Below are 72089 nucleotides of genomic sequence, written 5' to 3'. Positions count from 1 at the left end.
TATTAATTTACTGTAGCTTGCGATGGCAAAATGCAATTTCCTAAAGTCATTTTTTTGGTTCTTAGGATGTGTTAAATCGTACAGAAACGTATTCAAAAATCGGCCAGATACGCTAAATAGGAAGAGACAATATACCGATCACATAGTGCAGTGTATTGCTTGTACTAGGGCATCTTTTCTTTTTCAAATGGCATTCAATAACAAAAACAGTTCAGGATGTACTTCACAAGACATGCCAGAGGAAGAAAAGGAATACATTTCAGCAGGTCTTCATCAAAAAACAGAGAGAGAGCGATAGAGAGAGGCCACGAGGGGAGAAATAAACAGATTAGAAAAGCAATTGACATTTCCCTAAAGCATGCAAGGGCTTATTTGCATCAGTTCACCAGCTCATGTTTTATTTATCTGTGATCACAACCGATCGTGAGGAAAATTAATCAATAGGAAAGCCACCCGGAGTGCCGGCCTGCGCCACGCCATCCCCCCCCGCCCGCTTCGCCCCCATACCTTTACACCCTGCATTGAGGTGACGGATTTCTCTATCCGAGGAATGCTTGGAGGAGCTCCATATGGCCGGGATCAAAGGTGTTGTTCACTGCACGGTTCTGCTTGGTTGCCAGCCACTGCCGTTAATTAGAAAACAAGATCAGAGGCGGTATTAAAATCCAATTAAGCCGGAATGAACAGATTGCCAAGTGATGTTCACTAATGTATTACCGAGCACCATGCAAATTTCAGCGGCTGTGTTTGGTCGGTGTCGTGTGTGCGTTGCATGTGGGTGTGCTTGTGTTTATCCCCTGTCTCTTCCTCCAATCTTCTGCACTCAATGAAAGTTCTTCAAATTGCCTGACTGATCACACTTCAGCAGCATAACATTACCTGGAGGGTGAAGACCCTGCCAAATTGTGAAGAGCAAAACAAATCTCATGCCAAACAGAGAGAAGGGGGTTTACATGGCCTATATGTGAGCTTCAGAGTGATTCTTTAGGATTATTCCAACAACATGAGCAAATGATCTTGTTGAATTGGGCTAATGATGCAGATTCCCATGGACACAACGCATCTGAACTGTGGAGGCATAAGTGCCTCCAGCTGGTGGTCCACGACCGACTGTGCTGCAGCGGATGAGGGGCTAGCAAAGAAAAACACAAGACGCCACATAATAAAGGCTAATGAGTGACAGGAAGGAGACCTCGAGTGTCAGGAAATTACCCTGATGCAAAGACATAAAAATAATGGCTAATTAATAGGATTTTATAAATAGAGCCACACGACGAAGATGAAAGCTGGAACGTTTTAGTACGGCAGATGACCCTGTGTCATGTGTAATGCTACGTTTGCGTTAGACCACAAATTTGTTTATCTGCTTCTCTTTCTTGCCAAAATAGCTCACATTTCAAACAGGTTCATCATCAGTTTCCAGATTAACACTTGGATTAGTATGATTGTGTGATCAAATTTAATCTCCCTGACCAACTTATCTAGTTAGCTAGAAATCAAGTTACGCTTCAGTCTCTTACATAAACAGCCATCCATTAATTCTGCCAGAATTTACATCATTAAATAAAACAATCTAGTTTTTTCTTGCTCATATTTTACACATTAAGAGAATAAAAAAGTATTCATTTATAAATTGTCTATTATTGAAGCCGAAATTCAAACAATGACATAATCAAAGTCGTCCTCCTTCCTGCTTTACCATCAGAAACTATTATTAAATAAAAATATTCCAGTACAACTTCTGTGAGGTAGTTGACAATTAAAGTTCTGTAGCACAGACCAGTCCATTCAGCAGCACAGACCAATCTTTTTGTCTGGTCAACAAATGGTGTTAATATTTACCTACAGTATGTAGTCACAACCCATCAGTTTAAACTGACTAGTGGATAGAAAACATCCAAAATACATATTTAAGTGTTTATTTTATTACACTTTATCTGTTGATATCTGTAGATTTCAATTTGAGTACATATTTTTTAGAAAACAACTTTTAAAGATGAGTTTTTTCTTACCAGAGCCAGAAAGCTCCACTTTAGTAGAACTTACAGAAACTTTACAGTTTTATTCCTATCTATATTATGAAGGTTTGAACAAAGGGGTTTGTTATTTGCCTCATTTTACAACCCGAATTCCGGTTAAGTTGAGACATTTTTAAACTAAAAGACTTTTATTCACAATAGAACATAGATAACATAACAAATGTGTAAACTGAGAAATTTTACACTTTTATCCACTAAATGAGCTCATTTAAAATTTGATGCCCGCTACAGGTCTCAAAAAAAGTTGACACGGGGGCAACAAATGGCTGAAAAAGCAAGAAATTTTGAAAAGATTCAGCTGGGAGAACATCTAGCAACTAATTAATTAAGTTAATTGATATCAGGTCTGTAACATGATTAGCTACAAAAGGGATGTTTTAGAGAGGCAGAGTATCTCAGAAGCGAAGATAGGCATAGGCTCTCAAATCTGTGAAAGAGTGCGTGAAAAGATTGTGGAAAACAATGTTATTCAACGTCAAATTGCAAAGGCTTTGCAAATCTCATCATCTACAGTGCATAACATCATCAAAAGATTCAGAGAAACTGGAGAAATCTCTGTGCGTAAGGGACAAGACCGAAGACCTTTATTGGATGCCTGTGGTCTTTGGGCCCTCAGACGACACTGCATCTCTCATCGGCATGATTGTGTCAATGACATTACTAAAAGGGCCCAGGAATACTAACAGAAACCACTGTCAGTAAACACAATCCCCCGTGCCATCTGCAGATGCCAACTAATGCTCTATCATGCAAAAAAGAAGCCATATATGTGAACATGGTCCAGAAGTGCCGTAGTATCCTGTGGGCCAAGGCTCATTTAAAATGGACTGTTTCAAAGTGGAAAAGTGTTCTATGGTCAGACAAGTCCAAATTGGACATTCTTGTTGGAAATCACAGATGCTGTGTCCTCTGGCTAAAGAGGAGGGAGACCTTCCAGTGTGTTATCAGCGTTCAGCATCTCTGACGATATGTGGGTGCATAAGTGCTTACGGCATGGGTAGCTTGCATGTTTTGGAAAGCACTATAAATGCTGAAATTTTCGGACAGGAATGTTGTACTAGGATCAACAAAATATGCTGACCCAGGAACGTGTCTACTTCGGCAAAATCAGGACGTGTGGCTGCTGACAGTATTTTCTGCTTCACAGAGTGATAAATAGAGAAATTAGTTAAAGCTGCAGTCCGCAACTTTTTTTGGTTAAAAATTATCCAAAATCAACTTTTGAACAAGTACATAACCAGCCAGTGTTTAAAACTATCTAATTATCTTGTCTCGATTCACAACAGTTAGCTTGTAATAATGTTTTATAATAAGAGCGACATGGCGGATTTCCGCGGGAAATTCAAGCATGCAGCAGTTCCTCTGTGCGTCATTACGTCACGTCCGTAAGGAGTCTCGTCCAGGCTAGTTGGTTTGAGGAAGCTGCCGGTAGCGGCACATTTATAGCCTTTTCTCAGCAGCTGAAATAATTAAACTTATCATTTTGATGGCGGATTGTAATTTAGAAAGGTCCAAATGACAATCATCAGTGACAGCTGGAGATTCAGCCGTAGACAAAAAGCAAAAGACTTCGGACTGTGGAGTGGCTACAGAAATTGAAATCTACAGGTAACGCTAATACACAGTCACGCAGTGCTGATGTTAACAATAACAATTTGAGAACAATATAACATTAATAATAATTTGCACAGTTTGACGTGATCCGAACTAAGCGATCTTTAGATTTAATCATCATTGGCAGTGTGATTTATTGTAGGCCTAATGCTACTGTTTTTGCCAAATGCCTATTTTTCCTCAGTTGGTCAAAACAAAAGTGGCAGACATGTTACTTACTTGTTCAGATGATATTTTCCAATGAAAATTCTTATATTGGTCATACTTTCAAGACGTAGAATCTGTGATTCTGAAGTGCAGTATCCACATCGGTGCGGTGACTGACAGCAAGCATTAGATTCATCCGCGCTGACGAGCTGTGCTGACGCACAACGCACGTACAGATAACTGTTCCGCATATGACTGCAATCGCATGTTTCAAACAGAGATGGCGACAAAGAGGAAAAACTGCGGACAGCAGCTTTAAAATCTACAAACAGTTTTTTTTTGTTTTTTGCACAAACTTTGCATTCTGATTCTTATATTCCTAATTTGAATATTTTCAATAATTTTCTATTCTTGACAGATAATTTTTTCATAATTTTGGCAATAGATGAACAGTTAAATGAGTGATCTTGAGATGAGTCCCTGTAGTCATCTAATTTGACTCTCAAATGCTGATGTAATATATATTATGAAGTGAAGTGACATAAAGTGTGGTAACCCATACTTGGAATTTATCCTCTGCATTTAACCCATCCAAGTGCACACACATTAGGAGCAGGTGGGGAGGGATTGCGGGTTAGGTGCCTTGCTCAAAGGCACCCCAGTCATGGGTATTTTCCTGCCGGTATTGAGAATCAAACCCACAATCTTCAGGTTAAGTCCAACTCTCTAACCATTTAGCCACAACTGCCGCTAAACTTGACAAGTGATGTAGTTTGAATACTATCTTCTCAGTTGTTTAAAAGATGAAGGCAATTATCAAGGTTTGATAAAGTGATGTCTAATTTTCCAATAAAAGATGATACATTTTTTATGATTTGTTACATTTTAATGCAGATTAAAACATATTCCACATGGCTCCGGGGGGATAATAAAGGCCTTCTGAAGCGAAAAGATGCATTTGTGTAATTTTTTTTTCTATATTTAACAAGTTAAAAATAAAATATCTAGCTTCCGCCAGACTGCCTTCCAAATTCAACTTGCGTAGAAAGTGTAAAACTCTTGCAGTTCAAAAAGCTTACGCTACATCCTACACCTTCCCTATTCAATTTACGGAAACAGCTTAACTGACACGACACTAGTTTAAACTTTCTTCGTAACTTGAATATGGAAGGTGGTCTTGCTGAAGCTAGATATTTTACTTCATAGCTTGTTAAATATGGATTTTTTTTTTTTTTTTTTTTACACAAATGCATCGTTTCACTTCAGAAGGCCTTTATTAACCCCCCAGAGCCGCGTGGAATATGTTTATGATGGATGGATGTGGATGGAAGCGCTTTCTTCAGCTCATACTAGTTTGGTAACGCTTACTGCCATTATAAAGCTCGGATGCGTCAGGAGGATATTTACTAATATTTCTCTGATTGTGTTCATCATAAAGAAGAAAGTCATATACACCTAGGATGGCTTGAGGGAGAGTAAAGCTTGGGGTAATTTTCCTTTGAAAGTGAACTAATCCTTTAACAGGTTTAGCAGTTTTACAGTTTTTCTGTAATTTTTTTTTACATGTTTTAGAGAACACTATATGACTTGTTGTGTAAAACCAGATTGGCTCTGAATACAGTAGCATACAGTAACATTAATGACAATTAATTATCAGCTGTAATCTGAAAAATAAGTCAAAACAGACACCATTATTGAATCAAAAGCATTTCCTCTCTCACCTCTCACCTTCACCCTCTAGCGCCTCTCTCACGCCAAAGAAAAGTCTATTTTCCTTAACCTCTTAAAAGCCCTTTAATGAGGCAGAGTCCTTTAAGCCGAGGGACAAAGAGGACCCTCATGCGGGAAGATGTGAGCTCTTCTCCAGCCACCTGCCCAAACACAGGTGACTGCATTATAAAGAACTCCCGTCAGCGCTCACAATAGGAACGCGTCCTACAGACACACTCACAATGACCCCGGGGCCCTCCAGACCCTCCCATTGATTCCCCAGCATGCACTTGAGACACAAGAGGTCAAACTCCAGACAGCCTAGATTCACCACCATCGTCTGTTTTATGCCATCGGTTCTAACTCAGTGATCTGCTCACGTTTTGGACTGGGAATTTACCCCACACGAGGTCTTCAAGCTTCTGTCTTCCTGTTTCGGAAAATGGTTGGTTGGCTCTTGACTGCAGTGATGTTGTGCTGCGTTTCACTTAAGGTGGCTCGCAGTAGTATGATTGTGAAGGCTATATAGATATAATTTTGCAAGATGTGAAAAAACTACAGAGGTTTTGGCAGCTTTGAACATTTTATGGATGGTGTTAACCAAAGACAAAGAGGCTTATTCAATTTATTTGACAGCCTAGAGGGTTTAAATTTGAACAGAAACACAGCACAACCTGAAGCGTATGGTATCCTGCTGGAGCATTTGAGTGAAAGTATCTGTCTTCACTTACCACGTAACAAGCTCTGTGCTGAGCAGACACTTCTCGAGATGTCTTGCCATAAAACAGACAGATATAAAAGTCACTTGAATATGAGGAGCTAATTATCTGCTTGTAAAAGGAGAGCATATATTTATTCACAAAAGTATGGGACGTCCCTGCCTAGAACCAGACTTGTCATATCTAAATTTTATAATGCAAATGATATATTGTGTTTCACAAGCTCAGATTTTGTCTTGGCTATTTTACAGTTCATTGGCAAACATGTGTGCATGTACATTATATTCAGATTTCAAGCAATTTTTAAAGGCATTTCAGAAGTCTGCTGTGGAGCTAGCTTAGTGTGGGCTCGGCAAAAGTGTGCATTGAGGATGCATATCAACCACAAAGGGGACGCTCACGAGCACACTTCTGAAACCTAAAATGACAAATCGGACACCCTAAGGTATCATGGACGATCATGTACACGCAGTGGCCATTTTAAGTCCACAAGACCGTAAGTGCATATAAAGCCAGGCCTAGTGCCACGAGGGGGCAAAAGGGGGCATTGCCCCCTCAAATCTGATTTGTGCCCCCTCATTTTCATTTTGTCCCCCCTCCGACCCTGATCGCGTACGATCACACACCAGTGTGATTAGAACATTTAGTGCATCACTGCTAAATTCAAATGTGCTTTTGCATTTTGGCTGGCGCTGAGCCAGAGACGGACACGCTCAGTGCTTTTCATATTTCCCAACTATTCAGTGTTTTCAACCACATAATGTTTATTTCAGGTTTCAGACATTCAAATGAAGTAGTAGGCTATATATAAAAAAGACATTTATAGTTTGTTAAATTCAAATTCCAATGATATGGAAGCTGCAATAATCCTTTCAATGTTTTATTCATATCAGATACATTGTGTATGAAACAATCAAGTTTACTCTATTCTTCTCCCAGTTTACCAGCCACTTTTATGTACACTACCGCTCAAAAGTTTGGGATCGGTAAGATTTTTTATGTTTTTAAAAGAAGTTTCGTCTGCTCACCAAGGGTGCATTTACTTAATTAAAAATACAGTAAAAACAGTAATATTGTGAAATATTATTACAATTTAAAATGACTGTTTTCTATTTGAAAAAAATTTAAAATGTAATTTATTCTTGTGTTGGCAAAGCTGAATTTTCAGCATTGTTAATCCAGTCTTTAGTGTCACATGATCCTTCAGAAACCATTCTAATATGTCAATTTGCTGCTCAAGAAACATTTATTGTTTACAATTGTACAAAATATTTGTGTACAATATTTTTTTTTCAGGATTCTTTGATGAATAGAAAGTTCAAAAGAACAGTTTATTTGAAATCTAATCTTTTGTAACATTATCAATGTCTTTACTGTCACTTTTGATTGATTTAATGCACCCTTGCTGAATAAAAGTATTAATTTCTTTAATTTCTTTAAAAAAAAATAAAAATAAAAATTCTTACTGACCCCAAACTTTTGAACGGTAGTGTAAAATGTTACAAAAGCTTTGTATTTTAGATAAATGCTGTTCTTTTGAACTTTCTATTCATCAAGGAATTGATGATAATTGATAATAATAACAAATATTTCTTGAGGAACTAATCATCATATTAAAATGATTTCTGAAGGATCATGTGACACTGAAGACTGGAGTAAATGATGCTGAAAATTCAGCTTTGCCAACACAAGAATAAATTACTTTGTAAAATATGTAAATCCGACAGATCCTCTGAATTGCAGTGCAAACTCATCGCATGTTATATATCAACTTACATGATTATAAAGGTGTTTAAACAACAAAAACATTCACTTCCACATATTTGACATTTGACAATCAGAATATATCATATATCATAAACGCAATACACACCTGTCATAGTGTGGCTGCATGACGCGTAAAGGAATTAATAGCCGTTCTAAAATAATCTTCTAAAATAACGCCTTAAAAACGTGCACACGATTGCCCCCTCCAGAATTATAATTGCCCTCCCAGTTCATGTGACCTGGAGCCAGCTCTGTAAAAAACGTTCCATTTGGGACAGGGCCAAATGCTTATACAATGTTCAGAATAATGCCAAAGAGCTACTCTGTACTGTAATGCCAATGTGTTATGCAAAGAAAAGGAACTATTTCAAACTATTGTCTCACATATTTGTATAGTCTATAGTCTCAAATATACTTCTACATATATATATATATATATATATATATATATATATATATATATATATATATATATATATATAATCAAACTATCATAACAGTGTAATTTTAATTACCTCATCTGTTGACATGATGCTGGTGAATTGCAGAGCTGGTGCAAACATATCCACATCACAATGATCAGATGCTTTCAAAAACAAAAAATAACTTTGCTGTGAGTATATCTGGATCTTGAATCACGTTATGCTGCGTACGAGTGATCCATAAAGGTAGCTAAAAACATATCTCTCAAGATCGGTTCATGTGAGTACAGTGGTTCAATATTACTATTATAAAGCGACGAGAATATTTTTGGAGCACCAAAAAAAAAAAAAACAAAATAACGACTTATTTAGTGATGGCCGATTTCAAAACACTGCTTCAGGAAGCATCGGAGCACAGATGAATCAGTGTGTCGAATCTGCTGTTCGGAGCGCCAAAGTCACGTGATTTCAGCCGTTGGCAGTTTGACACGCGATCTGAATCATGATTCATTTATGCTCCGAATCTTCCTGAAGCAGTGTTTTGAAATCGGCCATCACTAAATAAGTCATTATTTAGTGTTTTTGGCACTCCAAAAATATTCTCGTCGCTTTATATATTAATATTGAACCACTGTACTCACATGAACCGATTTAAATATGTTTTTAGTACCTTTATGGATCTTGAGAGAGGAAGTGTCCATTGCTCCCTATGGAGGCCTCAACGAAGCTATCGGATTTCAACTAAAACATCTTAATTTGTGTTCTGAAGATTAACAAAGTTCTTACGGGTGTGGAACGGCATGAGGGTGAGTAATAAATGACAGAATTTTCATTTTTGGGTGAACTAACCCTTTAAGTTTAAGTAGCTTAATTTAATTTCTCTAATTTTGTTGGATTTCTAAAACATTTTAGGGGTACAATAGGGTAAGAAAGTAAATGTAATAAACAAATAATCTTTCTTATTAAGTCGTATTAATTACATTTATGTTGTTTTAAATCTGTAATTTTAATAAAATACATATTTTATGCACCACTGGTGACAACAAATGGACAAATTTAATGATTATATTCAAACACTCCCACTTTCTGTCATTGTTTTGATAAACAGTCCCACCCCAAATTCACACCAAGCATCTTTAACCAACTGTGGTTGCAAGTTCAGTTGAATTGTGTTGTAACGACAGAACTTGCGGCCATAATTGGCTTTGGGAAACACACCCCTGGATGGGATGCGCAAACAAACATGTTCTGATAATGCCACCAAGCCACAGCATTTGCATTTTTAAGGGGGCTCAACCTACGAATGGCTTACTTATACTTGTCTCTGCATATTTTAACCTTGAAAAAAATGACACTTATACACATGCAGTGTTGACATTGATTTATGGCATATCTGACACATTTTACTTGCGGTATCTGCCTCTATTAAAATGCACTATCACTAGGAATACCCTGACCATTAAAAAATGAGGAGGGCTAGAAGTTTACCCAACCTTGAAAGTTGCACAAGAGATCACCTAGACTCTTTGCTCTCTGTGTCAAAATTCCTCTCGAGCCGCTGTGAACAGCACAATCACCTTGTGATTAGCTTCAAATTGAGGAACGATACGGCTCTGAAAATAAAACAACAGACGAGGCTTGTGCGCTGAAAGATGGCTGATCTTGTACTCTGTAATTAAGCCAGTCTGCACTTGATGAAAGCAAATTCAACTGGCGGGGCCGCAGTTTCACAGCCAGTTTGCTTTTACGACATAATTACAGTCCAAATCAAATGAGAAGATTTCATATTTCGCCGGGACAAGCGCGGACTCCAGTGTCAACAATTACACTGACCCCCCCGAGGTAGAGAAGAGGCAGTCTAAATAGTTCAGTAATTCACCTCTGTTTGGGTGCTCCAGGGAGGTCTGACTACAGGAATTCAAATGACTGCAACTTGGAGAGAGTGGTGGCAATTATTCAGACCGTAGGTGTGGTTTTTCATTATATACAGGCTACGCTTCACTGTTTCCCCCATTCCAATGTGTCATCAAGTATCTCCAGAGCTTGTATCAGCATGACCTGAGCTCATATTTCATTTATACAAATGGAATTGTTCTGCAGGGGAAAATTAATATCGGACTGTGCAGAATGGGTGTCAGCATGCCACTGAATACAATGGTAACTGAAACAACATAGTTTCACACCCTCAGCCCCCTTTTCTTGGGTGACGTGCATCTCACAAGCTTAGCAACTAAACAAAACATTGGTTGTTAACCATTTTTAAAAAAAAATACCATTAGTTAGTGTTGAGGATTATCTCACTAGTAGCGACACTAGTAGCTTAAATATGTTTTTCTTTAGCAGAATATAGATTTTTCCTGTATCAAGGTACATCTTCCAAGTGTTCTGACTGCAATATATTTTTGCCCCTTCCCTAAACAGCTTCAGTGTTGAAATAGTGAAGCTGACTATTTTATTAAAATGGTAAAGTTGAATCATGCAGTGTGAAAATATGGTCAAATGCTGTAAAGCAAGCTATAAATGGTACACCCTTAAAAAGAAAAAAAAAAAAAAATCCAAACATTTTTGCAGCAATGCCACACTCGAAACAACCCAGAATTTTTTAGAGTGCATGGTAGAACCATTTTAAGTCCCTAAAAAAACCGTTCAGTGAACAGTTCTTAAAAAACTTGAGCTGTTTTATCAAGTGTTGTTGATTCGTGTTTCATGGGACTCTTACCTGAGCGTTCCAATGCAACACTGTATCAGGTGAGCTACCAAGCAAGTTTACTACATTGGAAAGGCCATATATATGAAGCTGATTATGTGATGCAAACATCAAAAAGTGTTTATTTAAAGATCATGCACTATGGTGTGTGTTTTGAGGTAATGACATTGTATTGTGCAATGAACCACATGAAAAGAAATTTTAATTTATAAATAATTTGCTTTATTAATCATAATATTTGTGAAAATTAATAAAAGTGGTCATTGTTTTAGCTCTGATGTTCATTTTAGCTGGAAACTACATACTTAAATGTATGCATAGATATGTTTTTGCAGTTTTGCAGAAATGTAGGCAGAGCCTAGGTTGATCTTTTTCCACTATAAAGAACCTTTTGTGCATTGAAAAGGTTCCATGGATGTTCTAATAGTGTACAGTTTATTGGTAGCTGCCAGGCATTATGTAAATATGTAATACATTGGGCCCTATTTTAATGATCTAAGCATGTGGTCTGAAGCGCATAGCGCAAGTGCACTTAGGGCATGTCCGAATCCACTTTTGCTAGTTTACGACAGAAAAAATGGTTGGCATGCCAGGCGCATGGACTAAAAGGGTTCTAGGCTACCTAGTCCCTTAATGAGTCATGGGTGTGTTTTGGGCATAACGTGCAATAAATCAATCAGAGTGTCATCTCCCATTCCCTTTAAAGCCACTTGCACCATGGCTATTTACATGGCGGAATGACTGAACGCTTCTACAGAGAGGAATCCTTTTATATTTAATATTTAAAAATGTTTGTGTGCTGCTGCGCATACCTGTGTGTGTAACAAGCAAGGTGTACATGTGTTGTGCACCCGCCTATAGGCGCATATTACTAATGCACTCTTTAAATAACAAAAAATAAATAAAAATACTGTCGAATACAGACGTTTCCAGTTGCCTCAAAATAGCAATGCACCAACAATACGCTAGTGATGGCCGATTTCAAAACACTGGTTCATGAAGCTCCGAAGCTTCATGAATCTTTTGTTTCGAATCAGTGATTCGGAGCGTGTATCAAACTGCTAAAGTCACGTGATTTTAGTAAACGAGGCTTCGTTACGTCATCACTGTTTCGAAACAGTTCGAAATTTCAATGGTTCACCGATAGAGGGCGATGATAAAGTGAAATGAATCATGCAGATTCACTGAGAACTATTGAACAAGTGTCTAGGGCTTTACCCTATGGTTTTACCTGATCTCTGATCAGTTTTATACATTTGTAGATGTTTTAATTATACATTAGAATAATTCAAATTAATAATGGTAGTTATTAATCTCTTATTGGCCTGTTTAGCTTGAGCCATGGAACAAATAAACAAGCCTTTAAAATTGATAAAAGAACACATATTATACAGACACTCTATATTTAATCTTATTAATGATTAGTTAATTCCATTTGATTGATTTTACTTTCAATAAAACTTTTGCAATACATTTGTTAAAGGGTATTTTTAATGCATGTTTGGCCTGAGTTTTGTTGCATTTCCACTGTTCTGACCACTAGTCACCTTGGAGACGGGTGTCAGATTGTTTCGAAGCCTCGAATCATTACGGCACATTTGCTTCAACTGTTTCAGTGTTTCACGAAGCCTCGATCTGCCCATCACTACAATACGCCTGAAAACACCTTGTTTTTTAGACCAGCATGCCCATAGGCGAACAGATGGGCGCGAGTTAATTTGCTATTTAAACAAGGTGGTGCTGGACGTGAAAATGATAACTGCGTCGGGCTGAAACTAGCAAAAAAAACAACATGTTCTCCAACCAATACAACCATATAGGTCGTTTGTCACTTCCCTGAAATATGACCCATAGGACCGTTTACTAAAGTGGTGCCCCTATTGACAATAGGACACTTTCATTTTAATTAATGAAATACGACCCATAGGAGCGTTTGCTAAAGTTGTGCCCCTATCGACAAAAGGACACTTTCATTTTAATGCATTGTTCCCTTTTATCTGCACTATACTTCGAGTTTCACGTAGCTCAATTGGCAGAGCATTGCAATAACAATATGCAATCATGTGATCATGATCATCGTGGGTTCGATCCCAGGGAACACATGTGCTCATGTGTATATGCACTATAGATCACTAAGGGTAGGTTTAGGGATGGGGTAGGTGTAGTCGTTAATAAAAAAATGAGTTTTGCTAAATAGAAATAGGAGAAATGGTGTACAAAAAACTCCACACATTGCATTTAAATGAACATGCATTTTGATCATTTCATGACGACAGATGTAACACAATACTGTCGTTATTTTTACGCCAGCTAGAGGGCGCATGACTTTAAAACGTAAATATAGGTAGTAATAAGGTGCTTGAAAAACGACCTATAAGGTGGGTTTTTTTTTTGGAGGACAGTCTCCAAAAAACACTTGCATCGCACCTGGCTTCGCATTGCGCCGGGTGTATGATAGGGCCCATAAACACACAAGGGAATGGGAATATGTAGAACTGTGTGAGGGGCAATTCTGCATCAACAATACTGCATAGGGCAGTTGTTGCCTAATGGTTAGAGAGTCGGACTTGTAACCTGAAGGTCACTCGAAGGGTTCAAACCTCATTACCGGCAAAAAATGTAAGTTTGGGGAGTGAATGAACAGCGCTCTCTTTCACTCTCATTACCCACAACTGAGGTGCCTTTGAGCAAGGCCTCTTAACCCCCAATCACTCCCTGGGCGCCACAGCAAAAATGGCTGCCCACTGCTCCGGGTGTGCTGTGTCTGTGCACTTGGATGGGTGGAAATGCAGAGCACAAATTCCGAGTATGGGACACCATACTTGGCTACACGTCACTTTAAATTTGCTTTTGTGCAGGCATAAAAATAACAAGAAATATATCAGTTTAGTTTTCATCATCATACAACAGTTACTCAGTGGAACGGGTGTCATCTTAAACTAAGTAAATGGTCTTTAACTCTGCAAAGTCTTTGTTCTTTTAGGTCATGTCTCTGTTTCGGACAGATCCTCAGAACCCACAGCTGCTGAATAGCCACAATGTAAACCAAACATCCCTGCATCTCTGTTTTATAAAAAATCCTCTCCATACCCTCTCATTCCCACGGCAAGCCAGCTGGAGTAGATTTTCCCTGGTTGCCGTCTTGTCTGCCTCATGGGCTCATCCTGCTCACAGGACGCAGTTTGATTGGGCAGTGGTCAGAGGAACAGAGATTAGTAACTGGATATATAGAGCAGGGGACTGCTGGGAAGACTCCCTGTCATCCGGTGAAAACCTAGGACTCTGCGGTAGCGAGGCATGGTCAAGGCGCGAGCCACAACCCCTGCTGACAACCCGTTTGTTGCGACCGCGCTTCGTTCAGACCCCTCATTTGCCTGCCACTCTCTCTGTGTGTGACCCATTTGGATCCTAGGCGTTTTAGCCTGACAAATAAGGGGCTACTTCACCACCATAGAGAGATATATCTCTTCCCATGGCAGAAAGAGGACAGGCCCAGTGGGACCTGCCATTACGAGAGCCTAAAAGGGACCTTAAATGCCACACCATATCTGAACTACGACACTAGCTCATGTGGGGACGTGGTCAGAGCTACTTGGCAGCTCATTGGTGTGGCCGGTCATAATTAGAGTGTGAATAAAGTGGGACCTCGAGGGGAAACTGGTGCCATGAATGAGGCTCTGGGAATCTGACTTCTTAAGCCGTCGGGGACATGCTGGGACCAGGATGTTTGTGGGCAGAAGATGTCTCCCAGATGTCCGGCTCCATTGTAACCATATTCATCCTTCCCTCTTTGGAGGGACATTCACTACATGTTGCTTAAACATGAAGGATGAACAAGACAACACGGGATGAATGAACTATGAAACAATTGTTTGTTTACAATATCTCTAAGTCAGACTGCTTTTAGCTTATGGGTCTCCACGAGTGGCTCATTCAGAAGGAAATGTCTATGCTGTGACTGGCCATGTGTAAATGTTCTATGAAGAGTTTTTAAGTGCTTCCCCTCCCCAACATGAAACATTGTTGGAGCTACAAAAGACCCACCTGCCTCACAAAAGACAAGAAGGGATGAGGCAAGATGGGAGAGGTCAAGAGAGGTCAGACGAGATTTTGTGCACACTGCACTCAGACTAAAGAGGAGGAAGGGCAGGTGCAGTGAAGACGGAGGTTTTACAAATTAGTGAAGTGCTTGGGTCAAAGGTCAATTGCAAATCAGTCCTGTTGGGCTTAATTTGCCAGTTTAAGTGGATTAAAATGGAACACAGAAATGCATTTAGACTTAATAAAAATATGTTTGCTGATTCCTCAGACTATCTCATGTAGGACTCTATGATTTAGCGATCTGGAAAACGTGAAAGGAATCATGGAATTCGGTCATAAAAAACAAAATTAGGACTGTACACTTGTGATATATCATGACATGAACTACTGTCAGTGAATATTAAACCGCGAAAAGACAATTTAAATATGAATTCTGCATGTTCTGTGTGTGTGAATGAATGGCACAGTTTCGCTTACTACACGTACTCAAGCAAGCGTGACGCTCGTGGTGCTTTCAGTGTCTGCAGTATGAGGACATGAACACATGAACTTCTTCTTCAGGTCTGCTCTGAGAAATACTTCACCAGCATTTCACCATTCCACCACCAACTAAAAATACAAGTTCAGTTTAACTTTAGGAAATTGAAGAAAGTATATTACTATTGTAGAGTAAAATGTACCTCTCAATGTAATAAAATCAATATTAATTATCATTAAAACTTAAAGAAATGATCACACAATTTTATTCTGTTTTAAATTTAACACTAAACCTCTGTTGTGCAGCAATATTTTTAGCCAAAAAATAACAACTTTCATTACATTTTAAAAGATTAATAAATTGTTACTGTTTTATGCCATCATTTTATTACCACATTTTTTGATAATAAATTTTTGTATTAAATCAGAACACAGAAAAGGCCATAAGGCCATATTATTGTTTTTTAAGTTTGTGAAGTTTTATTAATTAAATTGATTAGACATGCTTTATTTTAAAAATGTAATTAAAGTATTAAAATGGAATCCAGAAAAATTATACTGAGAAAAACTGAGAAAACTTACTTCAACTTTTAATAGATTGTTTTTAAATTGTAAAAGTATTGTAATTTAATTAGACATGCTTTTTTATTACTAATATTTAATTTAGCAATTAAATCAGAGACCAAAAAAAAAAAAAAAACTGAAAATCCAGAAAAAATTGATTTCATAGGGCCCTATTAATGGAATGATATGGTACTAACATGATCATAACTTTTATTCTCTCATAACACAGACAAAAGATTGCCCTATTACATTGAAAATAATTAACAAAAGATGATTTTCTTGTTTGTTTTCATTTTTATTTTATTTTTTTTACATCCTCCTGTGGATGGAATTACCAAAATTATGAACAGATATAGTGACAAAACATTTGAATAGACTCACAATTTCATAATGGACTGCAAAATATAAAGATTTTTTGCATCATTTCATAAAATGCCACTGAAATTACAAATACATTGAGTATTTAACAATGAACAAAACATACACGCGCATATATCCATAGAAATTTACGGAAATACCTGCACCAAAAAAGGGGGGAAGGAAAAAACAAAGGGAATAAGGAGAAAACCCTGCTATGATATTCAATATTGTAGAAAAACAGAGGACAAAACATTTTTGTCTCATTTAAAACACATATACAGAAGAGCTCAGTATTCTTATACTTCAACACTGTAAACATCATTTAAAGACAGTGTCATAGTTATTTTTTTTTTAATTCCAATTGTTTTGTTTTGCCTCCACTGTCAATAATTCTCTAGTCCATCTAAATAAATCAGTAAAGAAATGGCTTAGTAATTTCTCAAAGAAATATGTGCGTTAAGTCTTTCCCTCAAAAATGAAGCACACTTTACATTTCTCAAATAAATGGACAATCATCCTCTACAAATTTATTTGATTTGATTCCTCTTAATGAATTTAAATGATACTGGATGGTGATAGTTTGTTCGTAAATTGTTTTTTTCCACTTTATAGCAAGGGTTTGAACTATCAGAAGATAAAGGCTGAAAAATAATTTGAGGCACGTCCGTGTTGTCTGGTTATGTCAGTCTACAAAAGCCATTGGTAGCAATTAAATTCAACATGCTATCTTGACTACACATTTCTTCCTAATTTTCTTTCAAGTTTTGGCCACTTCCTGTCATTTACGCAAAGAGAGGTTTGACAGTTTGCAAAGTATCTGACAAGTAGGTGATAAACTACACATCTATATTTAAAAAATTATTCTCGTCCTTGTGTACATTTCTTTATGAGGTGCCCTGCTGACTAATTTTGAGTGGCAAACATGTGCAGCCTTAGCTTAAATTCAAATTTCTATTCAACAAATAAAATGTAAACTGTAAAAAGTCACGAACATAAATGGCAGGATGTTGTAAATAGTGAATATGCAGATAAAGAACGTGGTGTATGCAGAGTGGAGGCGAGGGATGGCTGTCGTGTAAATTTGAGCTGGTGATGTATGAAAGGAGACAGGTGGAGGCGATTCAGTGTGTAGGAACAGAGGTCGTAATGAGGAAATCATTTAATTCCAGGATCCTTTAGAGGACAGGCAGTCACCCAGGGCTTCCAGAGAGCCCCAACACAATTCAGTGATTGCAGTTTCAACAACGCACAGGATGGTGCATAGAATGCTGCTACAAATGAATGGCCTGTGTGTGCGTTTACTCAAATGATTTCTTCAGGTGAGCACCTGTGCTTTATATTGGTGTCCAAATAGCTGCTAATTCATTTTTGATTTCAGAATTGATTCATTTGTGAATGAACACTTTCCTTTAATAAATTAATAGTAAATGCAACAATTTGAGCTTATGAATCTTATGACTTGCCATGAACAAGTGAATCCAGTCTGAATTAGTCAAGACTGCACAATAAACATATTATAATACCATTAACATATGAAAGGATTTGACCTTGTACAAGGTTTTGACATCACTGAAACACAATTATAAAGAGATAGATGAAGGTGGAAGAAATGGCAAGAAATGGCAATGGATGTGATTTTGAGCGAATCTAAACATTTTGATCTTTAAAAATAAAATATGGGATTTAAAAAATGTCAGCCTTTTGAAAAAAATGTGTTAGGAATGCAAGACTGATGGCCTCAGCACTGTTTATATACAGGAATCATAATAATGTAGAGGAAATATTGTCATTTTTGTTGTCATTTGCACATTGTCATTCTCATAAATGTCATGGTTGATGAACTTTCATTTCATTTCATTTTAAAGGTTGTCAATAGAAAATCATTCAGATGCAGTCAAACTGCATCAGCTGCCTTAAAACATCCCTGGGTTTTTTTTTTTTGCCCCTTAAAATTGTTGAATATTTTATTGTCAAAGTGACATTCAGTGCTTTACATCTATCTACTGAATATAACCCATGATGAGTGGGGCAATTGACAGCAACAATAACATGAAAACGTTCTCAGATTTTTAGAAGTTGACCTCTTCTTTAGAAATTACCCCCTTTGTTTCCTTTGAGGAAACTAGTTTAGAACACATAACTGGCTGAATGCCAAAATCTCAGTATTTGTCATATCATAAGATGGGGTGTAGAAATATAATTTCAGGAACTGAATGCATTAGAAACCCATCGATAATGTACCTGCACATGCCATGTGTCATTACAAATAATCCAATAAATACAGAAATTATTGCACAGTAGAAAGGCTCCATGAATTCCTAATGGACTACTCCTCTGTTAGTTGCTGGGAAATGCAAGAAGGGTTTTAGAACCGCAGACTAACATTTCCCTGTGTTCTTGTTTCTCAGGTGGCAGTTTGTTTTCACAAAAAAAAAAAAAAAAAAAAAAAAAAACACTCCAAAAAATATATAGTCAAGAAAAAAAAACTATCCAGCTAAACCCATAATGCAGTGCATTGAAAAGTGGTCTCAAGCTCTGTCAGCCTGCTCAAGTTTGACCTCATTGGTCAACAAATGCTCTCCATGCCACTTCTTCATGTGTTTTTCCAGGGTGCTGTACACGCTGAAGGGCATGTGACAAATATCGCAGCGATAAACCTCTTTGCCAAACTGCCCGTGGGTCTTCATGTGCCGGGTAAGCTTGCTGCTCTGGGCACAAGCGTAGCTGCACAGGTCACACTTGTAAGGCCTCTCACCTGTGTGGCTGCGCCGATGCACGGTCAGATTGCTGCAGTTCTTGAACACCTTACCACAGAACTCACAGGTGTCACTCCGTCGACTCTCCTTGGAGCTGGGTGGTCTCCCTGGCCCAGGACCCCGCAGCTGGAGGTGAGGTGTACTGCTGCCACTTCGCCCTGACATTCCACCACCCTCCAGAATTTCCCCTGGAGGGGTGGAGAAGCGCAGGCTGCCTGTCTCCGATGAAGAGTGCTCAGAAGAAGTGCCGAAAGGTGACTGCCTGGAGTCGTTAAAGCCCAGGAACGGCTCCCTTATGAAGTGGCGGGATGCAGCATAACCAGCAAGCAACTGAGAATACACATTTTCAGGGGATATGACGGGCACCTGCGGCAGCTCCACATCCTTCTCCACCTTGATCCTCTTGGCAGAAGACCCAGAGAGGCTGGAGCTGGAAATAGGCATTGGCTTCCGGTGAAACATCACTGAGATGGAATCCTCCGGGCCGCAGCCTCTGCCATTCACCATGGGCCGCCTGTCTCTGTCGATATCCCTGGCTGCCGAATCTGTGTCCATCTCCTGGCATGGCCTGCTGCCCGGTGGCAATCTCAAGTGATTGTCGAGGTTGTTGTATTGGCTTTCTGTCACTCTGTCAGTGGCCAGAGGCTTTTCCTCTGGGGAGGGTCTTGGGCCATTCTCTCTGTTTCTGCTCAACTCTGAGTCCATACTCAGGTTGGAATCAGGCCTGCTCCCATTTTGCTGTTCTTCCTCTTCTTCCTCCTCCTCCTCTTCCTCCTCTTCTTCTTCTTCCTCCTCCTCATTATCCAATCCCTCCCTCGTGCCATTGTCCTCACTGTTTTTAAGCCCCTCTCCAGCTGAGTCTTGCCCTCCCTGCTCAGGTGAACTCCCTATAGAGCCTGACTTGTGCATGTGCGTCTTCATGTGGCGCTTTAGCTTGCTGGCCTGCGAACATGCATGGTCACAGAGATGGCACTTATAGGGTCTTTCACCAGTGTGGCTACGTCTGTGCACAATCAAGTTGCTTTGGAACTTGAAAGTCTTGCCACAGAACTCACAGGACTTGGCTTTGCCGACCTGATTTAGTGGTGGTGAGGAATTGCCTCTGGACGGAACTGATGGTGGCTGTGATGGTGTGGTTAGGAAAGGTAGAGGTTTGGAGCCATGCTGGAAGAGAGTGGGGCTGAGAAGCCGATGCATAGGGGGTACACGGTTAGGTGAAAGAGGGGGAGTTGGACCACCATTGTTGTTGTTGCCCGCCAATTCACGAAGACGCTGAGAGAAGCCCATGGATGGCTCAATTCCCATTGGTGTCAGCCGCATCACTCGCTCAAAAGCACTTGGATGCTGGGACAGTAGACCCATCTCCTCTGGGCCAAGGCGTTCCAGAGGATGACGGGGTGGTGGAGGGCTTACAAAGGGCGGGGTGGATGGCAAGCGGGTTTCCATGTATCCAGGTGGTGGAGGCTCTCGTAACAGTGGGGTACCCATACGCAACAGTTGGAAAGGGTTGCTGCTATCACCCAGAAAGCTGGCTAGAGGGGAACGGGGCAAGGCATCAGCCCCCAGTGGAGGAGGAAGGGCCAAGCGAGGGGTAAGTGAGCAGCTAGTAGGGTGGGTGTCCAGGTAGATGCGTATCCCATGGGTGTTCTGCGCATGCTGCAGCAGAAACCATGCACTGGTAAAGGGTTGCTTACAAGTGGTGCAGATGTAACTGGAGGGCTCATCTCTTCCTGGAAGACACAAAACAAGTGGATGGAATTAATATATACATATTAGCTATTAACTCTCTGATCTGGTGCGAGGGGAGGTTGAGATAGCACACTTTAATAGCTTTCCATGTCATTTGCGCATCTGTTTGTTCTCGGTGATGGCTTTAAATGTAATCAAAGCTAAGAGTCCTCTATGGTGAGGTTCATGGATCATTTCTGTTTAAAAATTAAACAGGCAACATGTGAAAGACATTTCATTGCACTGCGGCGACAGCCATTTTATAAGATTGAATGAAAATTACATCACCCTAAGAGGGGAGACAAGAGCTCTCTGATAGCCTAGCGGGTTATCTACTGTGAGACAGGGCCGGCTGCTCTCTAAAGCTGTGTCAAAGAGGATCTGCCTGTATGTGACTCACCCAGAATCTGAGTCACACTAGGGGGTTAGTGAGAGCATGGAAGCTCCCCGAGGGCTGGAGCCTAATGCAGATGGCAGGTATCGCCCACAGGCCACAACGCATTGTGCTAATGCTAATGTCAGCCAGACGTTAATATAGAACTCCCCATTCAACACCCTGACACCCCCACCTTTCACTATTTCCATATGGAGATAATTCTGTGGCAAAAGAAAGAGAAATAGAGGATTAAGAAAGAAAGAGAATGAAAGGGAATCATGTTGACAGGTCCATACATTGACAAAGTCAGGTGCATAGTTAGCTACTGTCAGTCACCATATTTTTGTGATATGATATTTTCAATAAAATGTACTTTGCAAATACATGCCAATGCTGTCATGTGCATGCTATCACACTGAAAAAAAATTACGAATATTAACCATGCAAAGACATGTCAAGTTTTGTTTTTCATAATATAAAGCAAATAAAATTGCATGTTTGTACACACAGAAGTGTCATCTGAACTGATGCATTGATTTAGATGATGTATTATTTTCCTCCCTCTACACAGGTTTAAGGAGGGCACTAGTTATCAAAAAAAAAAATGATTTTTTGGGGGGATGGATGGGTATTTTAGAATTTGACACCATTTAAGCAGTAAACATGTTGAGAAGTGCGGGGGGGGGGGGGGATATTACAGGTAACGTGTTTAATTTTGATAATTCTGATCCAAAACAATTAGCAATAGCATCAGTAAGCAGCATTCCATATACTCTCACAGAATCATAAGTATTTATGGTTAAGGTGTGATATTGAGGATTTGTTAAGATCATCATATTTTGTTGTGAGTGGTTCCTTGCAGATATGATATGAGGTTTGTCTAAAAAACACCTGACTAATACAGTGAACAGAGAGAGAGGAAGACACTGGACGTCTAAGTAGTTGTGTATGACAGGTCCACAGCCTGTGTTTGGTTTGGCTGGCCTTTAAATGGACACCTGGCAGGAGGGATTTTGGGATTTTGGATGCTAAGAGAGTAACAGAGAGAGACTGAGGGGACATGAGAAAAGAGGTGGCGGAGATTAGATACTAAAATACACACAGGCTGTTCATTTTCATTTTGAGGCCCTGGACAGGAGCCCAAGTCTGGATAAAATCAACAACGGACATATTCTGCGCCCAATGCTAGTTCCAAAAAAGCCTCATTAACATCCCATATTCCTCTGATGGCTGTACAGGACTCAACATAGCATGGGATCGACAAAAAGAGTGTAATAGAGCATTCGTGCATGCACTAATATATGCATTTGTGTGTGTGCGCTCACGCTCTTACCCCAACATAACTGTGTGCTTGAGCTATTGCAATTTGCATCCTATCACATCATACAAAAAACACCATATGTTACTAAGGGACCGTGTCAGCTAACAGACAGGCAGACTTAATGACGACCAAAGACAAATTTCATCAACTTTCCAAACAAGCCAGAACGAGAGAGAGAAACCCATAGTGAATAAGTTAGGATATGCTAATGACCCATCAGAGATCCATGTCTTGTGACAGCAGCTTGTGTGGCATGATGGTGTGAAATTACCCATCAGGCACCTCAGGAACACAAATCTCCATCTGATCATGGTCCATTGGGTCCTACTGTGTGTGTGTGTGCCACACTACAGAGGCCTGGGAGGACCATGTCACAGCAAAGTGCTCCAGCCAATAAAAGTGCTCATTATAGAATCATCGCTGTTCGCTCTGTGATTCAATTTGCAGTAATTACCGCGGACCGCATCCATGAAACCGTTCGCTGCGGGCCGCAGAGGTCAACTGCCAGTTAACAGAGTGTCTTTTCTCCTCTCAATGTATTCAATTGCAAGAGCCTAATAGCCTAATTTTCTTCCCTCTTGCACTTCAATAAATATTGCCGGGATTACAGGTTAAACAGCTAAATTGAGTTGTGGCTGTTATATTACAGAGCTGGCTGTTGGCGTGCGTGAAGCTAACAACTCTGCAGTAGCGTTCTCGCTGTGTTAAACAGTGCTGGGATGTCTACGTGTGTGTGTGTATAGGATATGTGATTAATGACAAGCGTGCGTGTGTACGCAGAGGGGGTTTTACACTAAACTTATCCACCCTCTTGGGTTTAGTATTACAAAACCTCACGGCCAATTAGTCCATCCTCAGGGACCTCCAACCTGGGTTTAGATATGTTGATTTCAACATTTTGTGGCAATTAATTTCCTTTTAAGAGCATGAATGCAGTGACAGAGAAGTGAGGAGGAGGGGCTGGAGGGTGTTTTTTAATTATCTGCGAACAAATCTGGCAGACTTGAGAGCACTGCTGTTTCATGAGGGAAACAACATTAGTGTTAGCTACTGCTGTCTCCAGCATTACCCGACCGTGAACCAATCACTTACTGAAGCTGGACTAATGGAATAGTCATGTGATGATGTGCGAATGTGTGAAACTCGTTTGGTGTTGTCACAATGCAAGGACGTGTGTGTGTGATAATGTGCAGCTCGTTTGGTAATGTCACAACACAGGGACATATGAGCATGTGTGAATGCATAAGACTGGTTTGATGATGCCACAATTCAAGGACATATGTGAAACTCCTTTCATAATGTCACAATGCAAAGATAAGATTATGCATGTCAACTGTTTTGTTGGTCACATCGCAAGACATGTGAATGCGTGCAATGTATTTGATGATGTCGCAATGCAAGGACATATGCACTCATGGCAATGCGTAAAACTCGTTTGTTGATGCCACATTTTAAGGACACACATATGCAACTCGTTTGATGATGTCACTACCAGTGTTGGGGGGTAATGCATTACAAGTAACGCAATCAGATTACTTTTTTCAAGTAACTAGTAAAGTAACCCATTACTTTTACATTTACAACAAAATATCTGAGTTACTTTTTCAAATAGGTAATGGAAGTTACTTAGTTTTCCCATTTATTGACTGACAGATTTCCTGTGCCCATGTCCCCATGAGAAATCAGGAGTGCAGAGGCGTTGTGTGTGCTGTGTAAACATGATGGTTCTTCTAGACTAGTTTGAGACAAAATGTGAGCATACATTTACTCATTTACTTCTTCTCCTGCATCCTATTCTTCTGTATTCCAAAATGGCAGCACAGCTGAAAGGCTTGATTGTTTGAACTGCGCCCTCTACTGTACAGGCGTGAATTTGCATTTCCTTCAGCCTAAGGCTTATTCATTTCACTTTTGGTGTGAAAGGGCCTTTACATTTGCCTAAAATAGAACTTTTTTTGTTAAAACAAACAGCCCCTCCCAGATGAGAAAAAGTAACACAAAAGTAATGTAATGCATTACTTTCCATAAAAAGTAACAAAGTAACACAATTAGTTACTTTTTAAGGGAGTAATGCAATATTGTAATGCATTACTTTTAAAAGTAACTTTCCCCAACACTGGTCACTACGCAAGAGCATCTCACTATGTGCAAATATATGCAATTTGTGTGATGTTGTCACAACCCAAGGGCACATATGTGTGTGCAAATGTGTGAAACTTGTGTGACAACGCAAGGGCACCTGTGTGTGCAAATGCGTGCAACACGTTTCTGAATTATATACAGACTAGTGCATGTGTGAATGCATGCAACTTATTTAATGTCACAACGCAAGGACATGAGCATATTTAAATGTGTGAAACTTCTGTGACAACACAAGGGCATCTACATATGTGCAAATACACGCAACGAGTTTGGCAATGGCATCGCGAAGACAAGTGCATGTGCGATTGTGAACAAATGTGTTTGATGATGTCACAAAGCAAGGACATATGAGCATATGCAAATGTTTGAAACTCATGTGACAAAATAAAGACATCTATGTACGTGCAGTTGCATGAAAAGCATTTAACTAGGTGCAAAATTTTGCAACGTGTTCTGTAATCATATCACAAAGACAAGTGCATGTACGAATGCATGCAACTTGTTTGATGATGTCACAACGCAAAGACAAATGAGCGTGTGCAAATGCGTGAAACTTGTGTGACAACGCAAGGGCTTCTCTGTGTGTGCAAAGACAAGAGTGTGTGCGAATGACTCTAGATAAACTCACAATGCAAGGACATTATGTGCACATGAAAATGCATATAACTAGTATGATGATGTCACAATTCTAAAATAGCAATGCAAAAACGTGTGCATAACTCAGTCGTGGCAATCTCACAGCTCTGCCCCTAGAACCCGCTACATTCCTAGCTGTCGAAAGCCACAGCAGTGGATTTGCATAGAGAACAAAGGACGAGGTGATGCCATGGGGACTACGACACGCCTTCACTCCCCTCCGGACCCTCCCCCCCACCCCAAACGTCCCCTCTGTGCACCTGTCACAAGACTGGTTGACACCTCACGCCGCAGTAACACGGGCCCTCATTAGCATGCCTGTGATCTGGGGCTCCCAGGGGCTTGTGGGGCCTCACCTCGCATCACTGATGTCTTGTTTGTGATGATCTTGGCTAATCAGGGGGCCAGACCACTATGCTAATGAGAAACACAGAGGTGCAGCATTCTATGTAGTGCAACTCTGCTGTCTGTGCCACCAACACACATCCAGATCACATCACCAATCCCTAGAGTGAGTGTTTGTGTCTGAGAGAGGTAAACAATGTCTATGCACTGCTATGGGAAAAGTACCGTGGAATATGTTATTTAAAAAAAATAAATAAATAAATAAAAATTATTATTGATTCTTTGAAGTCAGTTTAGATCAGCGGTGTCCAAACTCATCCTTGAAGGGCCACTGTCCAGCAGAGTTTAGCTTTTAAGTGTGCCTAAACACACCTGCCTAATTGGGGTTGGAGCTGATCTCTGTAGGACAGTGGCCCTTCAGGAGAAGGACTGGACACCCCTGATTTAGATTAATTGCGCTATTTCTATGCCTCTAGTGGAACCAAATGGAATTGCAAAAATAATGATTGTTCACCGACAGGTTTTCTGAACACTCCTCCTGTCTGTCTTTCAACAATCAGAACTCTACATATAACTGACTCTGCATATTAAAATTTAATAATTAGAATGCTTTAAAAATGACACACTTCAGCTTTGAATTTTATAGATGGTTCACTGTCTATCCTCTTGCTGTTTCTCTCTGTCTGTCTGGATTTCTCTCAGTCCTCATGATAGATGTGACTGTAGATTGATTGAGCTGTAGGCCTTAACAGACCATGATATTGTCCTTGATAAATGATTATGACAAAGAAATAAATGATTTTGGCAGGAAGATGATGAGTGGAAAGCCAGACCACATGCTGGGGCCAAAACCACCATACCAGTTTCTTGAGGGGATTCTGATATTTTCATGCTAAATTCCACAGCCCGCAGCAAAGTGTGTGTGTGTGTGTGTGTGTGTGTGTGTGTGTGTGTGTGTGTGTGTCTGTCTGTCTGCATCCTCTTTGATGTGCTCTGCTTGTAGGAAATAAACTCTAAAAAAAACGTTGTTGTTTACAAAAAGTGATATTGATCAATAATTTTCACTAACAATATCTAAAAATCCCTAAATCAAGATAAATTTACTTGAGAAATAAAATGTTAAAAATAAAAATAACAAAAAAAAAAAAAGTATAAAAATAGTGTTTGTTTTCAGATAATTATACCATTAGCAAAAATCTAAAGTTTCATGCTTAAAACTTGTTCAGTGAGCTAAGAATAATAAACTAGGCAATATCAATATTCCCTGTATCTTATTTTAAGAATATTTAGACTTCATAAAACAAAACAAAAACACTGATTAAGAAAGTGATTTTTGTTGCTCAACAAGAAAACAATCTTGTTAACCATGAGCCAGGTGCTTAGTGTGAAAGCCTGCTACCATAAACTGAACTAATAATTACCTTTATCAATTTCGCTGCCATCTTTTTTTCCCCATAATCCTCCCTTAGTTCAGTGAACTAGTGGATTAGAGTTATCTGTGATTCCTGGCCATAATGAGGATGGACAACTGTATATGAAAAGACTCCCATTCTACAGTGGAAAAAATGTGTGTAGAGAAGCCACAGAGGATAGTGGCAGGCATAGTGGTTATGGCAGGCACACACACATACATATACACACGTCTCCTGTCTAAGTGAAAGCAGGCCTGTTGCAGTAACCGTTCCAATCTGTCTCCATCTGCAGGAGCACAGAGGAGGGACATCACAAACTGCGGCCTCACAGCACATACACGAGCATATTGATGCATATACATGCAAAAGACACCTACATACCCACAGTCACACCCACACCTACACAAACTTACAATATATTTTCTCAGCCATTATCACGAACCAAAAAAAAAAGAAAAAAGAAAGAAAAAACACCTAGAACCCTTAAGAAATTCATCCAATCCCACTAACACACAAGATCCATTCAGCAGTTTGAGTTAAGGCCAAAAAAAACCCAAAAAAAAAAACCTTCTAATCAGTATTTTTGCCTTGTTTTCTGGTACAAATTACATTATTTAATATTAATCCTTAAATGCATGAATGTTTCACCAATCATTATTACATAGTTGGGTCTTTAGAGACCCGGATTTATATCTAACACGGATGGATCTCTAACTGCCACAATAAACTCTCCTAATACTTTAATAACAACTATGTGCTCAATTACTGCTCTCCGTTGCACCACGCATTACGTAATCATACTGGAAAGGTCACGCGTTACGTAAGCGGAAGTACCGCGGTAGGGTGAAAAACAAATTTTCTCCTCCAACTTCAAAATGTCCGACATCGTTGAAAAAATGACCAATCGTTTCGCTAGATAAGACCCTTATTTCTCGGCTGGGATGGTGTAGAGCCCTTTGAAGCTGCATTTAAAGACCTTCAACCCATTGTACCCCAGTGAAGTCCACTATATGGAGAAAAATCCTGAAATGTTTTCCTCAAACAACTTAATTTCTTTTCAACTGAAGAAAGAAAGGCATAAACACCTTGGATGACATGGGGGTGAGTAAATTATCAGGAAATTTTAATTCTGAAGTGAACTAATCCATTAATTAGAAAACAGACACAACAGGTTTTATCGGGTCGATAAAGACCCAAGGTATGCTTTTAAGAGTTGAGGATCCACTTGTACTTTTTTTCCACTGGCTAATATGACATTCCTCTGGGACTTATACTGACACCTAGAGGTGTGGATTCTAGCGAAATGTTTCAGTTACCGATGCCATTGTAGAAATGAATTATTCAGAGTTTGCCATTATTAGAAAACAAACAAACAAGTGTACAATAACAGATTACTGAGATAAAACAAGTGTTTGGGAATATGTGAATGGCAGCCCTCAAGAGGTGGCCTGCTTCATGTAAATTAAAACATTTATTGGGCAAATAATATTACTGGAGTTATCTTATAAATGTGTACATGATTTCTAACACATTTTAAACATTTATATATACATTTGTAAAAGTACATTTATATTGCTTTAAAGATCTTAAAACAAGGCAAAAACAATGTTTTTTTTTTTTTTGCAGTGCACCATGAGCTTTCACCTATCTGACACACCTACATCAGCCTTCCAGATCCTCTTGCGCGCTTACTGCCAGTCTCATGAAGAAACAGGCCAGCCAAGGGTAGCGTAACCATCTAAATGAAAACACATGCCACCCTAGAGTGCCCTGTCATCATCTGATACTGCCAGAGCGAAGACGTCCTATGGCGCAGACGGGAAAGGACAGTGAAAAACAACTGGAAAGACTTCTCTGTCAGTAAGAGCTATGACTCTTGGCTCGGTGAGAACAGAGAGAAGTGCATTAGCACAGCATTTTGTGGCATTGCAACTAGTCTGAATCATAGCTTGGAGTGTGCGTCACCGCGTTAAGATCTGGCTGGCGTGAAAAGGCGTTCAAGAAGAGCTGCAGGAACTTGATGGATGACACTGGTGCTTGGGGCTGAAGGGAGACTCGGAAAAGCCAGTGGGGTGGAGAGAAAAAAGCAAATAGGGGGACAGCAAGGGACCAGTTCAAAGCAAACATTGCACCATGTCATCGCAATCACACAATCACACCCTGGATCACAATCAAATCTCCCACCCGTATATCTAGCGGTTTGTGCTAATAGCTAATCTCTGTATGTTTGACATGAGATGGAATGAAAATAGCCTTGCGTTAGCTAAGCTGTTACTTTGAAAAAGTTTCGCCCTTTAGATCATTTTAATCCTTTCAATTTTACATGTTTTAGAAGTAAAGATCGATTTTAAAAAATATCCGTTAACATACTCATTCATCTCTGTTTGGCTGGTGCAGCACTCCTGCACAGTTTGAATTCTGCCATTTTGCTCGTGGCCGCTCAGTTCTGAACACAAATGTTTTATTAAACATTAAATCTGACTACACTGCAAGAAAAAAAAAAGATTTTCTTCTTTTTTTATTGTATTTTACAGTACAAATGTCTAAACAATCATAAATGAAGATACAATTACTTGAAAAGCAAAATCACATAATATAAAGTCTTGATTTCTGAAAAATGTATCATAATTAAGTGACTTCACACTTAACTCAGCAAAGAAGACTTTATTTTAAGATATACCTTAAGTAATTAATATATGTTTTGCATGCTGGGATGCTGGTTACTGGTTTACTTGTCCCCAGTAAGACCAGCACTATTACTAGCTCTAATCAGCATAAACCAGCCTGGACCAATATAAAATTCATGCTGGTTCATGCTGGATTTTTCATGTGTGAGCAAGGGAAGCAGAAAAGAACGGAGAGCTATCCCGTATGTGAAATAATTGCCCTGGTATTTTTTGGATTACGTCTACTATAATGGTCCCCAGCTGGGCTCAGGCTTCTATACCCATTTAAAGCTCACTGTAAAAATCCCCAGGCCCTCAGCGCGCCTTCCCAAACAATCAGGGCCCTGTAAAACAGCTCCTTAGATACCTTATGTGCCGGGATCTGCGACACATGCCAGTCATGTGAATGGGTTCCACTTCTGTTGCGCTCAGCGGGACCAAAGCTGCAGCGCTACGACTGGTGCAAGAATCAGTGAGTACCCATAATCCTTAGCACAGATACAGGTGACCACAAACTCAGATGCCAAATCGAAAGCATGTAGTCCAAGACTAAAACTTAGGCTGCATAATATACAGCACATTCTAAATTGTATGCAATATTACAATTAACATGTCTCAAATCATCAACAACCAAAAAAAAAGTGCCTGGATGATGTTTTACACTGAGATAATGTAATACTCTTTTAATCTATCAGCACTGGACTGATAACTTTGAGATTACATATCTTTCTTTGAGATATGACTGCCAACTTTTAGATTTATACTATACACTGTCTACTGTTTTTTAAATAGTATGTTAAACAGCATGCATTATATAACGTTTCAAACAGTTATATGCTACGTTAGAAATACAATATTTATTAGTAGCATAGTGATGTCCACTTAGTATCCTGGAAATAAAAACTGATATTAGACATTTTTATTCCAGTTCAATTAAATACAATTTCAACATTGTCCAAAACAATGTTAAAAATTGTGTTTAATATTGTTTCGAATTCATTTGCCACCCCAGAAATGGAAGATCAAGTGCATTGCATTGTGGGATAGAGTACCTCTTTTGCATACTGCACATTTTTAAACGATGAAGTATATGTAGTACATAACCATGCATTAATACAATAATCATTAACCATACAATAATAAACTTAAAGGAAAAGCACCAAATTACCCCAGTATTACCCATTTAGAAGCACCATTTCTTGAAAAGCATCTCTTTAAAGATGAAGTGTCATGTTCTTTGTTTAATTTTTATTATACTTTTTTTTGCATTTAACATGTAATGCTATTATGCTAATAATGTGCTAATAAATCTAATAATGCTATTAGAGTTCTAATTTTCACTTTGAAAATGAAATACTTTCTATTTATCTCACTATAAACATTAATAGTTGTATTATGCACATTATAATTGTTATTTATACTTAAATACCGCATGTTTATACAATTTTTTCAGACCACACACACACACAACTTGTCTAACACCCAAATTAATCTATCAATATTAGCCAATATTAGATATTTATAATTGGTTAATATTGGCTATTTAATTGTGGATTATTTTATCTGCCTGCTGTAAGTTTATATTTGCACTTGTATTCGTTCAGAATGGAATAATATACTCTACTTTTTAAAATGGTGTTAAACAACTTTCTTTTTTTTTTTACATTTAACGTGCATATACACTAAAATACATTATAATAATGTAAGTTCTCATTTTCACATTGAAAATGAAATACTTTCTATGTTTATCTCAAGGCAAATGTTCATGCGCATTATAATTGTTGTTTATACTTAATACCGCATGTTTATCCAACTCTGTTTCAGACCACACACACAAACTTGTCTAATACCTAACTTAATATTAAAATCCATTGTTATAACTCTCTGAGCTCTACTCTCAGGACTAACCAGCATCCCAGAAGTCCCTCCTCTATTATTTATAACTTTTTTAGTCAGACAGTAGACCTTTGTTCTTCTACATCTTTCATACTGTGCATTATAATTATCGTGAGGACGTAAATTAACCTATGCGTAATTCATAATATTGATTTGTAGTTTTTAGTGTTTTACTTATTTATTAAAGTTACAATTTATCTTACTACAAATACTTTCTATCCATGTACTACTTTTAGTGTGCAGAAATATGCAAATTAAGAAGAGAAGTTTTGTATATAATTACTGATTAAAAACATTGACGGTTAACTGCTTCATGCCAGTCATACTTATGAGAACAAAAGTTAAAAGAGAGAGTGCCGATTCCTCCGTCGTGTGTCATCTCGCCCTCAGCCCTGCACCGAAGCCCTCTTCATCCTCTGCTGGGGGAGATCAGCTTCTCCCAGGGCTGTTTTCACAATGATGCGTTTTCAGCTTTTGGCACAGCTCCCCGCATAGCTTATGGTTAAGAACAGTCTTTCATCTAGCCAATGCCTTCAGCAAACATACCGGGAGGGCCACATCTGCCGCACACTACATGCAAGAACAAGTCCTTACTGGCATGAATAAAAACTGATAAGATCCAGGGTTTATTCATTCAGTGGGCTGCCAGGGAGGGTTTAATGCTGAATTATCATGGCGGCTCTCATCCTACAAATCTCAGACTGTAATGTCATCAAGCCACTATCAACATGACAGAGCAGCCCCCTCCCCTTATTTTGGAGTTCTAGACTTGTGTTCAAGTACTTGCTGAAGATGGGAACAGACCAAAAAAGTAAGCCTAATAATAATAATAAAAAATAAAAAAAACTGCTCTGATCTCATACTAAGACACAAGCATGGTACATTCAACTCTGAATATTCCCAGTAAAGTATGCCAGAATGCAGTAGTCTGCTGCAAAGATTATGAATTGCAACATGCAAACTGCATTACTTGATTTGAATTATTCCTTTAATGTATTCAAGGGACAGTCCACCCAAAAAGGAAAATTCTCTCTTCATTTACACACCCTCATGCCAACCCAGATGTACATGACTATCTTCAAACACAAAGGAAATCTACACAACCACAGTTGATAAATCATATGAAACAAGAGATGTGTGTAAGAAAAACACTAATATTTAACTCTTTCCCGACCATTTGTTTTTTTGTGGATAATTTTCACATATATATTCATACAACAATATTTTGTTGTATGAATATCTGAACATGCAATACATCAAAAGAAAGAACAGAGCCGCTGCTTAAAAAAGGAACTGATTCCCCCTCCCGAAGACTACAACGTGCATAAGCAATGCTTTTATTGCTTGTTTCTGCTTCTGTCTGTGTTCTGATCTGGATTCTAGAGATTGTGTACTCTTTCAGAAGATATATAATAGCGTCCCCTACCATATAACAGTGAGAACATGGAAAGCCATCAATGGTTGGGAAACGTTGTGACGTAAATGACGTAAAATTCCGTCAATGGCGGGGATGCATTGTGTCATAAATGATGGAAAATTCCATCAATGGCGGGGAAAGAGCTAAAACTTTTTAAAATATAAACCATTCCTTCCAGCCAACTGTCACAATAGCGTCCCTACCCATATAACAGTGAAAACACGAAAAGCTGAAAATTTCCATCAATGGCGGGGAAGTGTTGTGTCTTAAATGATGGAAAATTTCGTCAATGGTGAGGAAGCATTGTGTCATAAATGACGGAAAATTTTGTCAATGGCAGGAAAAGAGTTAAAACTTTATTTATTATAAACCATTTCTTCTGGCCAACTGTCACACTTGACAGAAATTTTCGTCCCCTACCATATAATAGTGAAAACACGGAAAGCCGGAAAGTCCATCAATGGTGGGAAGCGTTGTGTCATAAATGATGGAAAATTACATCAATGGCGGGGAAAGAGTTAAAACTTTTTTAACTATAAACCATTCCTTCTAGCCAACTGTCACAATAGCATCTCTACCCGAATAACAGTGAAAACACAAAAAAACGGAAAATACCATCAATGGCGGGAAGTGTTGTGTCATAAATAATGGAAAATTACATCAATGGCAGGGAAAGAGTTAAAACTTTTTTAACTATAAACCATTCCTTCTAGCCAACTGTCACAATAGCATCCCCTACCGTATAACAGTGAAAACACGGAAAACCAGAAAATTCCATCAATGGCGGGGAAGCGTTGTGACAAATGACGGAACATTCCTTCAATGGCAGGGAAGCATTGTGTCATAAATGATGGAAAATTCCATCAATGGCGGAGAAAGAGTTAAAACTTTTTTAAATATAAACCATTCCTTACAGCCAACTGTCACAATAGCGTCCCTACCCGAATAACAGTGAAAACACGAAAAGCCGGAAAATTCCATCAATGGCGGGAAGGGTTGTGTCATAAATGATGGAAAATTACATCAATGGCGGGGAAAGAGTTAAAAATTTTAAACTATAAACCATTCCTTCCAGCCAATTGTCACAATAGCATCCCCTACTGTATAACAGAGAAAACACGGAAAACCAGAAAATTCCATCAATGGTGGGGAAGCGTTGTGACAAATGATGGAAAATTCCGTCAATGGCGGGGAAGCATTGTGTCATAAATTATGGAAAATTTTGTCAATGGTGGGGAAGGAGTTAAAACTTTATTAACTATAAACCATTCCTTCCGGCCAACTGTCAAAATAGCGTCCTCTACCATATAACAGTGAAAACATGGAAAGCCGGAAAATTCCGTCAATGGCGGGAAAGCGTTGTGTTATAAATGAAGGAAAATTCTGTTAATGGCGGGGAAGCATTGTGTCATAAATGACGGAAAATTCTGTTAATGGCGGGGAAGCATTGTGTCATAAATGACGGAAAATACTGTTAATTGCGGAGAAAGAGTTAAAACTTTTTTAACTATAAACCATTCCTTCCAGCCAACTGTCACAATAGCATCCCCTACCGTATAACAGTGAAAACACAGAAAACCAGAAAATTCCATCAATGGTGAGGAAGCGTTGTGACAAATGACGGAAAATGCCGTCAATGGCGGGGAAGCATTGTGTCATAAATGACGGAAAATTTTGTCAATGTTGGAGGAGTTAAAACTTTTTAACTATAAACCATTCCTTCCAGCCAACTGTCACAATAGCATCCCCTACCATATAACAGTGAAAACATGGAAAGCCGGAAAATTCCGTCAATGGCGAGGAAGCGTTGTCATAAATGAAGGAAAATTCTGTTAATGGCGGAGAAAGAGTTACAACTTACACTTGATGTAAACGTTATCACATAAAGAATGACGTGGAAGCACAGAGGACTGTCACATCTCGTGTGAGTTTCATAACGTTCTGATGTTTACATCAAACAAACACACAAGCCACGATTTATACGTTTAAAAGGTTACACTTTATTTCAATGGTTCACTTTAGACATTCTACTACTGTAACTGCAAGAAACTTTGCAACTACATGTCAAATAACTCTCATTAGTGTATTAGTAGACTGCAGTAGACTTTGGTAGACTGTTAGGTTAGGGTTATGTTTTAGACCAGTGGTTCTCAAACTTTTTTCCCAGTAGGCCGCACAATGGTCCAAGTGCAAGTCTCACGGTCCGCATATAATTTACATATGACGTCACCAATGCAAACCAATCAGATTTAATGTTATGGTATTAGCAGATAATACTATTATTATACTTAGATGTTGCACACAATAAATAACAAATAAAAACTAACTTACTGACATTAGCTTTACAATAATAATCAGTAATGCTCAATGAACACACAAACTGTACTACAATCACTTTAAGTTGCTATTTAATTCTGTATGACTTTGACTCTCTTCAACAGCATCACAATAGTCACCAAACAATCACATAAACGCCTTAATAAGCAAATATTACTCAGCTCTTTTTACAAACAACAATGAGTGCACTGTAGGCTAATTACAATCTCTGACGATATCAAGCTTTCTGTCATGTCGCAATCCCTCGCGGAGCATCGGATCCACTAGCGCGCGGCCGAGTTGGGCTCATCCAGCCGCGGGTGCGCTGATGCGGTTATTTTTACTGATTTAAAATACATCAATCAAACACATCGAATTCACAGTTCATTCTTTTGAAATTGTAGGTTTTGCTTATCAAGTAGGCTACTTTACTACAGAGCAAACAGGAAGGCTGCCCATCTCGCTCATTAACAGCAAACTGATTCTTCCATTCTTCTTACCTTTACTGCTGATGCTGCGACTCTTCTTGTTTGCTTGTGTTCCTTCATTTTATCTTCCACATTTACTTTTTCTCCTTTAATAACAAATTTGACCATTTTGAGGCTTAAATTTACAAAATTAATGGCTACTGTTTGAACTCTTCCTAAGCGCGCACTTGTGTTTGTTTCGTTAACTGAGTGATTGCGTCATTAGCCTACATTGGCTGATGTCTGAAAATAATAAATGCTCACCAAAATTATTTTATATGACAAATAAAGCATTATAGCTCATTTATATTTTTTTAATTCACTTTAATTTAAATTTTAAAACAAAAATAAATTGTATGCTAATTTTTTTATTATTATTATTATTATTATTATTGTGGTCGGCATATCGCGGGCCGCATTTACATTTGTGACGGGCCGCAGGTTGAGAACCACTGCTCCACACCCATTCAAACGCTTACTGCGCGTGAAGTGTCGCGTCGCGCAACTCGCACCCAATTACATCAAAAGTAGCCTATATGCTCACTGGATGTCATGGCAACTGAATCACGGAGGAAAACTTTAAATATCTCGCCTTCGCTTTAATTTCGGACCATCTCCAAAAAGACATAAAACACTAAACAAATGATTTTGACATGCGTTTATCAAAGTAGGAAATCCAGACTTTTAATCCCTTACACACAATTACTGCTGTTGAAATACGAAATGGAGGCGAGTCCGGATTGAATCCCCTCCGGGTCCGGATCCGGACCGGAGTCCGGACTTTGAGAAGTGCTGTTTTAGACCATTGAAATAAAGTGTTACTGTTTAAAATATAAGTATTGTTCTCACACACACCTATCGTTTCACTTGAGAAGACATTTGTTCATCAACTAGGGTTGTGTGGATTACCGTCATGTTTGCTTTGTGTGGTTTTTAAAGCGTCAACTTTGGATGTCCCGTACACTCACAGAGATGTATTTTTTTCTAAAAATCATCTGAACAAAGAAAATCATCTGGGATAGCATGAGGATTAGTAAATAATCAGAGAATTTTCATTTATGGGTGGGGTATGCTGAAAAAACACAGACAGTATGCACAAATAAACAATGTTATCAGTGGTCACAATTCATTCCCAGTGAATTCTCAGGTTATTTTAGACTCAGCAGGACTCCACATACAATGAAGAAATTTGCCACCCAACTCTGACACTAAACCACAGCAATGGAAGAAAATACTGTTTACTGCAGTATAACTCAGTGCAGTCTCTTGATAATGACACTGTTTTTATTAACATCCTTTCAAATGTTCACAGACTCAGAGCTTTTCTAAACTAAACACGTAAAATGTTTGTTGTCAATAAACCACGTGCCATGTGGAAGATGACATTAAAGTACAGACAGATTGCACATGTTGCAGGTTTTAGAGAGTCGTAACCGATAATCCTTCACTGTCTGCCTGAGACAGCCCCCAGAAGAGCTTTCTCCTTTGGGCATCAGCATGTGTGTGGCTTGGCTGCCTGACTGTGACACTGTAGTCAGTGTTTGGCAAATAACTCTACACTTTCTCACCCTGCAGTGCCAAGACTATTGTAATGTCTTACTGGTAGAGCCATCCTAATGTCAAGTGAATAAAAGGAAAGAGAAATAAAATACATTAAGACTTGTCTGTTTTACTTTTTCTTTTTTCTTCAATTAAAATGGCATAAATTAACAGATGTGACCTGATAAATCATGACTATACTGCTGAGAAAAACAGTTTAGACCAGGCTAAGCTAAGTCTGGTTTTAAAGGTGTTTTGGGCACTCGCTAGTTCAGGCTGAAAGACCAGCTAATCACCAGGGTAACAGATCACTAGGCTTGAACAATATTGAAAAAAAAAAAAAAGACATTGCAATTGTCTTCGTTGTAGGTTGCGATGTCACCAGCTTATTAAATAGTTATATTAGGAAATAATGAATCATTCTAGAATGATTGGGGTGATTTTGTTGGGGAGTGCATCTGGACTGTTTACTAATTTTTACTCAATTACTCATTAATGGGAAAAACCAACTCAAACCTCTTTCAGTTACCATAATGTGAACAGAATAATAATAATAAAAAAAATCTCTTTCCACTTCAGTTTTGTATATAGGTCACGTTTCCACTGTTTTTGACCCATGATGACTATAAAATAATTATTATTATTTTAATAATTATAATTATTATTTTATTGTGAATATTATTCAATAAAATATATATAAAATGTATTGTAACAATACAACTGTAGTGTAAAATTAACGAATATCATAAAATTATTCTTAAATGTTAAGTATTTAACCATTGTGCTTTTACTGTGCACTCTAAAAAATGAATGTGATTTTAACGGTAAAATATTGTAAAAACACTACGGGAAAAAAATGTAAATAGGTTAACAGTAAGTTCCCGTACTATATACAGGGAAAAACTGTAAAAGCTCTTACCAGACATTTTATGCAATTTTCACAGTAAAATGCTGTAAATTTTACAATTTTTAGAAGTAAAAAATAACAAATCAATGTATAATTTACAGTCAAAAACTGTAAACTGATATTCCCACAGTTCCCTGTGAGACACTCCACATTTGAAAGTATTTTGTTTAAAAAATCATGTTTCTTAATAGTTTTTGTTATCAGTTATGTACATTAGGGTTTTATCTTCTGTTGTTTAATGAATGTTTATTGCATTATGTAAGTGTTGTGGGTTACCATGATGGTGCATCGTGTTTGCGTGAATGACTCTGTGCACCTTCTTTATATTAGTATATATTTCAGCTTGTAGAAAAGCTACTTGTGATGAACTCTGATTCTTCATGTGGCTTTCTCTTTTACCACCTGCATTATTATGGTGGTTGTCAGTATATGTTAAAGGTACAAAACAGATTTTTAGCAGTAGTGTGCATTGTTGAATTTACTGGTTTACATTCACATTTTCTTGTTTGTAAATTACAGTTTTATACTGTAAAATTTACAGTTTGTTCTGTAAATGTGTTTATGGTTTTTCTGTATTTTTTACAAAATTATTCTGGCAACCACAGCTGCCAAAATTATTTTGTAAAAACTACGGAATATTTTTTAAGCTCTGTGAGTTTCAGAGTGAAGCGTGGCACTGTGTTCATTTACACACATTCAGCTCATTATACGTTATTTCAGCGTCTCGTGGTTTATTTACTGTGAACCGAGATGGAGAAACACTGTATCATGAGCTGCACACATGTAGCTGAACACAGTGAATTTCACTCTCAAACCAACAGTGCATATATTTATTAAATCACTGCCTTTGTGATTTGATAACCGCACTAAGCCATATTGCGATACTGATTCATTTACAATATATCATGCCACCCTAGAGACCAGCTTAAACCAGCAAAGACCAGCAAACCAGCTTGAAATAGAGCTGCAGTCTTCCATTGGTAGCAGATTACATCCAACGTTTTGAAGCACTGTCATCTCACCATCCTTGCAATTTCTTCTTAAATATTTTCCTTGAATTCAATCATGGATAATTTGACAAAAGTGCGATAGTGAGACAGAGAGGAAGAGGAAAAAAAGCGTTACACATCTGGTCAACACCATCAGCACATGTTGAAATTTAGTGGCGACGCTCACAGTCCAAATTAGTGGCGAGTTTTATTCCCTGCTGTGGAAGGAAAAATATCAAATCTGCTGCCATATGACTACAATAAAGTGGTATGTGGAGCGTTTGATGCCTTCATGTGGGAGACTTTAACTCTTTCCAGGACTCGGCGTGGAGTGCACATGCAGCGCTGTCCTGCTCTATAATGCGTCCAACATGGACCAGGTTGACCCCTGCCAGCAGACAGCACCAATCAGACTGCGAAGGGGTGGTCTCGTTTGGATGGATCCCAAAAATAAGCAGGCCTGAAATCCCAGAGGCTCTAACCACAGGCACCCTGCAACAGAGATGCTGGCATAGCTTGGGTGTTGCAAGGGTTCATGGGTATGGTTTTTGTTAAGTGCCAGGCATCATGGCTTTATGTTTTACTGCTACAGGTCAGAAGTTGGAGAGATTGGTACAGCAAGACTGTCCATCAAACACTATAGAGACATCTGAGACCTGAATGAGATTTGATGGCTTGTAATTATTTTGATGTTTAAATACTCTATCCTACCTAAGCGTAGTAAATAGGGCAGGAGAGAGGTTGATTGCCTGAAAATTATGAATACTGGGCGGGGCTATGTGTTTGTTGACCAATGGCAAAAGGGAGAGAAATAATTTCAAAACAATTGTTTGGTTTTTTTTTTAAATACATACTTCAACCATTCAACTTTGTGCTCCTTCCGTTATGAAAACTTGGGGAATTGTACCTTTCAATACGGTTTTAATTGCAATTTTAAGTCAGTCTTTACTGTGGTATTTGAACTGATTACTACTGTATGCTCATGTGGCTTGGTATTTACATGGTATTTCAAAGGATGTCAAACAGAACCATATATGTCCAAAAACAATGCTTGTACAATGGTATGTTTTGCCACAATTTGTCAGTGAAATTAAATAATCTGTCTTTAAAATGAATTAATATTGCCTGTAAAAAAAAATCGGACTAAGATGTACTTGTTTTAGTTTGAATTTGAGTTGAGAATTTATTGCTGTTGAATTTGCTGAATTGAAAATAAACTGATCTTAATCTGGAATGTGGCGACACAAAAATGGGTCGCAGATCTGTTCGGATAAGGTTGCACACAGCAGGGGGAAAACAATGCTACAGTAAATGCAAATAATAAAATGCAATTACTTATCAATGGATATTCAATAAAAATCATTTTAAAAAGGGTGTTGATTATGATTTGTTTTTTGACAACAAAGGATGTGCATCCAATCAAACTCACAAAGATGCACAAACACAAGGACAGGATGTGTGACATGCACTTATCCTCGAAAACCATGAACAAAACTATGCAAAGCAAAAGAAAATATGACCCAGGCAATATTAACATACATAAAAGAGGATAAAATAAATATGGTTTGTGTGACCACAATGTGTTTTTAGCAGTGAATTATTGGCTGCCAAGAGCATGAAACTATCAAAATTCAATTTACATTTATGAAACAAACACCAAAACTATAAAGACAATAAATCACTGTTCTGTGGTTGCTTATGCAATTATAAAATTGTCCATTTTCAGTAACACTTTATTTTACAGTGTGCTTGGTACACGTTACATGTAGTTACTGTAGTAATAACTATAAATTATGCATAATTACACAATTACATTACAACTAACCCTAGACCAAACCTAATCCTAACCCTATAGTAAGTGCATGTAGCTAGTTAATTAATACATGTATTACTCAGTAGTTAATAAATGTATAATTACACTGTAATAAGGACAACTTAAAATAAAGTGTAACCCAATTTTCATATTTAAGCGATAACTTTGCTTCTCTCATATTGTTAGGTCTAAATATTTTATTTTAAGTTTGAGTTTTTGTCTATTAAACAATTGTGTCCAATGTATAATGTGGGTTCAGAGACAAAACCATTTAAGAACCACTGATGTATAGCATACATTTTAATACTGAAACAGTTTTGGAGTTTTATGTTGCGATCTTGTGGTCAAGGATAAGTATAATTTCCTTTATGGTGTAAATGTGAGAAAACAACGTTTTTCTGCACTGTTGGATCTGTGGTTCATTTTGCATAAAGAGACAAAAACCTCCTGATGATTTTTACATTTAAAAAATGCCTGTATAAGAGTACTTGACACAGCACCTTCATGAAAATTCAAAAGCTGATCCTTGAGCTTGCTGAACACACTGTGTATTTAAAAAATTGCTCTGAACTTCAAAAACATTTCTTCTTTTTTAGCTACAGAATTCAGAAGTGCTGTTTTCATATGCCAGAATATTAGCAAGAGTTTGGATTTAGAAAAGAGGAAAAAGGACTGTAAAACTGACTCATCAAATTCCCTTTCTATTCTGCTTCAGTCCCTGACACACACACACACACACACACACACACACACACACAGCACAGTCTGAAACAGCCACTGTAACCCCTAATCACAACCCCGAAGGCTGGACATCAAATGCTGCAACGTTGAAAACAGATGATCAGAGGTAATTAACGCAGTTTCATATGCAAATTTAATTAATGCAAAACTACAAAGTCATTATGCAAATGGCGTCTTCTTGAGCCGCTGTGCAAATATTCATCACTTGGAACAGGGATCAGTCTCCCCATCTTTTGAAACTCTCTCACACACACACACACACACACACACACACACACTGTTCTCTTAGGATCATGTATGAATAGTGTATTTATTTTAAACTTCTTTCCATTGATACCAGACTGGGGCCATCAGAGCAGACAGCTGAGAGGCAGGAAGACACGATTTGGCACAGGAATGAGACAATGAGACTGTTAGACCGGCACGGTATGAATATTCATGACACTGATTACTTTCCATGATTAAAGCCTACTCTAATATTTAAATGAGCGCATGCTAGGTGATTAGAGGAGCGGCGGAAAGGACAAGCGCATGATGCGGTACACTTTCTCCGGCGTTCATGGAGTATGATTAGCTAGACAGTTCAGAGATTGCTTAGAAACTAAGGGCAGTTTCAGATATGACGGATAAGATTTGAAAATAGCATGAATGATGCTGGTATGCACTTGCACTTGCGTCATCCTATCATGAACAGCAGGTAATGGGCACTTCCCATGAATAGGATACAAATTGATGTATAAATCCCATATCTTTTTTTTTTAAAACTATTAAATTAACTGTTATCTAGCATAAAATACACCTAGCATGAAAAATAGCAAGTTTAAACACTTCAAATGTCTGAATTTTCTATATTAGAGGAACAGAGAGAAAGGGACATGCTGATTTTTTCAAAAATCAAAAATATGTGACTACATGAAGTAATGTCATTTTAAAATGGTAAAAGTAAATAAATAATGCTTCTTTAATCTATTTTTGGTGATTTGCGTCTTTGTTTTTCTTCCATACAGCACAAAAAGAGATGTTTAGCAGAATGTTCATGCTGCTCTTTTCCATATAATGAAAGCCGTTGAGCTCCAAAAATGAAAAAAAGTCATGCATTGTATACAAGTCTTCTAAGCCGTACAACAGTTTTGTGTGAAGAACAGACAGAAATTGAAGTTCACTGAGAATCTTCTCAAATCTCATTTGCATATGCTTATATTCAAACTTCCGCAATCAGTTGCATGGTGTTACTGATGTCAAATCTGGTGTCACTTCTCAAAGCACCATATTTGAATGCAGGTAAATTAGGTGTGGGAGAAAAAAATTGATTCTCTGATGCATCACGGTTCTCTTTTCATCGAGTCTTGTATGTTTTGAAGGTATATTTAGTTAATCAATTTTAAAATACAATTGTTTTAATTTATTATTAATTTGTTTTAAAAAGTACATATAATTATTTAAGTAATTTTATTTTATTATTTATTTAATAAAAATGAAAAATTAAAACTCATATTCAAAGTCAGTAAACGTATTAATTTTTTTTTTTTTTTTTTAACTCAGGAATCAGATCAGACTGTGAGGCGCCTAAAGATTTATACCTTTAAAGTAAACTAGATTTAACAGCTGCAGTGGAGTGGAAGACTTCTAAATGCTTGACAGCAAAGCAACATGACAATGAGTAAACGACGACAGATTTTTCAGAATTGTCTTTTTTGTTGTGAACTTTTCCTTTAACAAATCTTAACAAACACATACTATCTTAAATCTTAAAGTGCCATTTTTAGCATTCATTATAACATCTCCAGATGAGATGCGAAAGGGTTAACGCTTGGCGTTTTGGCCCACAGCATGTATGGTTTTTGCCTCTAGGCAACCATAGCTCCATATTGTATTTAATTAGCCCCATTAAAAATAATCTAATTTGGCTGAAACTTAAGACAGTTAAGTGGCAATCTAATGTGTTGAGCAAAGCTTTCATGCTCTGGAAATATTTAATTCAAGCCCAAAGCACCTTTCTGCCCTGCATTTCTGTGGATAACCTTGACGACTTCTCCACTTCTGTCAACGAAGCAAAACTAAAGCTGAAGTTGTTCAGTAAAACGTTCAGATAATACTAAAAAAAAAAAAAAACTCTCAAGATAAAGAGCTTTGAAAAGGCACATTCAAACAAATACAGAAAACTAATAACTTTGTATAATTTGGTTTAAAAAAAAAGACAAAAAAAGTCTTGACGAAGCTGAAGTCTGTGTCCTGCTGACTATAGTGTAGGGCAGCAAATGTGTGTGTGTGTTTGATTTGTTTCTATTTGTCATATTCTGACTAGCAAGTGAAGCATTTCCTTGCCCAGGCTGTGTGTGCTGAGATGAGGGTGGGCGGCACTGTGGTGGAAGATAACATGTGGCCCCTCCAGGCCCCACACGCTAAACTGAGTCTTTAACCCTCGGAATAAGGAATCTTCTTCATTAATCCGCACACTATGTCTCTTAGCACTTGAATTTTAATGGGCTTTCTTAGCCTTTTTTTTTTTCTTAATACGATGATATTTCCCCCAAACACGTCGGGTAAGGATTTCTGGAGTTTTTTCTTCTTAGAGAATTGGTTTCAGCTGCTGGCGCACTCAAGGCTGTTATGTTTCACTTAGAGATGAGAGAAAGAGAGAGAGATGCTACGTCTTGCTCTAATAAAATCATGCAAGGGGTGTTAATCCCTCTTGAAGGCCCGAGTCAAAAGAAGAGGACCTTTTGAGAGAAGCGATCCAGTCAGAACCGGTGAACAGTATGTGCGTGTTCATATATATGTGTGTGTATTTGTGTTGTAATAAGCTGAAGCAAAGGCCCGGTTATACTTCATTTTCCTCGTTCCGCTCCGTCTCGCGCATAGTCGTGTCCGCACAGCTTTCAAAGTATACTACTCAACCGCAGATGACCGCGGATGGACGCGTTTGACGTGTGCATAGTACAACTGCTGTTGTAATACTCTACCAGACATCAGAGGGCAGCACTGAGTCGTGTCATTTACAGGGCATTCGCTTGGAAGGATAGAAGAAGAATAGTAGCGTATCTGCCATTGCGTGCAAAGTTTAGAACAAGAACCAAAACAAAAATGATCGAGAAGGATATACTGCATTGTTTACTGTTTTGTATCACTCTTTACACACTCTTCTTCAACTACTGCACAGTTCATCACTACTGTGCGTATTGCCACCTAGTGGCCACTTCTGTCTCAACATTCACCTAGCGCTTGCGCTGTTGTATGGTTGCAGGTTACCACTTTTTAAAGTGTATCAAAAATACACAAGAAAATACTTTTTTGTAACACTTTACAATAGGGTATCATTAGTTGACATTAGTTAACTACTTTAGTTAACATGAACTAAGAATTAACAATACAGCATTTATTAATCTTAATGTTAAATTCAACATTTACTAACACATTATTAAAATCAAATGCTGTATTTGTTAGCATTAGTTAATGCACTGTGAACTAACATGAACAAACAATGAACAGCCGGATTTTTATTAACTAACATTAACAAAGATTAATAAATGCTGTAACAAATGTATTGCTCATTATTGGTTCATGTTAATTAATACATCAACTAATGTTAACAAAATAAGACCTTATTGTAAAGTGTTACCACTTTTTTGTTGGTTCTTTAAGAGTATTACACATTTCAAGTATATAAGTAAGAATCTTTGTGTGTGTATGTGTTTGTAACATACACACACACACAAAGACCTCTCTTTTCTGCCAAACTTCACTATTAAACCTTCCCCTCCTCCAGCCCTCAGTATAAAACACCTACCTGTTGGGACGCCCTCCTGCTTGGGGCAGATTCCTCTGGCAGGCGTCAGTCTTTTTTCCTCCTCCTCTCCTGGCGTGACCTGGATCCCAACTTCCACTGGTCCAGACCTCCGGCAGACTTCCACCCGTGGGGGTCTGGGGGACGGGGAGCCGCCGCAGTCGTTCGGTTTGTCGAAACAGACGCTGGGTCCGGGGCACAGTCTCCTCTTGTGCTCGATAAACACTAGAATATCTCCCAGGGGGAAGTTGGTTTGACATTGACCGCAGGTCAGCAGGTCACTCTCTCCGGCTCCGCCCACAGGGCTGGCTATGGAGCCCTCCGATGGGCACTGTTCCACCCCTGCGTCATGATCTGGCCCAGCTGAGGCGTGAAAGACGAGGGGGAAAAATATCAGTCAGTGCACGACTCTTTTTAGGCACATTATGTTTGATAATAATAATAAATGGCTTATAATAATCAATTTTGAGATCTAACAGATCAATTTGATAGTTGCAAACAACTGAATAGATAAAAGTCTGGCAATGTGTTTCTGACTGTTTGTATTAATTTAAATATTGTTTTCTTTGGCTATTTCTCTTTTTTCATTTATATATATATATATATATATCATTGATCATAAGGGTCTAAGTTAACGTTTTGCTCATCTGAAACTTACAGGATTGAAATCAAGTTTTACATTTAGTCCTCAAGTCAATACCAAATATATTTGTCTATTCACCAATGGCTGTAATTTGTGATTTGCAAAATTTGCAGCTAGCTACAGTACATGTGTGACTAATTAACAACAGTGTGAACAACATTCCATGTTTGGCAAGTGCAGGTGAACAATTTGATTTACAAAAGATATCAGAAGTTCCCCAACTGTAACCACATTCAAGACCGGACTGAAAACATCTGTTTGCATTCTCAAATTAACCACTGTGCTGACATTTTTACTGATTTTACTGATCTTGAGTTGAATCTTCAAACTGTCATTTTGGCTCCAAAAAACACCTTAAAAAGTAAAGTGCATACATATCAAGCATATATTGCAAGTCTTCAGAAATCATTTCATATAGCTTTTGTGGGATACTTATAACAGTTTTTAAACATGTATTTAAGGTATTCACTGAAATTCTTGTTCTCCATATTTGATGGAAGGAAGAATTTAAGTAAATTACAACTTAAATTGCTGTCTGTTAGTCACAAAAAGCTGTCAAATGAATTCAGAAGACCACTTTGACTACTTTTATGCTGCTTTTTTTGTCATTTATGGAGGTTGACAGTGAATTGTTATTTTATGGAAATGAGCTGCATGAAGATTCTTCAAAAATACTCCTTTTGTTTTCTATGGAGTAAAAAAAGGCATCTAAGTTTGGAGTGAATTTTGCATAAACTTCCTTTAAATATTTTAAAACTTGTATATGTATTTTATATATCCCTTTATAGTTCTTGTTTCTTTATTATGACTGTGTAAAGCATTATGAATTAACATTGCGTTCTATATAAAATGTGCAATACTTTAAATACATACGACTTGCTTTCGTCTGACTTTAAAATAGTTGGTTTAACTAAAGTACCTGTCAGGTTTCTAAATGACAAATTGTTATTGGTGTGTCTGTGACTTTTGCTCTTCAGTTATTGTGAGCTGCAAATCTGTTTTTCTGTCTGGCTATCAAACTGGTCCAGACATGATTAACTTGCCTGCTGGGGAATTGCATGTACTGTAGACTATACACACAGTAGACGACAAATGAGTTCTTTTAAACGACTTCATGGACCAAAATTTTCCACACACATTTGCAAGCTATCCTCACAAATCACTGTGAGCAACTGAGAGCAACTGGATAGAATCTGTTAATGAAAAAATATCTCAATCTACAGTATTAGCACTAGTCACAAGCAAAAACTGTCTCTCAAATATTTTCAAAGTCAAGTCCTAAGATCTCAAAACTATCTTTCTTTGTGGAACTGATGTGTCAATATGGTCCTCTGTGTCTGATTCTGTCCTCAAAAAGCAAAATTCACAGCTCACACGGCATAGACAAAACACCTGTGAGTTGCACAGTAAGACGAGTGGAGGGTGTGTGTGTGTGTGTATGTGGCAGGTAGTACAGTTGCAGTCATGCAGTGGTATCTGTGTTTCCGGTCTACTTTTCTGCATGCTGGACGGATGTTGGAGAGGTGCACATGCACCATACAGGTATATCGCAGCAGACAAACTAGCGCTCGCAAAAGCCGCAAAACAGCCTCAAAATACGTTCTCAGGCATGGGTCGCCTCGCGTCACAGGTGCACGTTGGGAACAGTGGTTAAGGAGCCTATAACAAACAGCCGTTTCCGTATGTGATAACCAGCTACATTATCATTTTAGTACCCTTGCGAAATTCCCTGTTTGGCATCTCAACACCAAAATTATTATCAATGACGAAAGAGTCAACTATTTGCTGTGAAATGGATCTGACTCAACGCATAAAACCACAATGAGATACAAAACAGATTCACAGAGAGCATAAATACAGGAAGAAAAAAACAGCAGCAGTATGAGATCCGATAGCAAATCAACTCCAGTCTCTGCCTGAGGGACAAACACACTCTTGAACAGACACTGGTTGGCTGTAGGAGCCCTGGGAAGAGCAACAGTAACTTAACTCCTGTCGAATTTTTGACTCAGCACAGTGACCCACAATCCCTTGGGGCATTTAGTGACAAATTGAAATTTAGAGTTCTTTTGAAACAATATTCTTGATCTGTATTGAATTTAGAACCTCTGCCTTCATAGTTCAGGGTTTCCCATGGGAACTGCAGGGGTTTGTGAGTTGAAAAGCTAATAATTAAATTGAATGTAAAATAAAAAAAATAAATAAAAAAAATGGGGCTCTACAATTAATTGAAGTAAAACTGTAACACTTTATTTTACAGTGACCTTGTTACTCATGTTACAGTAACACTTTATTTTAAAGTGTCATTGTTACACGCTACATGTAATTACTGTAGTAATAACTAGAAATTATGCAAAATTACATGCAATTATCCCTAAACCAAACCCTTGCACTAACCCTAAACCTATAGTAAGTACATGCAGTTAATACTCAGTGCTACGCTGTAATACTGACACCTAAAAATAAAGTGTAACCTATGTTACGTTACACCTATGAATTGTGTATAACTACATGCAACTAACTCTAAACCAAACCTAATCACCTATACTAAGTACATGTAGTTACTTAATATCACTCAGTACTTAAATGTATAATTACATTGTAACAATGACACCTTAAAATAAAGAGTTACCTAAAACTGAAATCGCAATATAACATATTAGTACATGTTGATCATTGTTTTCCAGTTTATCTCTGTAAAGCTGCTTTGAAACGATCATAATGTATAAAGCGCTATATTAATAGACTTGAAATATACTTTTAGATATAGTTTTCATATGAGATGAAATGTCATATCACTTTCAAACTTCTGTCCAAGTCGTGCAGCCTTATATATAAAGAAACTAAAAATGAAAACAATCATAAAAATAAAACACTTTACTAAAAAAGATGAGATTTTTATCTGTTTACTTGCATGTCATGTGACCAGCATCAGAAAACCGTGAACATGTGAATGTGTCGTTAAATTATTGAAACGATAAATATTTTACCTCTGAAGGGTTAAAGCTGACAAGAAAGTTTAGGAACCCCTGACATGGTTGACTAAAGTGGGATTCGGCAGCATGTGATATCTAAACGGATATTAACAGACATCACAAGAGCAGCACCGGGCCACTACCACACGCTCGGCTGTCTGCAGCTCTCGCTGGCTGACAAGAGCAGAGCAGAGCAGAGCAGAGCAGAGCAGTGGAGTAATGCCAAGGAGGAGAACACAAACATCGTGGACTTGGAATGCATCCAATGCCACGGAATTGTGCGCAGAGGGTGTGCTGGGAGGCAGCCGCGCTGTCCTAAACAGGCCAGACACGAGCAGTGGACACAACAGAAGAAGGTGGTTGTGGGAGCCACAGGTGTACAGCAGATGATGTGTGTGTTGTGATATTCAATCAGAAGCTTAAACATAAACCTTTAAAGAACGTAAAGCCTGTAAACAGGCTGATATATCGTCAATTACATCATATATCATCAGCTTAAGTTTTTTTGTATTAATAATAATACTGTGAATTTACAGGTATTTGCTCCAAAATGTCCATATTTAAAATCTTAGATATGCAATCTCATTCAAATTAGGAAATCAACATAAAATTTTAAAACAAAGAAACATTGATATATAATGAGTAAGATTTATTTAAGATTCTTCACTAAGGCACTAATCAAAAAAGCTCTGACACTGACCATGTGAACTCTTTTGAACAAATAGTCAGATTTGATTTGCACTGAAGTGTTAGATGATCTTTGAAACATTCTCGAATAATCCTGGAGAAAATAATCATCAGGTTTTGCACAAATTGCTTCTGTTATCAAAGCAAAAGGGGACATACTAAATAAATGTTCAGAAATCCATGCATTTTTTAAACCATTTTTTCACTCAAACTGTTATACAATAATATAATGTACAACTAAAAAAAGAACAATTAAAAAATGCAGTCGTCTCAGACTTTTGAATCCCACTTTATGTAAAAAGAGAAACAGAAACAAAAGTACATACATGCACGAATAACACAAAGAATACTAAGTGTGCAATGAAACCTTCTAAAAAGAAATAGTGAATAACTAGAATTTCTAGTTGTCTCATTAAAAAGCATTTTAATAATACTGTAGTAATTAGAGTAATTAATAATAAAAGAATATTTGTGATGGGAGCAAAGATAAACATTTAATAACTGGTCACTAAAAAAATCAACAATTTGAATAATTCTATATAATGAATAATTCGAGGTCGAATCTATGATGGTTATGGCCCTGAATTAAAGTAATAATAATTAAAGAAACACACAGCGGATGACAGGCAGCACTGAGCGCATTCAGCACAAAGTCTGTGAGTGATATTTGCGGAACTGTTAACGTCTTCAGCATGTGTGAAAAGATTTTGCCTAATTGTGATTTCTGAGCTCACCAGGTGCAATTACAAAAAAATTATCCATATGCAGACGTGCTTGATAATGCCTGATTCTTATCTTCATTTAAGGCCTATAGACTCTCAACTGCTTCTGGACGTGTGCCAAACAAACACGCACAATTCTGAAATGCACGTGCGCGCCGTAATTTCACATAAAGCTGCATATTTGAAAGCAGAACCACAAACATTGTTTTAAAAAGTTAGTGGAGGCAAGGACATGAAATGTTTAGGAGCAATGAGCACAGTGGGCACAGCATCTATATTACTGCTCCCCAGGGTGAAGTCTATACTGCAATAAATTGAATTAATTACCTTTAGCGTAAGATAAGAGATTTATACTGAGCCTGTTGTGGGAATGATACACTTGGGAGGAGAGATAGCAATTTAGGGTATTAACCATTATAAATACAGTTATCACGTTTCCTGAAGGCAGTAATCAGATTCTCAAAGAAAACACACACACAAACATACACCCTCTCGATCACTTTCCCTCTCATAAGGACTTACAGCACCCCCTATCAGCTTCAGCAGTGCACAGTGAAGCTGTGCAAAACAGCAAATACGACACTCGTAAAATAAACCGAAATACTGCGCAGTGGAACAGAGACTCGCCTATAATATTTGCCAAGTCAGGTCAGACGAGTCCGATCAGCAGGAAACCACACGTCCATCAAACAGCTCTCGGCTCACACGGTCTGTGAAATAAGTTCTCTTGAAGGCTGTGCTAACACATATAAAGAGGGTGGACATCACCATAAAATCACTCCTAAAAAAAAGTGTGCCAGTTGTAAAAGGCTGATGTGACCCTTTCTACTCTCAGAAATCAAAGGCACAGTGGTCCAGCGGTTCATGCCTTGCGTTTCATTAGCATGATGACCAGCGGCCACTAAAAGATCATGGAAAAAAAATCATGTGAACATTCAAAGCAAGAATCGTTTTACATTTTAAGAGCCAGTAAGGGCCCTAATGGACGGCCCCCACCCACAGTTTACGTTTAAAGCGACCCATCCAAAAATCTGAGACAAACAGCTCATGTAATGAATCATACATGTTCACACAATTTACATGCTTCTTATGAAGAAAAGGTAATGAGTTTCACTGAGGCGGTGTTGCGGAAATCTAAATACGAGCGGTTTCGTCTCGAAGACTTCCTTAAGAACCCATATTTGCGTCTACAAGAGCCCTGCCATTTTAGGTCGCGGCTTGAGACGTCTTTTTTAATGCGTACACCTGTACGCGTACATGCGGGTGGAGAGTGCACCCCGCGTTTACTTCAAGACGTGAAGTATGTTGATATTCCTGTTCCTTGGTTTTCTCTTTGAGTGTGATCTATAGGTCTTGTCGCTCTGGGCGGAATCTCTCTATTGTGCAACCTCCAGCTAACTGACATGTTTTGTGCCAAGAGCATTGACATAGCCAAATGAGGGCACTTTGGTTTTCCCCTGCAGACAGACACCCCAGAAAGAGCAAGATCTCGCCCGTGAAAGCTGGAATGGAGGGTGGCGTGCAAACCTGAGCGGAGTCCACTTTAAAAAGTATCGGTTTACGCTCTGCACACATGCGATAGAGTGTATAGAGCACACAATGTAAACTGCGCATTTGCCAACCGACACACACTACCGCCAGACTAATTATGTTTGAACTAAACACGTATTTGAGACACAGTATAATTATTCTGCTCAACACATTTGCACACTGAAACATACACTGGATGGGTTTTGCTGTACAAACATACTTATTTAAGCGAGCACAAATGTACACGACGTTTTAGTGTTTATTGTTAATCACTACAACTGGAAATAAACCAAAAACAATAACTCTGAGGGGAAAAAAGTGAACTATCTGCTAAATAAACCACATCAGGTGAAATGAACTAGCAGACTAGCAGTGGTTTGAATTTAAAGGCCACCGGCTCTCCATAAGCCCACCCACTCCTTTAACACATTTTTCTCATCTCCCGTCTTCACGTTTTCTAAAATGGCAACATCAGCATCATTAAGAGTGTAATATTTGACGTGTAAAGACCATCTACTCACTACTGAATCAGATATTTTCAGGAAGGCACGCCTTCGCACTGTACCCACTTTCTCAGTTAAACCAGAAATACCAAAATGAATAACAAGGCATAAAAATGTCAAGTTACACTAAAAACAACAACAAAAAAACAAACAATAATTTATACTAGGAATTATTTGCTAAATGCATCTTGAGGTCAGTCAATAAAATGTACGAAAAAAAAGATTCAAAAATACAGCTGGAGTACGGGATAATTCATATCAGTGACATGCAAAGTATTATTAATGGGGGAAAAAAAAAAAAAAACTTTCCTGGTCTTTTATTAGTGGCTACATAAACGCCTATGAACATTTTGTGAAAATTATATCACTGAGCTGTTAAGATTAGGTTTTAAAGTTTTTTATTATTATTATTATTTATAACACTTTGCATTATGCAATTCTGAATAGTTTACACTTCAGCTAATTTATGCTTCTTTTTATTGTGCAAAATAAAAAAGCTTTTAGAGGAATAAAAAACTAGAGCAAAGGGAAACTTAAAAGGATTTAGAGTACTTGGTGCTTTTACATAAAGTTTTACTAGTGGAAATAGTGTGTAAAGCATCTTTGATAAAAGGTTAAATTAAGGATGAACATAAGGAGTGTGTTGTTTTTGAATGATCAGCACCAAAGTCCAAGTATGTGATCCCTGACATTGTAAAAGAGATTCTAATAAAAATACACAACAAATTAAAAACGTATAAGCACTTTGTTTTTAGATGTAAATGAACACCAGATGATTTAGCAAAGTTTGGGCCTTTTAAATAAACTACATAAAGTAAACTTGATAAGCCATGTATGCTGTATGCGTGTGTGTGTGTGTGTGTGTGTGTGTGTGTGTGTGTGTGTGTGTGTGTGTGTGTGTGTGTGTGTGTGTTCAAAGCAGATGAGCATGTGGGTCTCTCATTATTTTGAATGAAACTGTTTGCTATGAATTACGTTTAGTACATGCATTCTTCAAATCATTTATTCACAGTAAAAGAGAAATCACTAGTAAGATCATAGTGATTGACTTACATAAACAATAAAAACTAACAGGCCCCAACTGCTGGTTATAGATTATAGATAAATTGAAATGTATTAATAGTATAGTGCACAAAATTACATGTGCCTTTTAGTTAGGACAGTGAACATAATTACATTTGGCAAAAATATAACTTATATATGGTTTATGAGCTGATAATGCACGTGTAACACTGGCAGTGCAACATTAAAAAACCAAATCATGTTTACTTACAGATATCAGTCTGACTAACAAATAATAATAGTTGTTTTTGTTAGATACACCTTCTGCGAAAGAAAGAAAGAAAGAAAGAAAGAAAGAAAGAAAGAAAGAAAGAAAGAAAGAAAGAAAGAAAGAAAGAAAGAAAGAAAGAAAGTTTTCATATTGATGAGAGTATGTCAGTCAGTGTGACAGAGGTGGCAGGGGTCTAGTACTCACTCGGTAGGTTCTCCCTCTGTGTGAGGGACAGATGCTGTGGGTTGCCTTGCTTCCGTCGGGACATCGCCCCGCATTTACAGCAGCATCTCACGGACACTCGGACTAATGTGCGCGCTCCAGAAGCTCTCCAAACTTTCCTCCACAGTCCAGGTATTGTTCCACTGCGCTCGCGGGCTATTCTAGTCGTTATCGCGGCACAAACTAGCACTTGTACTCTCTGAACAGACTAAATTGTGCTCGACTTTTGTGAAGCAGTGACTAAGTGCCCCTTAACCTGAGACAGCGATGCGAGAAAATCACTCCGACTCGCAGCAGCTCATTTAACCTCTGACAACATCGATTCCAAAACACTGTCTTTAAATTCAGGTATTCTTTCTTTAAAAAGTCCTAAAACAGTTGTTGTCCAGTTATAATGGAAATCCAAGATCCGTGGACGGCGGGTTCGCCAGGTGAGCGAAGTCTTTGGCACAGTCCTCCATGTGCGCTTGGCATCAGAGCGCAGAATGGCTCAACCTCTGAAGACAACACCTCCTCTCCAGATCAATCAGGACCCGAGCAATTACGTCTCGCATTCACGCTCCTCTCAGGGAGGACCCAGCGCCTGTGTGTGTGTGTGTGTGTGTGTGTGTGTGTGTGTGTCTGTCTGTGTGTGTGTGGTAGGGGTTGCCTCTGAAGAATGGAATGGGATTCAAGTTCAAGTACGGACGTGATGTGACGTGTGGCGCTGGGGGCGACTAGTGGCGGCAGTCTGGGTACAGAGGGGTCTCCTTGCCCACAAGCATTGAAAAAAAAAAAAATACTACAAAACTTACAGGCAACTCTGGCTGCAAGAAATTCACCGACAATACGATGACAACGTTTTAGACACTAAACGGGATGGCATGTGCTCGTTTATGTTAGGCTACAATTCAAAACCGTAGGCCTATATTTCATTAAATTAAATGATATACCAACATATTTAACTAAAATATACTGATTTAACCACCGTAAACAGAAGAGCACATGCTGAATTAAACGTTCAAAGAGCACCAAACACAAAACACCATCAGGGCAACGCATATTACGCTTATAAAATAATGCAATATAAACACTGCATAATAACACAATATACATAAAACACAACACTCCAATAAAAGTGATGCGTCACGCAGGTTATGTTTTTACGTTTTAATGTAATGTATTTAGTTTTTATGTTTTAATGAGATGAGAACATGTATTGTATTGTTATTCTAAAAATGATTTTTCCCTTAAATATTTATAATTTATTATTATTCACAAAACTTTTTAAATGTATTTTACAGTAAAAAATAAATATTGTCCGGTTTAATCGAATGTAGGCCTATAATGTTCGCCGTGTAATATTTTTACTGTAGCGTTTTAAAAAATTTTCCCCGTTAGCTGTCTAAAATTTTTAAGTACAATCAACATGGCTAAGTCATTTCAACTTAAATTAGCCTAAGTCATTTCAACTTAAATTAGCCTATATGAAATTGACTTAAAAATATTAGTTGAATCTTTATTTATTTATTTTTTTTTTTTTTTTTTTTTAATTGATGAGTTAAATTAATGTAGAAACGTATGTTGTTTTTTACAGTTAATAATATTTTTACATTTTTGTGACTTGGTATTATCCATCACTGTTACTGTAAAAACAAATTAACAAAAGTTTGAAGGCGTTTTACAATGTTGCGAGAAGATATAGCCTACTGTAGGCCTATTTATTAGCCTTTTATAATTTACTGGGGGGGAAAAACATCATTGTAGTGAAACAATAGAAACTAGTGCTGTATTTTACAAATACATATAAGAAAAAAAAAAACATTGTGTCCTGTGCTGTCTTTTGCATTTATTAATTTACAAAACAATATATTATAGGCTAAGCCAATCTGTAGCCTATTGCAGATCCCATCAGATTTAAGGTAGCTACATAATTTTGTGTGCTATAAGCCCCCTGCACATGTTTGTCCTGTTTCATTTAAGTCAATAGCGACACCTGATGGTCTTCATTGGACCTGAAGAGACTTCATTTGAGACAAGGGGTTAGTACAGGTTTATCTGCTTCAGATTTGCACATATAAAGTGCGGCTATTGGCTATCCCTGTTTAAAAAAAAACCCAGCATATGCTGGTTAGGTATGTTTTGAAGCATGGAAGCTGGTTTGAGCTTGTTTAAGCTGGTCAAGTGCTGGTCCTAAGCTGGACCTGAATCACAGGGAATCTAAGACTGAAGACATTGTGAATCATAACAACAATTTTAGGTATAAAGAAACTTAAAATCTTAAAACTAGGCTATCCTAAAAATTAAAATGTCCCTGATTTAAAAAAAAAAGTTAAGCACAATTAACAGGCATCTTGCCTTCTTCTCTTATAAAGCAGATAAGCAATGATAAATGGCATATCACTTCACACTGAAGCAATAACTTCCATACAATGTACAGTCCATATACTCAAGCTGCAGGGCAAAGTCAGATTCATCAATAAAACATGATTTTCCATAAAGGGTTACCGTTTTTGCCTCTGGGAGAGGAACACTATTATACGATGCCGACACGCAAAACACTGGAGAGAAAAAAAACAAAAAACATTCATGCTGGTAGTTTGGCCATGTCTTAACATTGACTTGCCTATATGTAGACTAGACTGCATTTTTGTGCATCATAGATGCGTTCTCAAATGACCTGAAAAATATATGATGTAAAAATAACTAGCAAATAACTGTCATTTATACACAAGCAGACTCTACAAAAGGCCTATGTGATCTAATTATATCTAAATGAATATGTTGATTTTACGAAGGATATATAAAGTATTCAAAAAAAGACTAATCTAATTAAAACGTTATCAAATAATTAATTTGTTTAAATTATTTGCCTTACTGTAAACTCTGCTTATAAGCTTAAACGAAACATCTGATAATATTGTTCTAAATCTGTAAACTTCACCAATAGGCAAGCAAAATGTTGATGATTTTACATAGATTATTGTTCTTGAAGTAGTTTGGGACAGAAAACAGAGGATCTGAGCGGTGAATTCACGGTCAATTACGCCCTCTAGTGGATTCATCTGCACAGTTTCATCTTCACGCACACTCTGGGTTTTTGTGATTTATCCATAGACAGATTTTTTTTTTTAATACCGTATAAACTTTACATTATATTCCCTAACCCTAACTCTACCCCTAAACATAACCTTTACATAAATAAAACATAAATTAGTAAGATTTATAAACTGTTTTCCGTACAGGGACGACGGTTTTCCCCCACAACATAAAAAATCAGGTTTTCAGGAATGTAATATGATGTATAAATTAACATTTATCTTTAACAGCAATATGATAGTGAATAGCAGGTTTTAAACGGGCTATATGTAGAATTCAGAAACACTTGTTATTAGCAACACCGGTGGCCGTTAAGTGAACTGCCAGCAACTTACTGCTCGTGCTCGCTCTCGTGCACCTGTAGCCTACGTGCAAAATACTGAACGTCATTCAAGACCCCGATATAGACCTTATGTAGCCCCGCCCCTTTTCAGCGCTGCGCTCGTTGTCTTTTGACTTCCGGCTTGTATTTCCACAGCGATCTTATGTATTTATGAATGAACTGCTCATTTTAAAATCTTCCCGTTCTACTGACATTTGTTAAGACACCCGCTTTAAACATTACAGTGCTCATGATAACTTTTGTTAACTCTATAACACGTAAATCCACTTCACCAGCTAATTATTCTTCAACAGCGATGCCATAGAAATGTACAGGGCTACCGCGAAAACGGAAGTTCAAAGACAATATTCTAAAGATGGCGGCGCGCATGTTTCTCTGGAAAATAAGGTCTATACTGCGGGTGTTTATTTTCGTTCTTTGCTTATAAGTAAAAGGAAGTTAGAAATACCTTCGCAGTGATTATAACGTTAGGCCTACTCTTACCGAACATCGAATCATGATTCAGATCGCGTGTCAAACTGCCAACGGCTGAAATCACGTGACTTTGGCGCTCCGAACAGCAGATTCGATACACTGATTCATTGAAGCAGTGTTTTGAAATCGGCCATCACTTTTTAAGTCCTTATTTTGTTTTGTTTTTGGCGCACCAAAAATATTCACTTTATAATATTAATATTGAACCACTGTACTCACATGAACTGATTTAAATATGTTTTTAGTACATTAATGGATCTTGAATGAGGAAATGTCATTGCTGGCTATGGAGGTCTCACTGAGCCATCGGATTTCAACAAAAATATCTTAATTTGTGTTCTGAAGATTAACGAAGGTCTTACGGGTGTGGAACGCCATGAGGGTAAGTAATAAATGACAGAATTTTATGAATTTCTTTCTTCTGCTGAAAAAAAAAAAAAAAAAAGTGAAAAAAAGTTTTTGAAGAACATGGTTAACCAAACAATTGAGGGGCCCCATTGACTTCCATAGTATGGAAACAAAATATCAGTATTTTAACAATTTCCAGCAGAGTTCATTTTCATGATGTGACCAAATACATTTATTATATTTTGTGACAATGGAGTGGCTGCACAGACTGTGTTGATGGGAGAGGTATGAACCAGAGGCCTATTGCATGAAGCTGGTTTCAGAAGCTACCCAGGTAAGTTTGAGATTATTTTGAGCAAAATCTGTTTTTTCAGGTTCAAGGAGGTTTATTGATTTTTAGCGGTGTGTATTGCCACGGATTTATTCTGGGTTGGAGCAAACCAAAACTGGACCAAAGTGTGAAATATGTAACAAATGTGTGATACTAATAAAGCCACTCCCCCTGTATCTATCACTCTAAATTAAAGCACTTTACAGTAAACTAATTTTACAAATAGCCCATCTTTTGCTGCTGATTATGTAATATATTTACATTATATGAATTATAAATACTTTAATTCATATAGTATATTCATATAGTTAATATATGAATTGAAAGTTAATATTACACTTTGCATTTAAATAAATATAAATGTATACGCTAAATGTAAATACATGCTTTTTCTTTTGAGCTCTCTGTGAACCTATAGAAATGATTTCAATTCAAGTGATTCACTTGCATTGATAAAGTCTGATCTTTCCACAGCCTTCTCAAACTTTCGCTGCAGCAACTGTTTATTCCTGACTTGATTTATTTTTTTCCTGAACTGTTTATTCCTGAACAGAGAAGTGAATTGTGCTGCTCTCTTGTGAGAAGTGAATCAAACTGATGCTCTCATGTTCCTTGTGATTGGCTCTTTGCTGCACGTGACACTTTCAGGTGCACACGCTTAATCACAAACTCTGGCTCAAACCCTAAGTTGACAGAGAATGTTTATATATTGTGCGTTGTAAACCACTAGACCTGGGGCCTGTACCATGAAGCTGGATTAGCTGGCTAACCAGGTAAGTTTCAGATTAGTTTGTGCCAATCCTGGGTTTTAGGTACCATGAAAGTGACTTGGCTTTTAGCGGTGTTCATCGCCATAGTAACTTACGCTCCATGGCTAACCTGCTCCGGGGCAGGTTATGTTCTAGGTTAGAGATCTCAAACTGAAATTGGACCAATCAGACGTAAGCTAAGTGACACTGACACACCCAACACAATAAAGTCCATCCCTCAGTTTCTCTTCCTCCAAATTAAATGTCACAATATAGTAAAAACAAATATTTAATGATAAAATTGTCTGGTTTTAATGATAATTACTTAGAATTATTTTATGATTTATATATGATTTGTATAATTATCTATATTTTTATTAATCCATTACATGCACACAAGTTTAGTTTAACAGTTGTTAGTAAGCATTTAGTTTCAATGAATATTAATATATATATAGATCTTATGTAATATAAATAAGTAAATATACTCTTTAAATATGACTACATGTGAACTTGTATATTTGAGTCTCTATTGCTATATATGATCAACTATATAAACTAACTTCACAACTTTCACTTGCACTGATAGAGAAAGATCATTTCTTTTATTTGTCCTCTTTCACAGACAAGTATTTTCCATTAGTGTAAATGCGTTTAAATTCTTCATTTTCAGCAAAAGAGTTTTGAATCACGCTGGCTCTCTCGCGAGAAGTGAATCACAGTTTATCTCTGTTGCAAGGCATGTGATTGGCTGTTTGGCACTGATGTCACAGATTCATGTGCACGCGCTCCACAAACTCAGGATCAAAGCCTGAGTTGACAGAGAAAGTTGATGATCAGCATCATGGTACCAACAAAGCCAGATAGGAGTGGTTTGGTTTTGTCAACTCGAAACTAATCCTATAACCCTGAGTTTGTTCAACTACCATCATGGTACAGGCCCCTGATCTAAACCAGGCTGGATTTGTATCTAGACGTATTCTGACATATTCTCTAGACATATTCTGAAACTCAGAGTTTGTTTAGCTAGCTTCATGTAACAGACCCCTGGTTTATGTAACCATGCCTAGAAATTGTCAGATATCCTTTTTATTTTTTCTGTTGTTTCTCTGTCTTATAAGATTTTTTTCTGGGGTCAGGTTTTATGGTGTCTTCTGAAATCTTCAAGACAAATGATGAGTACACAGACAGTGAGCACATGATATTGAATAAGCTACTTAATAGCCTATCACAATTCAACAGAAACAGGATTCAGGTATCGTTTAAAAGTATATTGGTATCCATTTAAAAGTAATGGTGATGAAAGGTGATATGGTGGAATCAAAGGGCTGACGGTTGAAATCAAGGTCAATTGCCCCCTCTAGTGGATTCATCTGCACAGCTCCATCTTCACCACTCACTGTCAGCAAGACTGCTTGAAGGGTTAGTTCACCCAAAAGTGGAAATTCTGTCATCGTTTACTCACCCTCGAGTTGTCCCAAACCTGTATGAATTTCTTTCTGCTGCTGAACACAAAAGGTATTTTGAAGAATATCGTTAACCAAACAGTTGTAGGGTACCTTTGACTTCTAGTAATTTTTTTCCCCAAACTATTGAAGTCAGTGGGGCCCATCAACTGTTTGGTTACCAACATCCTTCAAAATATTTTCTTTTGTATTCAGCACAAAAAAAAAAGAAAGAAATTCAGGGTTTGAGCAACTTGAGGGTGAGTAAATGACAGAATTTTCATTTTTGGGTGAACTCCCTTTAAGAACAGAGGTGCATGAGGTTGAAGAAGGTATACTGTATATCCCTTTACTTCCAAAGGACAGATTTGTCATGGAAGACCTTTTTAGTAGGTTGTGACAAAATATAACACAGCTTTTTATTATAATAAATGTCATGTTTAGAATTGTGGTTATCTAGTGTGAAATAATGTTCCCAGTTATCCTCCAACCATCTTTGTTCAGTAATCATGGTAATTTGTTACATTCCATTCCCCCTCAGTCACCCATACGATACTCTCTGCTCCACTTTCTGATAAATAAAATGAAATAGTCATAAAGTATAAACTGTTTGCAAAGGAGATATGCAACACAGGTTTTGAACAGTTACCTAAAGAACCTAAAGAACAGATCATGGACATTCACACAATTTATTTATTTTTTAATAAATAGATTGTGCATTGTATCAGAGGACAATTGTGATGTCACTCAATTTACAGCCAGTTACATTTAAAACGATGATTAGGCCCACAAACTACAAGTAAACACAGCAAAATACTGACATTAAAAATAAAGCCAGATATTTACTGTAACAAGGATCCACTGTAGGCAAGTCTTGGAGAACCCATTGTGCAGTTTATTTAACTCAAAAAAATAATAGCACTTATTTCACTTCAGCTGTGATAAAGCATGCAAACACAGCACAAGCATTACTATGGGAAGCAGAAAATGTCGGACTTCACGTCTCCGTTTTCAGCTCCTCAGCTGAAAGCTGGGACGTGGAGCATGGGCAGACTTGGCAGGCTAGGACACCTCTAGGGCGGCGCTGGCAGTTCAGGGAACCATGGAGGTGCAGGCAGTTCAGGGCCGGCATAACATGAAGAGACTCAGACCTAGCAGGCATGACATGAAGAGACTCAGACTTGGCAGGCATGACATGAAGTCTCTGGCTGGGCAGGCATGATGTGGATAACTCCCGACATGACAGTCGGGACGTGGAAATGCTCTGGGGTGGTGGCCATGACATGAGACCCGGTTACTGAATGTCACAATTAACTCCAGTTGCTTGGGTGGAGTTAATTGTGGGAGGTTTACTGAAGTCCTCAACTTCTACTGTAAGGGTGATCCATCCAGCAGCAGAGCAAAGTCAATGTATTTACTTTGTGTCCAGTGAGGGGTATTGTCAGGCATGAGGCAAAAAAGAAAATCATTTAGAGCAAAATCATTGAAGTCCACCTGGCTGCACAGTTCACAGAATTCCTCCACATAAGCCTCCAGGGGATGATCTCCCTGATGTAGACCAGTGGTTCTCAAACCTGTCCTGGGGACCCCTCACCACTGCACATTTTGCATGTTTCCCTCATCTAACACACCTGATTCAACTCATCAACTAATTAGTAGAAACTGCAAGAGTTGAATTGGGTGTGTCTGATGAGGGAGACATACAAAATGTGCAGCGGTAAGGGGTCCCCAGGACAGGTTTGAGAACCACTGATGTAGACAAAAGAAAAAAACTGCTGGGTCCATGGTTATTGGTGAAGTATTCTGTAACAAGGATCCACTGTAGGCAAGTCTCGGAGAACCCATAGTGCAGTTAATTTAACTCAAAATGTGAACAAAATACAAAACATAGACTTGGCTTGTATAAACAACATAAAACCCACCAACAGTGGTTACAGGGACAATAGTTCACAAAGATGCATGGCAAACATGAGGGCTTAAATACACAAGGACTAATCACTAGACAAGGGACACCTGTGCACACTCAACCAATGAACCAATGAAAACATGGCACATGAGAACAAGGGAATCACATGACACGATCACATGAGGACATGGGAAACACATGACATCAGGGAGCACATGGCAAACAATAGCAATCATAGCAAAGAAACATGACTAAACTTCAAAATGAACATGAACATGAAACAAAACCAAAACTAGACGTGACATTTACCATATACAGTTGTGCTCAGAATTATAGGCACCCTTGGTAAATATGAACAAAGAAGCTTGTAAAAATAAATCTGTATTGTTAATCCTTTTGATCTTTTATTAAGAAAAATCACAAAAATCTAACCTTTCATTGAAGTAAAAGTATTGAAAATGTAGGGAAAATCTCTTTATGAAACAAATGTTTTTCTCCAAAACACGTTGGCCACAATTATTGGCACCCTTTTATTCAATACTTTTGGCAACCTCCTTTTGCCAAGATAACAGCTCATCTATAATGTCTGATGAGTTTGGAGAACACCTGACAAGAGATCAGAGACCATTCCTTGATATAGAATCTCTACAGATCCTTCAGATTCCCAGCTTCATGTTGGTGCTTCTTCTCTTCAGTTCACTCCACTCATTTTCTTCAGGGTTCAGGTCAAGGACTGGGACGACCATGGCAGAAGCTTCATTTTGTGCTCAGTTTTTGTGTTGGTTTTGCTGTTTGTTTTGGATCATTGTCCTGATGGACGATCCAACCACAGCCCATTATAGGATTTCTAGCAGAAGCAGTCAGGTTTTGATCTTTTATCTGTTGATATTTAATAGAATCCATGACACCATGCATCTGAACAAGATGCCCAGGACCTCCAGTGGAAAAATAGGCCCACAACATTAAAGATCCAGCAGTATATTTAACTGTGGGAATGGGTGCATTTTATCTCTATGTGTAGGCCTGCACGATTAAATGTTTGTAAACCGAAATCGCTATTTGAAAGGGTGCGATTTTCAAATCGTAAAAGCTGCGATTATTTCGATGAAGAACTATCAAATATGGTAACAAGCATCTACATAGTTTTTGACAGTTCGCTTCATGCGCATTTTATGTTTGATGCAGAGTTTAACCATTAGGGGGCATTTTAACACTGAACGTGCTGACTGAATGTCAAATAACGCCATTTGGAAAAGATGAACGTGAGCAGCAGTTCAACTTCCCAACAAAGTGTGTCTGCAGAAGAGCAAAGTCCTGCAGACGACTTGGTACCTAAACGAAAAAGCACCGCATATGTTTGGAATTATTTTGAATTTAGACGTTCTGATGTACTTCAAAGGCAAGTACTTTGTAAAACCTGTCGTACATCTGTGTTGACCTCGCGAGGCATCACTAACCTGTATCAGCACCTGCAGAGGTATCACAGACAAATCTATGATGAATACATGGCCAAAAGGCCCACCGATGAACACACTTTGTCACAACCACCGCGACTGACATCCAAGAAAACTTCAATTGCTCAAGCGTTAGAAAGTGGCAAACCCTATGACAAATCTTCACGAAGGTACGGCGAAATAACAGACAAGTTACCTGGCTAAAGATATGGTGCCGATTAACGCTGTCACAAAAGATGGTTTCAAGAATCCTAACGCTTGATAAAAGATATCGCATTCCTTCTCGTACGTTCTTTACTCAAGCCATCCAAAACCTTTACAATACGTGCAGAAAGGAGGTTGAAGGTCTCAATGTTCATTTCATATGTGAGGATTTTGAATTAAAGAGTCGTTGTTTACAAACGTCGTACTTTCCCACTGAGCATACGGAGAAAACATCGCTTCTGCTTTGAAAGATGCTCTAGCTGGCTGGGGTCTGAACGAAGAAGGCCAGGTGTGCATCACCACAGTGGAAATAAATGGATGGACCAGGCTGCAGTGCTTCAGTCACAGACTCTATCTTGCTATCGGTAAGTGTTCATATATAATATACATTTTATAATTGGGAATTATTCATATACAATACATAATCATATTGTAATAACAATAATAAATAATTTTACAGCATTGGTTGAGCTTTGTTAATAATAGAATTTACTGCATTAACTTATACATGTTTAACATTTCTGTTAGTTTCAAAAAACTGTATGATGAACAAATATGAATAATTAATAAGGAGTAAAATGTGTATATAAATTAAAATGAACTTAAATACTTTAAAAAATGTTGTTCATTGTAGGTTCATTCACATCTTAGATATTAACTAATGCTAACTGAGATAATAGCATTCTAAGCTTTTCTTAATGGTATATTTTCAGAAAACGCGAGCAGTAGGCTTTTGCAAGAAGCCGGTCAGTCAATTCTCCTACAGCTGGAAGAATAGAATGGCATTGACAGCAGCCCAAAAAGAGCTGAATCTGCCTGAGCATTCATTGATTACAAAGTGCCCCACAAGATGGGGAACCAAGGAAAAAATGATTGCAAGGGTTCTGCAGCAATGTAAATCTTTGAATCATGTGCTGTCTGCAGACAAGAAAATAAGGCATCTAATGCTGACATGGCAAGACATAGAGGTGTTAGAATCCATCCACAAAGCTCTGCATCCACTCCATACAGATGTGCTTTCGGGAGAGGATTATGTTAGTGTCTCCTATCCTATTGAGCCAGTTCTTCAACTTTTGAGGACAAAGACACTCGCTGAAGATCAGGACGACACTAATCTAACAAGGGCAATCAAAGACAGAGTCCTTCAGTACCTCAAGGAAAAATATGAAGACCCATCCACTCAAGAACTTGGTTTTAAATAAACAGTTTATGTTTTCAAATCTGTTAAAGGATTGTAAGGCTGCATAAATTAGGCCAGCCGGAACTGGGAACGCTTCCTATAACACCAGATGTAGAATATCAGAAGAAGAATGGCATCTACGCTAATAATTAGTCTCTCGGTTTATCCAGAGTTTTACCGTAGTCAGCCTGATCCGGGCCGTATCCAGGTTAAATTGAGGACCTAGATAGAATTGGATTAAATATTTTGACTGTTGCAATCCCAAATGGACTTATGACCTGTAATGCTGCCTGAATCATAATCATGCACTGTTTCGCTGTTGGCCAGAGGAGGACTGGCCCCCCAACTGAGCCTGGTTTTCATCCAAGGTTTTTTTCTCCATTTTATCACCTGTTTGTCACCTGATGTCATCTGTTGGAGTTTGGGTTCCTTGCCGCTGTCGCCTTTGGCTTGCTTAGTTGGGAACACTTGATATTCAACAATGTTTTTGATCTGCCTGCATTGACACCATTGTATGCGAACTGAACTGAGCTGGACGATGACATCACTGTTTTCTCTAGTGCTGATATAAACACTGAAAAAATGGCAATTGGGAGGTTGTTGAATTTTTAAATATAACTTAATCATGTAGGAAATACGAAATGCATGTTTCTCATCTAAACATAATTTAATCTTGTACAATTTATTTATTGTTTAAGGATATTCAGTCATTTAAAATTAGTCATGATGAAGCTAAATAAAGTAGTTATGTTTTCTCCGGAAACTCCACCCCATGGGAAGGGAATATGCGCTTTGCGAGGGAAAGCCCGACTGCTGCAAATTGCCATTTTGGATCTGGAGCTCTACATTGTGAAGGTAATTAAAACTTATAACTAAAATTCCATTAAGAGCAGAGAATATCCCGTTTGAATGTGTACATTTTCACTCAGGTAAAGTTTTTATGTACTAGTTATGTCGAGCAACATTGTTTTAAAAGCAAAGTTAGTGCCGTTTATGTAAGCTAATGTTAACACTAGCTTTAGCCACGGTTGATTCCTTTATATCAACATTTTTCAAAATGCGTGCAGTATTTTTCTGTGTGTGTTGACTAACTAGTTTACTAAAACTTGCGTACGTATGAGAGACCAATGTTAATTGGTAGCGTCAACAATTAACTTTACAAACTAACGCAGGTGGAGGAGGGGATCTAACGGAATGCGCCACTTAATTCAAATGGGACAGGCTGTATCTGTGACACTGAACACAAAAATAATATCGATCTGTACTGTTGACTGTTTTTAGTCACTTTTACTATTGAAAAACTTAAAGTCAGTGCAAGATTTGTGTATAAATGTGTGCGTGTTTTATTTTTTTGTAAAAGTAACGTTTAATATGGTTGGTCATTCCCAATATTTGAGATGGAGATTTCAGTTGTAACAATCACTCTATTTTGTTTTGGGAAAAGCCCTTCTTTTAATATCTCTCTTTTAAATATATACTTTTCTTAATTGAAAGGTGATCAGCATTCAAAATTAGGATGCCCTTGGTCATCTGAATGACAAATATAAGATTTGTTTAAATAATATCAAATTATAAACAACCCCAGTGAAAAAAGGGACAAAAATACTGCTCATATGTGAAAACTATTACATAGTTCTAATTAAAACTGTAGTATATAGTGATGATATGTAACAGGGATGACAAAAATATAAATTTTTTTTTTTTTTTTAATTAAACTTATTTTATATTTTCATTTTTCAAAGTTGAAAAGGCACTGATTTTGTGGAATGACCCTTTTACAGATATCTGATATTTCTCCTGAAAAGTGCAATTATTGACATCCACTTTACTGTCAATCCAAAGGCTCTACAGTGGTAAGTATTTATCAAAATATGTTGTAATATGTTTAGTTGATCTGTTTAAATCACATTATTGCTACTTTTAAAGTCCCTCAATTTGATGATGTTGCAAATGTTAAAAAGAATTTGAGATTTTGCTCTCTCCCTGTCCAGTGAATGTGGCAGTGTAAAGGGGGCTCCAGAGTGGATTTACTTCATATTCATTTAGTTATACTGTTATTGTTCTTATTGTGTAACATTGTGTTTCTTTTTTTTAGACGAACCATTAAGGCCACACACGTAAAAACACTAGTATATTTGGCCTTAATGGTTTGTCTAAAAAAAAGAAACACAATGTTACACAATAAGAAAAGCTTGTTACTGTCAGGATCAACCAGGTTACCAGTAAAAAAAACTCCAACACAGGCGTAGTTCACGTGGGTCTCGTGTACACATGTAGTTATATGTAGTTAGTAGGGGTGTGACGAGATCTCGTGGCACGAGATCTCGCGAGACTAAACTGTGACGAGATTTCTCGTCGAGGCGAAAAGTAGTCTCGTGATGTTGCCATGACAGAGTGTAAGGATGATTAGGAAAGAATATGCCACCGCTACGTTTACATTATGTCTCCACTGTCGTTTTGCTTTGTATTTAAATAAAAAAAAAACATTTAATTCAGATGGATAACGGTCGCCGCCGCTCCATATTTACAGAGTACGCGCGACCGTTTAAAAGTGAAAGTAAACGCGCGCGCGCATTCAAACGTGATTTCAATACCCCGCATTTTGAAAGCGGCTCCCTGATGAATGCAGATATCTCTCAATATGAAAGCTATTTTAGGCTGGGCAGTGTAGTTGTAACCATCTCTCAGCTCTGTATCAAAGAAACATTTGGTCTTATTTGATCTTTGAATATTGAGAGAGTGCGATTATGGTTGCACTTATTGTAAAGTGTTACCATAAAAATGAATAACAGTTTTCTCTTCTTATTATTTACTAGTACAAACAATAAGGTTTCATTTGTTAACATTAGTTAATGCACTGTGAACTATCATGAACTAACAAGGAATGACTATTTTTATCAACTAACAAAGATTAATAAATACTGTAGCAACTATATTGCTTGTTGTTAGTTGATGTTGGTTAATACATTAATGTTAATGAATGAGACCTTATTGTAAAGTGTTACCATTTTTATTTATACTGTTTTTATTTCTGTGATCAGATTGTGGAGAGGAGTTCAGTTAGGAGGTCAAAAGCTGTAGAAGCTCATAATTCATGTACAGTAAGATCTGAAGAGACTGAAATCATACAGGAGGGAAGTCAGTCAGTTGAGTTAGTGGCAAAACCTTTTACATTACTTGAGTATTGTTGTCTTTTACTGCATATGATAATTCAGTCTCAGAAAGTAGAACTGAAATGACATTCATTACAAAATGATTAGTTAAAACATTTCAAATACACCTGCAGAATATTTTTTCTAGTCATGTATTTCGCCATCTTGTCTCGTCTCGTGAACTCAATCTCGAGTCTCGTCTCGTCTCGTGAGATACTGGTCTCGTCACACCCCTAGTAGTTAGTCATATGTTATAGATTCTATCCTATAAGTCAAAATGTTTTTTTGCGGTGGTTTCAAATAGCCCTACTGTAGTTCTATACTCATTCTCCCTATTTCAGATTTGTAGTGTTAGGTTTTGCCAATAGCAATAAAGCAATAGATGTAAAAAGGGGGGGAAACTGTCACTTGGTGGCAGAATACACTCAGGAATTGATTCTGTTCTGTTATTGCCTGCAGGGAAGTCAAACTCCATTTGTCATAATGTCAAGTTGAGCACTAAAAATACACCACTTCAACACTGCACACCTGCAAAGTGACCCCGTTTAAATGTGTTAGATCATTTAGCTCATTATGTGAGACAGATGGAGAAGCCTTTGTGTTCAGCCTCACAGGAGCCGTTCTCATATGCAGCCCATCTGAAATGAATGAGCTTTAGGGGGTTTGGCAGTAGGTGAACTCAACTGTTCACAGCAGAGGTCACTAATTAAACCATTTTCATATGTTGCAAATAAATAGTTTTTACATAGTTTCATTAAAAATTCAAACTGGTTATCTTAGACAGCTTGTAATATAAATAGATTTTTTTTTACAGTTAAATATAAAAAAATGACCAGTAAATAAATAAATCATTAGTAATTAAAGGTAGAGTAGGCACTTTTTTATAAACACTTTTTGTTTATAAAACAATACTGGTTAAAATTCTCTTTACATCCTGATAGCAATCAATAGAAGCGGTCTAAATATTAAAACATGTAAATCTTGATTATCTTCTGTGGAAGTCTCATGACCAAAAAAATGTTTGTCCAATCATTGCATTTGGTCCAATCTAACTTTGCAGACTCTGCTTTTGCTGTGTGCGTTCATGTGTTTTGGAGGAGGCATGGCTTTGGAGACGCTCTGAAGGGAGGGTGGGATCTAATGCTTTCAAAGCCAGCTTGCTATTGCTAGCCTTTCCGAAATTCCCTACCCTACCTTTTAATTTATAGTTGAACAGAAATTCAATTATAACAGAAGAAAAACAAGAATTGAACAGAATCAGTTAGAGACAGATTTGAAGTTTATTTGGGTTTCTCTTCTTTGCCTGTGACTGTTTTTACTGACCACAACCCTTTGGTGTTTCTGTCTTGAATGTACAATCACAACCAATGGCCTGTGTGTTGATTGTGCAGAGGTACAACTTAGAAATTAGACATTAAAAAGGGTCAGAATATGTGGTATGTTTGGAAAACTGCATGTCAAATTGCCAACAAAAAATACAATGCAACACAAAGGTTCAAATAACAAAACAACTCATAAACAACTCTGACAAAAAAATTAAAAATAACAAGTAATGACAGTGTAAACATTATATGAATTTCTATTTGGATTTTTTTTTTTAAACTATAAAAACAAAAAAAAAAGTTAGTAGTTGCATTTACATGTTCTCCTACAATATTAGTCCAGTTAAAACTTCACACTAAGCTTCCATTTGTTAACATAAGTTAACAATTTTAGCTTCTACACAATACTTCAAAAGCATGTTAGTTAAAGCTGCAGTGCGTACGTTTTGCCTCTTTGTCGCCATCTCTGTTTGAAACCTGCAATTGCAGTTATTTGTGGAATTATCTTTACGTGGGTTATGGATCGGCATGGATCCTCAGTGTGGATGTCACATCGGTGTGGATACTGTATTTCGGAATCACAGATTCTGCATCTTGGAAGTATGACCAAAATAAGAATTTTCACCGAAAAATGTCTGAACAAGAATGCAGACATGTCTGCCACTTTTGTTCTGACCAACTGTGCTGCAAATGTTGATTAACCCTCAGGGGTCTGAGGATTTTTGGGACCCTGGAGAAGTTTTGACATGCCCTGACATTTGTGCTTTTTTCAGTTGTTCATAAACATATTAATGGAAAAAGTGTCATTACACTGTATTCAGCACAAACTAGGCTACAATAATATGTGAGGAACATGTATGTACATGTTTGTGTTTTTGAAGGAATAACGTTTATGCGTGGTTATTGAAAAAACAAAAAACTTAAGTCACTGAAATAAAGCCAAAAAAAATATATATTAAATCTTTGTTCACAAGACTTCTGGGTATTTGAGGTTGTAGACTAGAGTTTTTGCTTCAAAATGAGGTAAAAAATTATGCTGCCTGCTTGTTCATATAAAACAATAGAGAGATTTAAATTTTCTAAAACATCTTTGGTCAAGAAACACAGTATGCGTGGAGGCGTGAATAATCATGAATAATGGGTGATTCTCACCTGAGAAGACAAACGAATCACATAAAGAGCTCTAATGACCTGCATAAATAATGAGCTCCTTCAGTCAGGGAGGCTGTGAAAAAACCCTCTGTTGATCATGTCTCAAATCTCATCATGGTGTAAATCAAACATACAGGAAAAAACAGCAATACTGTGAAATATTATTACAATTTAAAATAATGGTATTCTATTATATTCTTTAAAATATAATGTATTTCTGTGATGCAAAGTGTCTGAACAGTTATGTTACCTCTGTGGCATTTCATATAGGCTTTTAGCTTAAAAGCGTGCACATTTGGAGAAATATTGATGGATTCTCATATGTTTGTCAATTTTCTATACAGAGGAGTAATATTTATTCAGGATTTATTGTCATTACTATGAGTGCTGGATACTGTTTTCAATTCATACTTGCAGCCGGAGGGCGCTCTGCCCCTTTTGTCCACAAATGCCTGCTAAAGAAGAATAGGCAATCCAGGAACTAACCGAACTAACAGAGGCCAGAGATCGCTAACTATGGCTATTCAAAACACTTTTCAAGACAATAAATACACGATTGAGACGATGAATGCATGTAT

General features: G+C 37.8%; 1 protein-coding gene across 1 annotated transcript; it reads right to left on the bottom strand.

The window, feature by feature from the left end:
• Positions 1-16481: 16481 nt before the first annotated feature.
• Positions 16482-55220, bottom strand: bcl11bb (BAF chromatin remodeling complex subunit BCL11B b). The gene is made up of 3 exons (XM_048206296.1): positions 54356-55220; positions 45822-46181; positions 16482-21053 (listed from the first exon to the last, which is right to left on the bottom strand). The coding sequence occupies exons 1-3, from the start codon at positions 54417-54419 to the stop codon at positions 19096-19098; spliced, it is 2382 nt and encodes a 793-aa protein (XP_048062253.1). The 5' UTR covers positions 54420-55220; the 3' UTR covers positions 16482-19095.
• Positions 55221-72089: the final 16869 nt, after the last annotated feature.

This window comes from Megalobrama amblycephala, linkage group LG11 (assembly GCF_018812025.1).
Source record: "Megalobrama amblycephala isolate DHTTF-2021 linkage group LG11, ASM1881202v1, whole genome shotgun sequence".
Taxonomy (NCBI): Eukaryota; Metazoa; Chordata; class Actinopteri; order Cypriniformes; family Xenocyprididae; genus Megalobrama; species Megalobrama amblycephala.
Note: the sequence above shows the minus strand (reverse complement) of the source record. Positions and strands in the feature narration are given on the sequence as shown.

Excerpts from the sequence above, each read along its gene's own strand:
- bcl11bb (XM_048206296.1), bottom strand. The coding sequence starts at position 54,419 with ATGTCCCGACGGAAGCAAGGCAACCCACAGCATCTGTCCCTCACACAG. Across the intron at positions 46,182-54,355 it reads ACAGAGGGAGAACCTACCGA|CTGGGCCAGATCATGACGCA; the intron begins GTGAGTACTAGA and ends TTCACGCCTCAG. Across the intron at positions 21,054-45,821 it reads GCAGGAGGGCGTCCCAACAG|GAAGAGATGAGCCCTCCAGT; the intron begins GTAGGTGTTTTA and ends TGTGTCTTCCAG.